Consider the following 56,783-nt stretch of genomic DNA (forward strand, 5'->3'; position numbering starts at 1 on the left):
GGGTGCATGCTAATGGTGCGGGCACGCCTATCCGCAGGGGACGGGAGCTCCTCGCAGGCTCTTGGGCTGTCACCGCGTGTGCACGTGGGGCGTGTTACACGCTCCTTGCCCGGTAACGCGCTTTGCTCCTCAAACACAGGTGTTCCGCTGTCACCCTGCTGCCGGCTTTGCGGTTATTCTGTTTTCTGTTGTTGTTGAGACGTCTGATACCGTTGCTGCTCACGCACATGCCGCGGGGCTGGATGAGGCGCTTCACTCGGCTAGCGCTCAGGGTGGCTGAGCGGGGGGGAGGGAGGAGGACAGCAGGCAGCACGCTGTCAGCTGTGCAGGTCCTGCATGCCTGCCCTCCGCAGCCAGTGTCAAGCACACTTCTAAAGCTTTGTGGATCAAATGCATAGTAGGAACTGTAATTTAAATTAATGATCTGCTGCTGTTAAAAGAAAGTGCATAGACTAGGTAATTACACGGGGAGCGTGTTTTCTAAGACCTGACAGAGCAGGTATGCACGTATGCTGGCACCCACTCTCAGGAATAAACTTGCATGCATGTATAGAGCGTTATGGATTTCACTATGGGATTATTAATGGTTTTCATGGAGCTCTGACTGTGGAATGCGTGTGCTGATCTGAGTATTTTGTCCATAGTGTTTTTGTGTTAGCTTAGGTCTCATCAGTTGGCGTTGCACGAGCCCGCAGAGATCGAGGGCAGGCAAACACGTATCTTCCGTCCTGTTTGCCTGAAAACTGTTCTGAGCCCTCCCTCCTCCCTTTTTTTAAACACGGGGATGGCTTTTGATATGGGTGATGCCCTGGATAAAAGCCATTTGGTAACTTCTGTGGCTTTTTTTTTTTTTTAAAGTTCATGTTTTTCAAAATATAACCTTTGCCTTGACCCGTAGCATGCCCCTCCTCCCCGCGGCAAGAGCACGTTGACATGTATTTGACTTGTTAAGTATGGATTTCTCGCGTGGTGTATGCAGGTGTAATACCCTTTCCAATCCTGCTCCTTTACAAACAAGTCTGGCTTCGTTCCAGAGTTCAGATGGCGGAGGTGTATGGTGACAGTCGAAGACCAGGAAGAGCTCATTTTAGAAATCAGTAATGATTTGGGTGCATCAGTTTTTGTGTGCCCAACTTGCACCTAAGGGTCCTTCAGCCCCCTCCCACTGGAAAGCATTGACCTCTTTGCCTTCCGAAATCACCATTCTGTAGGATTTGTCAAAATGACCGTTCAAATTTGCTGGTCACTTTGCAAGACAAACTCTTACCACCTCTGGCTCCCTATTTTCTTGCCAGGTCCTACGTTACCTTTACTGCAAGGGTTATAATAATTCATGAAATGACACTACAGAAGTGTGCAATTTTAAGTTCTGTAGTAACTATACGTTGGAACCTTCCATAGCTTTCTTTACAAGACTTAAAAGTAATGTGTGCAAAACATACTAAGTACTGAATTTTTGTAAGTTAGTTTTTGGACTCTGTTTATCTTCTAGCTTGTCACTTATTTACTTGAAGGTTGAGGAACATTTTTAGAAGGGGCCTTTTTTTCCTCTCTCTCTCTGTTTTGTAAATCCATAAACCTTTTCCCTGTATTGAAGATATGGGGGGGGGGAAAGGGTGAGCTTCAGCAAGAGAATAATAATAACATGTATTATTATGTACCGAAGTATTCAAGGTGACATCTGTTGCTAGAGTAGAATTTTGGTTGAATCAGTTTCAAACTCCCAAGTGGAAGCACATTGTGGACTTTTTTTTAATAGTATCAAAAAGTACTCAAATATGTTGGTCTACATTGGGCTTGACTGTCTAGTTTGTGGCATATATAAAAAAAAAGCTGAGATTTGGTTTTAGCTATCTCCTTTGTTCAAAGCAGAGTAAGGTAGAGTGCCTCTAAGATACTCCCCTACGTTACCTTTCTTAAATTATGGAAGTGAGTGATGTTTGCTTCTAAAAAGCTATTTATTCTGAAGTTATTTAGAGGCAATTGGTTAACAAATCTTGAATGAAAAATTGTGAAAACAATTTCTAAAAGGAGCTGAAGCCTCTTAGGAAAGCATAGAAAATGCTTAGGTCTTGTGAAGGTTGCAGTGTGATCGACTGGCTGCTTGCAAGGCCGTGTGAAGCCTCCCGTGTAACTGCCTATGGTGTGCACTAAGGTGCTGCTATCGCTCCCTCATATAAGTTTCTTTTTAGTAACTGTTTTGTAAGGCATCTGTCTTGGGTCTTGAGACACCAGACAGTAATGATGGATAGAGAGGTTTGTAACTTAGCAAATGAGGTTGTTGGTGAAGTAAATATTTTAAATAATTATTTCCAACATGAATTCCCAAATTTGTGTTGACTAGTTCTAACAGGTATTGGGGAAAAAAGATACCTGCAGTTCTATTACAGCATTACTTGTGTGTTAACAGGTACCTTTTTCTTCCCTAGTTGTTTTGATGCAAATTGTGAAAAAATAGTAAAGGCTTGACACTTTTCCCTATATACCATCCTGTAATTTTGTTCAGTTAATCACTTTAAATTTTGAGTCTTTTGAATACGACAGTGTTGCGGAACAGTCCCATTTTCAGAAAGATTAGGCCTGACTTGCTGGCAAACACAGCTGAAGGCTGACATGTGGCATTCATTTTTCCAGTGCAAGGATGTCACTTGTGTGCATGGCTGTGCAAAACCAGCTTTGAATACGCAGTTATATTGATCGGCTGTCTGGAAAAACAGTCCAATAATTTTTAGCTAGTTGGACGGTTTATGTAAACACATAACAGTGTGTAACGAGCTGTCTAAAGATTTAGGTAAGTTAAGCATGTTGAAAATAGTAGAGATCTTGGTTAAAAGCTAAGTATCTGTTCAGTCAAATCTTTGAGTTTTTTCTTTTCAGGTTTTTTATTTTTGTTGAGAAACATACTTTCTTAGTTAATGCTATCTGTACATACGAAGAGATAACCAAATAATTAAAAAATAACCCACAACAGTATTGTTTTTTATTTCAAGGTAGATTTCTTATAAAGCATGCACAGTATTTGCTAACATTCATGCTGAAAATACTGACGGTTCAACACATGGCCAGTTTTTACTCCCACAGAGTTAATGGTGCTATTGTATACATCGTATTCTGGCCTGTCTTTAACATTTTCCCTTATTCTAAGTTTTCAGACTTGCACTTCTATTAATAATGTAGATGTTTGTATTACAGGTACTCTACTTTGTACTGGCACTCTTAAGTTTGTGACTTCTGAAATATCACTGTAAATCAACTGTCTAGTGCTGCCTGCAAGCTGCTTTGCACCAGTCGGATTCAGCTTGCGTATCTTACATCCTCTGGGGACTTTGTCAAGAGACAGTAGTGCTAAAAAGAACAACGCAGAAAACGAATGAAAAGTTTTACAGCATGTGTATGATGTTACTGTTGACTTAACATGTAACATACCTTTAAAGAGTTTAATCGGATTTGTCTTGACAGGGTACTGAGTAGCAAAACTTAAGGATGCAGAAGGATGTGTGGGTTGGGATTTTGGAGGGGATTCTGTGTGTGTATGTCCCAAGGGCAACAGTAAATAATGTTAGTAGTGTCACGATTAAAAAGGAAGAAAAAGTATTTGGGATACTGAAATGGATGTTTTACAGCTTTCGCTGAGTTTAGATTGAGCCTAGCTAAAAGGTGACACAAGAAGAACTGCTTAAGCCAGAAGCCTGAAGTATAACAAACCCCAAAAATAAAGGCTTGCACTTAAGTTTGGCCTGTCTTCTTGTAGGTTTCTGTGATTCTTGTGCAAAGGAAAAGAGTCCAGTTCGTATGCAGTTCCCAGGTAGGAGATGTGGATTTTGGGACTCTCTAGGGAGCTGGTTAGTTTTCACAGGAATCTGCAGCCGAATGCAAGAACCCAATTAATGTGTGAGTTTAAGGAGAGAAATCAGTAATATGTATTCCTGAGGAGGAACCTGGGTTAAATAGAAAACTGTTTATTTTGAAATATTGAATGCACAGTGTTTTGAAGTACTAATGGAACCTTCAACATGAAAGGGAGAGAATCCTGTGACCCCCCAGAGGAGGGGTGTGCACACAGATGTGCACACACTCGCAGGCTGCTGAATTGGTTGGTACAGAATTGAGCAAGCTTCTGCTTATTTGATATAAGGGTTCCCAGCATGTTGCCTGGGATTATAGAGGATACAATGAAATAAAACCATAACTACATTAGGAAGAAAATAGCTTAAAGCCATATGTCTTTGCTACACAAGCGCTATTATGATTTTTTTCATGTGAAATTCATCAGCTTCTCAGGTCTCTTAATCTCTTTTTTTGAAGGAAGCTAAGTTCGTTAAGGCAGGTGCAAGCTCCTTCTCCGCAGGCTTTGAGCTGACCAGAGGACATGTAGCTACAGTAACACAGACGTCTGCCTGAGATAACTTACCCTGTGTATCTTTAGCTCTTGCTCAGGCCCTTGCATGGTATCAGCCACAGTAGCATGATCTCCACTTGGGCTGGAGCATGAACAGAAAGAGCTGGGTGTAGAGTGAGCAGAGCAAGTATAGAATCATGGAATCGTTTGGGTTGGAAAAGACCTTTAAGATCATCAAGTATGTGTACCTGCAGCAAAACGTCTAGCCTGACTGAATGCCTAACTTAGGAAAGACTCATAAAATCCTAATCAATTGTGTTGTTTTTCATCATCGGTTGTGGTTTAACCCAGCAGGCAGCTAAACACCACACAGCCATTCGCTCACTCCCCCCCACTAGTGGGATGGGGGAGAGAATCGGGGGAAAAAAAAAGTTAAATTCGTGGGTTGAGATAAAGACAGTTTAATAGGACAGAAAAGGAAGGGAAAATAATAATAATGATAAAAGAATATACAAAACAAGCGATGCACAATGCAATTGCTCACTCCCCGCCGACTGATGCCCAGCCAGTTCCCCAGCAGCGGTCACCGCCCCCCGGCCAACTCCCCCCAGTTTATGTACTGAGCATGACGTCCCATGGTATGGAATAGCCTTTTGGCCAGTTTGGGTCAGCTGTCCTGGCTGTGCCCCCTCCCAGCTTCTTGTGCACCTCCAGCCTTCTCAGTCGGTAGAACATGGGAAGCTGAAAAGTCCGTGACTAGCGTAAGCACTACTTAGCAACAACTAAACCATCGGTGTGTTATCAACGTTATTCTCATCCTAAATCCAAAACACAGCACTGTACCAGCTACTAGGAAGGAAATTATCCTAGCCGAAACCAGGGCAATCATGTACTCTTAAGTGCTTAAATCAAATGCATGGGTGGTGCTCGATTTGCTGTTGCATTACTAGATACATACAAATGCTTCACGTAAGTAAAACAAGCACTTTTGTGCACAGACTTCTGACTTCTGGAGAAACAATGAGGTGCGAGCATGACTTCTTTTAGAGAAGTTGCATGCGTTTTGGATTAGTGAAGACACGTACATTAAAACGTAGGTTGCAGTTGAATTCACCGTGTACATCATGCAGAAAAATGAATTATTCAGGAAAAATTCATAGACACAAATGTGCTTGCTCCCAGAAAAGCCTCTTAGAACAGTACTCTCTCCTCACTGTAGCTGCATATGTAAGCTGTAAGGTAGAAGTGCAAGGATGTGACTCGAGTGCAAATCCTTTTCTTGTATCCGTCTGATAAGATCCACCGTCGCTCTCTGTCTCGTCCTGAGTCATGCCACGGCACAGTTCTGGCAGTACGCTTGTGACAGCTTGTGCAGCTCTTGAAGGCAGTCATCTGGGCTTTATGGCAGTGAAATTGGATATTTCCCCACAGCATGCTGTAGTAAGAAATTACTTCTTTTGGAGGGGTTGAGAGAGAGAAACAAGTTTACTAGGGGATGAAGATGTCAGACTAAAGGCAGTTTGAGGAAACCTTTAGGAAATATACTGTAAATATTATATAACATTATTGTTTGAGTTTGGAGAATTTTGGAATGGTGCCAACATTTCGGCATTTTTTTTTTTAAACAATTTAAGGAGGACTTCAGAGGTCTGCTGGTTTCTACATGTGCAAGGAAAAAGCATGGGAATGTATTCTTGTGAACTGTTTTGTTTTCTCCAGTTTTTATCTTCTGTTTGGGACGGGGGCACCTATTTACCTTGGAGTGGCTATATAAGGAACAGAAGTTTGGCGCACTTTTTTTGGTAGATAGGGATGTCTATATTAAGTAATAGGAAGAGTATGTCATTCCCTCTTGTGTGCTTGCTGATTCCCGAGAGCTGATACGTGTTTTCTGTAGCAGTATGCAGCTGTAAAAAGAGGATCTCACCCTGAATCTTTATTAATATTATATTAAACTGTGTTGGGGTTGTAGCTCTTATTTTTTAATTGGCAAACTGTTAGTATAAGGTCAGTTTTAGGAAGCCTGAGATTGTATTGTTGGTCCTAGCAAACAGATGGGGACCCATATCATGAAAGCATATTGTTGCATTTTTCTCTCCTTCAGTTTTTTTTAACCATCTTACTGTTATACCTTGTTCCTGGGCAGCTTATACTCACTTATTTAAAGCTGGAGTATGAGGTCTGTTTTTCACTTTGGGAATTTGCAAAACTTTGAAATGCAGTTTTGAGAAGTTGTGTATGTAACCTTGCTATCAAAATAGGCAATAATATAATACTTCATATTTCTTTTTATTGACCTCATAATTCGGTCGTTCAGAATACATCTCTGAATATGGGGTATGTGCTCCAAAATAATGCATGTGCCCAAAAGTAAAGAGGTGACTTTTGCTTCAGAGTTTTTTGTTTATGTTGCATGTGATGTAAAACAATGGTTCCTACGCTCTTTGCTGGATGTTGGAACTGGCAGCAGTAGCAGAATGCGGCCCAGAGCCAGGTTAGGTATTGTGTTGAGAGGTGTGTGTGCTGGTAGTGATATAGCAACATAACCAGTGAAAATCTTGCATAATACATATTAGAAGCAAATAAATACTGTTGCTGTTCTTAGTGAGCAGTTTGCATGCTAATTCATTATTTGAACATGCTAGGATTTATTGAATTATGAGCGTTCATGTTTTTGAATTATCTTTTTGGATGAACTGCCAAAGAGTGCTCAAGATGTCGGTCATATTTGAATATTGCTTTCTGTCCCTTTGCCTAGAAATTGTGGCTAACTATAAGCAAGAAAAAGAGAGGAAAACTACTGAACTGGATGCAGGCTTCAGATATTTTTCCTAGGCTGCAAATAGCTTTACAGAAGGAACAATTTGAACTTTAATCATTTTGTAACTTTAACCTACAATAGATTCCAGGAATACTATGAACTTATGATGTCAAAGCAAGAGATAGACATGGATCGAGGCAGCAGTTTGTAAGTTTGTACAAAAACCTCTCCTACAGATTTTTAGAGCCTGTTTAAATCTTTTCAATAACTTTGCATTGGTGATACTCGTGTTGTATCATAATCATGCAATTAATGTATTAGTATTGCTGCATTCAGTATAGGTCTTTTGATACTAGCTGTCCCTGATGGTTATCTTTCTGACCCTTAAAGCTGTGTCACAAAATTTGTGTGAGACTGAGCAGCAACAGCCCATGAGCTGATTGTGTACCATGGCCGCCTCTGGAGCCATGAAACGCTGAGGGTAGGTCACAGGTAGGAGGCAGCTGCTCCAGGGCAGTTCTAGCACATCAGCTCAGTGTGAGGATGAACTGGCTGCATTACTGGGTCTGAGGATGTCTTATGCTGGTACATCAGCAACATCTGTTAATTTTCTTCCTCCTGTGGTGACAATTAAGATTATTTGGCAGCCCGCATTCCAGATTAACCTCTCTGAGAGTCTCATAATGTCCTCCTTGGCATGAGAACTACATCTGAATTATTCAAAAGCAATGTGCAGCTAAAGAGGTACAGTCTTGCTACAATTGCTTGAGAAGGCTTTACAGTGTGGAATTCTCCATCACTATACTGTATTGCATACATCTTGCAATTTTTTTTTGCATTGCATTTTACAGGATTTTTACTGGAAAACAATGGTAGCAGAGGCTTAAATAAGCAGAGGCTTAGGATCAAAATAAGTGTCTGTGCATCTCCACTCTTCCATCTTGTTGGTGTGATTTATTGGGGAGAAATAGCCAACACTATATTGAAAATGTTGTTAGACAGCATGGAGGAAATAGCGTTGTGATTCTGCAAGTAATGGGATATAACAATGGGCAAATGCAAGCATTAAAGTCCCCTAGAAACTTCCAAATCGGGGAAATGAGGGTAGTAGAGGAAGAGGTGTGTAGGTGAGTAGGAACCTACTCACCATCTTCACTCAGTGTAGATTTACTTCCAGGTAGACTTAAGTACACACATTTAAAGTGTCAGATGCTTTCCTACAATTACTTTGTTTATGGACCCAGTAAAGTCTGAAAGAACTTGCATTAACCTGTCACAAATATCAAGTATAGATAAGCCCTTCATATAATGCCGTACTGTAATTAGAGTAAGAATACCGCTAAAATACAACATGCAGGAATATCTTGCTGTAGTCTGGTGACTAAGGTGTTGATCTTACTGTTATGTGTCAATGTGTAGTCTGCAAATAGTGAGTCCTTAATCAAAGCTTGTTGACCTTGCCTGACCTCTTGGTGTTGTGATTGATCTAGACTGAGGAAGAGTGATAACATAACTTCTTAAGTTTTTGACTCACTGTGTTAATTTTAAAGCTATTCACTGCCTCTGTTACTTTAGGAACAGCTGATATTTTCTTAATGTATTACAAAAAGCAAAAGTTTTTTTTGTTCTGGTTTTGGGGTTTTTTTGTTTGTTTCGTTTCAATGGGATTGTTACAAAAAGCATGCTCCTTTATATGCATTTACATTCCTCCCCCTTCTCCCTCAGTGAGATTTGGCTTTAATCTAAAATAACTATGCATATCGTTTTTTAAAATAGTGTGAAGTTTTACTCTGGACTTGTCCCTTGCACAGTGGCTTTCTCTCTTATGTATTCACAGGTACCCCTGGTCGGCAGGCTTCCCACACTTGTCAGTTAAGGTATTGAGTTAAACATAGTGTGGTGAAGGAACTATCTTGATCTGAATAATGATCATGATTGCAAATCACATAGTCTTGGGTCAATATTGAGCCAGGCTGAAAAAATGAGGTCCTGAGAGTTTATTTCATTTAATTTTTGCTTTGTTACATCACAGTCTTCTTCAGCTGGGTGATTCAACTCACGTGCTTGAGGATCTTCTACTTATTTAGCCTTCTGGTTGTGTTTTGGACTCGGCGTCTTACTCTCATTCATCCATGGGGATTCTTCCTTGTAGTAGTCATACTTGGCAGGTACTCACAAGAGAAAATTTTCATGTTGATTTTTGCCTTGAAGAGCTAGTTCATTTTTTGAGGTAAGCAGCTTCTTTACATATACCTCTGCTTCCAGCATCAGGTGGAAGAGAAGTTTGCCTCACTGAGTTGTTGGATTTCCTCTTACGGAATATTTTTTGAGATTAGGCAGAAAGGACAGTACTGTCTTGCTTTTGTTGCTGTCTGGTACTTACATCATACGTCAACTGCAACCATTTTCTTAGCTAAAATCTATCTAAATTTGAATTAACTAGTGATCTTTCAAAGCTGCTCTTGTTACAACTTGGCCAAATGTGACAGGGCATATACGGGTGGTAAAGATAATGTTTCAATGGCAGTAAGTAGCAGTGTTAGCTCCTGGCATAACAGCACCTTGGAGCAAACGAAGAGAATAACTGTGTAATACCAAACTTCCTTTCTTGTTTCTTGTATAATGTGGTATTTGCCTGTAGGCCTTAAGTCACTGAACATTATATGCTGGCACAGTTCACTTCAGCCTTTGCTCCTCTGAAGCATACCTGTTTCAGGCATGCTGAAACGTGATCTTTCTAGTTGCTATTGATTCAGCAGTTTGTAGAGCTCACAGCGACCCTCTTATGCTTCTTTGATGGCTGGTCTCACTACTGCATCTTCTACTCACTTTTTTGGTACACTAGACACATTTGCTCAATCTTCAAAGTATTACTGAAATTATTTTGAGAGAGTGGTTTCAGTAAGTGAGTTGGATGAATCTTGAGTGGGTTTCTGAGAGCTCTGCATAGGCCCTTGCTCTCCATTTGCTACTTTTGTCGTAAGACTGTGCACAAATGTGTTAATGCACAGCATGTGGACGGCACGAGGAGGTGTGCCGTGCCGGGGATGTCCCATCCTAGAGTGGGTTCCAGCGTTCACCTACATGATATTAGGCCTGGGTCAATTATGAGGATTTAACTCTCAAACCATTAGAAGTCCCTTTTTTTCACCAGGTGCTGATTCTTTTGTCCTTATGTCCAAGCAGAACCCAGCAATTGAAGTAGTTGCATGAAATCTTATAAGTCATCTTTCAGCATATATTGGTGTCTCTGAATTTTAAGATTTTGAACTCATGGAAAGTATTTTAGTGAAGTATTTTCTAGCCTTATATTGGTAGTTTTCTGACAGATGTACTAGCTGAAGCTTCAGGGGAAAGAAGAAGATAAAAACCATTATTTGATCCACAGGATTAGTCAGAGACCGGCGTCTCCAGATACGTTGAAGGATGAGACCGGTCACCTATATTGGAGGAGGAAGCATTTCTTCAGTTCCTGACATTGAAGCTCTTGAGTGTGCATCTCTATCACTGGGCTAATAGAGGTGACCTCAGGAAACATTTTTCTGTGATCTGCTTAGGCATTGTCCTTTTTCGACAGTTATTGTTTGTAGCTTTCTAGCCTGGAGTGATAAGCAGAGCAAAAGGAGGCTGGTGACTCTCCAAAACATTTTGCAGGTTGTGTGCTACTGCTCCCAGCCCATGGTTTTTCTGGTACCCGTGCATTCTGCCTTGCAAGTGGGAGTATCTGAGCACAAGAGAACAAACCAGAATATGAACAAATAGTTTCTAAGATATACCTTTAAGGGAGCATATTACTGCATCGTGAGTCCCGAAATGAATACTGCGTTGTTTAATATGAACATAGTTCACTGTGCACACCCTTACTGTAAAGATAACAAATCATCAAAGTAAAAAGTTACCTGAAATGTTCCTTGTACCTTGCCATAGTATGTGTGATGGTTCCTCCTTCTCCTCCTTCCACATGCTCCCCGCTCCAGTCACTTTTGAGCATTTGGAAGTGAGAGGGAGAACTACTTCTGGGATTTGAATTTTGCCAGGATATGACAGCAGCACATCTAAACTTGTGTTAATATTGTAGCAGAGCATCACCAAAGTGCAGTAACAAGTAATAAATGGGTGATAAGCTGATTTGAACATGTGCTAAACAGGTAAGTTGTGGTCGCTGTCCATTTTGCCTGAAGAATATAAATTTAACATACAAACTTAAAACCTTGTGGTTTTAATAGTAAGTGCTAACTTCAAATCTTTTCATAAGAAGTTTTGAATACTTCTAATATAGGAGATGCGACCAAAGTGACGTGTGGCTCACTTTTATATTCCTTGAATGTTCCAAAATGCCGTGCACAATTCCCTCCTCTCAAAAAGAAAAAAGCCACCCAAAACTGTGAATGTTAGAAAATGTTGGAAAGCTTTAGGAATCTGCATTGACTTTCCAGGTGGCGTACTGGCACTTCAGATTTAATTTGAAAATGTTCTTATGCTGGAGCTGAAAAGCTATTAACAAACTGCAACTGTGGCTAGTTATTGGACCTTAATATTTTTCTATTATTTTAAGTTTGATCTAATGTCTAACTGAAGCAGAGGTGTTTAGAGTTTTATTCTGTTCTTAGTTCTTCTGCCTGCTTAGCAGCTAAAAAGCAGGCTTGCCGCACAGATGGATGCGAGGTGGCTTTCTGGAGGTAGCACAGTGCACTCTCGGCTGTGCGTTACTAATTTGCAGGGACAAGTGTGTAAGTAGTACCGGCTGCCAGTAGAACTCGGACTTTAAACAGCTTTTTGACTTGGCTTTGAGGTGAACAGCGTAAGCCTGGGATTGTGGTAGTGTCTTCCTTCTGAGGGACTTGTGTGGGCTTATTTGGGGTGGACGTTTGAAAGTTTAAACCAACTCTGATGGAAGGAGACGGGAGTTAATTACATTGCTCTCCTTCCTTTCATTTGACTAATCTCTCAAGTAAAATAATTTATCAAAAAGAATATTTGCCAGGCAGAATGCCCTGTGTGTGTGAAAGTTAGAGGACTTTTCTCCACTCTCTTCTGTGTCAGAAAACCCTGTTTTGAGCCCTGCACGAAGCTTGCCTGGCTTCGTGTTGGGTGACCCTGCTACACACGCAGCCGTTTACGTGGTGACAAAGGTCTGTACTGTGAATTTTTAGCTCCGATCAGAGTCTTCAGATGGAGATTTTTTTCCCGAGCACACATTACCCATCGGAAGTGCTCATCAGTCTGCAGGGAGTGCGTTAGTCTCGCCTCTGCCCAGATAGCATGAGGTGTCATTTATTGGCAGATAACAAACAGATTGTTTGTTTATGTGATAATATTTACTACACTTAACAAAATAGTAGCGATATACTGGTCACGTATAAAGAACCGTCCTGATAGCCTGGCTTTATGAAGACAAACAGAAAGGCGTATTAGCTGACCTGCTGTATCCCTCTGTTCTGGGGGATTACAGTTTAAGAGTAACGCTACTGGTGATACTTGCAAAACTGATCTAATACACTTTTTTTCTTTTTTTTTAACTCCCTTCTCCTACCTGTTGTGCTGGTACAGAAGGGGTCAGACCTACTTGCAAGCGTTGTGGGGATTTGCTGGCTATAGGTTTTGTTACAATCCTGACACAAACCCAAACTATTACTGTGTTGTTGGGAAAGTTCAGCTACTATAAATTGAACTACTGCTGATACTGGTAGTTACTTCTTGTTAAGCTCTTGTTTAAAAAAGCTTCTGAACTGTTGTTTGGTCTTTTTGAGTAAGAGCTTTTTAAGCAAGGAGAATTGGCAGGCTGAGGAATTACTAGTTCCCCACTATAGGAAATGGATACCTTTAACTTCTCTGTGGTTTTAGCTGTTTGGAAATTTACCTCAAGTTGTAATTACAGAATATATGAAGTGCATGCTAACAGTTGCACTTTAAACTTAAAGGCTTTTAAAAATATATATCTGTGTTTTAAATTATGAGGTTGCAAACTGTATAGCTCGTCTGTATATGTAACTGTTCCAGCAGACTAATACTTTTCTACAAGTGAGCTAAAGAAAAACCTAGTGGTAGTATTTTATAGGAGATGTTGGAATTACTGGTGTGTTTCAAGATAATTAGATATTACTAGAGTTGAAGCCTTTCTGTCATTATGAAATAAAACAGCTATTCCCCATCTCTGCTCTTCCCACTTTGTTTTTCCTGCATAAAACCTTTCTTCCCTCCTTCATCTTGTTCTTTTGTTAGTACTACTCTTTCTTTCAGCTCAGTTGAGGTAGCAGTTTCTCTTAATATTTTTTTTTTTTTCACTCCTCTGTTGGCAAAACACATGCCTTACTTTGGCAACCCTTTGCCTGGGAGAAGGGAAGCAGCAGACTCTCATAGCACTTGCTTACAGAGATGGGAAGGAGGGATGATACGTAGATACAAGGCTATTCCCACACATGTAGTGATTCAGCTAGACTGTTTTTATGTACAGTATGATTTAAAAAAAAAAAAAGCAATGGGAAGTAAGGGTACTTCTCAAAATGGTCTTTCCAGTTGGCATTTGATGTTTTTGCTGGAAATGCTGTAAAAATAGAGAGCAAGACTGAGAATGCATATGGCATGGGTTTAAAAGCCAGCGGATCAGTTGCAGAGTTATACTTCAGATTGCTTATCGGTAGGACTAATTCAAGCACCTGATTTATAATTAAAATTCAGTAGGACTTTTTTTCCTCTTAAAAGACAAAATTTTGGTAGGAAAAATTCTATTACATCTGAGTGTATTGTAGGAAGATAAAGCACACATTGCAATTTATAAACAGACAAAAAATGCTCACTTCTACCTTGATAGGAAAAAAGAGTCTCTTACATTACTTCTTGACTAAAGAATGTACTTGGGAGTTTTAATTAGAAATAACTTGAATCAGTTTAAAGAAGATAGCATTCATCCTGATTGAAGCAAAGTATCTATAAAATAAAAAACTGAAAAGATGGAGATAATTTAAATAATTGAAAAGAACTGCCCACATTGCTTCTTTCTTCTGTGTTTTAATATGTCTCTACTACACTTTGGCCATTTCCATAAGGTAGTGCTATTTTAGTGCCTTTCATGATGCAGTTAAACCCATAAGTTAATGCTAAATCCAGAACATAAATAAAAAACTACATTAATTTGAGGGGTTTGGGGGGATGGGTGTTGACTGGGAGGAGGAAAGAGGGGACTATGCTATACGCTTTCAAATACTTGCACAGGATAGAAATCTTAGGTCTTGTAATGTCAATTTAGTGGCAACTTTTTTTACTCCACAGCATTTGAAGAAATGTGCATAATCAGTCCACCATAAATTGTTGAAGTGAACAAACTAACTCCATTCAGAAATGTATTTTCAAACTCAGTATCAGAGTGATTAGATTAATCCTGAAAGACATTAGTCCTGAAAACAGGATCTTGGTTCCTGAATCATGTACGTATTTGTGAAAATTTTGCCCGCCCTTGGTCCTAAAAGGCAATTCTGTGAATTACTCAGCAGACAACAAATGCTAGTCGGAAAGGTCAAGCTGTTCTTGGGCAAATAGTGAAAGCTACTGAAATATCGCTTGATTGCCAGAGGTGGTCTTCTGGATGTAGATGTGCCAGTTGAAGGTGTTTCTTCCCTTGGCCTCTTTTTGCCCCTTGGCATCTGGGTGGCAGTGACTGCTGCTGCCATCCTCGAGGGGTCCTCTTTGGGCTCCCCACTACACTTAGGAGAAGTTGGCTGCTTTAGCTGAACTGATGAAGGTGGTGGGATTTAACTTGGCTAACTTTGCTTTAGATGGATTAGGGAGGCTTGTGTAATCCTGTTGTAACAGACCTTGTCGCTGGTAAGCCAGGGAGTGGTTACAAACACCTGGGCTATAATGGGAGGGGACAGAAATAAATCTCATTTGCCTAGCTCTCTGCAAAGTGAAATTCTCCATTTGCATCTTAGGAAACTGTTTATACAGTAGATATCCTGATTTTTAGTGATGTTTAGTAATCATATGGCAGTGGAATACCTGCATGTCTGTTTTTAGGTAAACTGTGAAAAGATGGTCTGTGAAGCTGTATTTCAAACACATGAACTGAACTGAAGGAAAATGTGTGATATCAAAACCCCAGCTCCTTAAGCTTTCCTGGTTTTGCCAGGTTACTAAGACAGACATCTTTTGGGATGTTCCGTTTTAGAGCTCCTGTAGGGCATATGTGGCTCAAAATACGGTCACTATGTGACCTATAATATATTGATATGGTTCAGTAACTAAGGATATAAAAAGTGATGGTCAAAGTCTCAGGCTTTTGAAAATTGTTTGCTTTATTATGCACAATTTTAGTTTCTTATGAGGTCTGATGTATCAGTCACCATGAAACTTAATAGCTTATTAAATCGCCTGCAGATGCAGTTAGGTGTTTTTTCAGTAGCTTAAAACCTAGCAGACAAATTCTTTTAATATTTGCTATAGAGGCCTGGGTGGTAGGGAGGGGACCTCAGCAGATGCTTCATATTTACAGTTCCCTTCACTACTGTAATGTTTGGCTTTGCTTGAGTTTGTAGGTGGGAAAATAATTTGTGATCTTTACAGTGTCTGCTGTTGTTCCTGCTTCATTATTCAACACATGTAGATGGTAATAGTAATCTAGAAATTATTTTATTAAGCTTATGGGAGAGTAATGTTAAAATTGAAAGTTAATTTGGGAAGCTTTTGGATTCCCCACCTTGTAGTGTGTCAATGTTGCTTTTAAAATAAATATTACAAAAAAACCCTGAAATATTTGTGAGGGGGAGAGGGAGGATTGGACTCTTTAGTCTTTACCGTAGTTACAATTTTGTTCAAAACTGCTTCAGGACCAAGTAGGTCGCAGATGGAGAGGGAAAAGCTTTGTTTAGTACGTGAAACTTCCGAAGGATCAGAATTTCCTGCCATAATTATTTTTTTTTTCACAGTTGCAAAAGCAGTACCATCTTTTTCTTAGTAAAAACATCTTGGGAAGCTTTGAACTGAAGTTATTCTCTCTTCTCCTTTGCAATGCCTCTCTTTCCTCTCAGGAATGGAGGGATGGATGCAGTTAGGACTCTTAAGTATTGATGCTTTCGAGAAGCTAAAATACCTCAGGTTCCTCCTTCACATTCTTCCCCGAAGACAATTATAAACCTGAAATTCTACAATATTTCTCTTAGTTGCCTTTGATTTTCTTTTTTTTTTTTTTTTTTTTCCCTCCAGAGGTGACTTAAAATGGTAGGGGCAACTAAACACTGTCCTATAGGAATTATTCACCCAAAGAAAATTCAGATACAAAAGGCTCGTTTAGTGCTTCAGGGGTACATTGCAAATATCCCATACAAGTGTGGATATAAAATCAATAAACTCTTAAATCGGAAGTGATTCATCTTAAAGCATAGAGTTTGGGAAGGCAAAAGTCATCTGTGTGTTCATTTCTTACTTCTGCCCACCAGCCGCAGAGGTTCTAAATAATTTAGATTTTCATTATTCTGAAAACAAAGCTTCCTTCAGAAAATCCTGCCAAAGAATAATTCATAGTGCATGAGCACTATACGATTTTTTTGCGTATGGTTAATATCCATTGTTTTAAATTATCTTCAGTGATGTTGCAAATAGCATTTCCTGTGCAAAGGAATATATATGCCCAAGGCAGAGGAAGCTCTTTGGGGTGGATGAGCAGAATTTTTAACCCAGTTGTTCTTAACGGAGCAGAAACTGATGAGAGAAATTAGAACATGCATGCCTGCATAATTTCTCCTGTGAAATGAAGACTGAAGAAGAGCCACAGGAGTGTAGAAGTATAACACAATTCCAGAATGACAAAAGCAGGAAACTTTTCAATTAAAACCTGCTACTCTGGTTAGTATAATACTGCATGTTGGCACGCAAAGGCAACACTTAACTGCTTAACTGCTCTCCTGTGATTAAGCAAAACTAGTCAGAATTATCTTTATCTCGCTGGCTGCTCTGCTTACCAGGACTGTGCTCTGCTTCTCAGCTGCTCGGGGCAGGCAGGGAAGGTGCAGGGTATGGTCCCACTTGGGGCAGTGGCTGGTGTGGCTGGTGCGTGCTGGGCGTTGGTTGTGTTGGGCTGGTTTCCTCCAAGCTGCCAAAATCTGTGAGCACAGTGGGCTGGTCATTTAGCCTGCATCAGGATCCTAGTGCAGAGAAGTGAAACTTGTAGTATCTCCAGTTACGTTTCATAAAGCGACACGCCTCCTGGTATCACTCTTGGTTACAGCAAGAAGCGAGTTCTGCTGCTTTATGTGTCAGGTAACTGAAGTGTGTGGTCAAGTGTATGTGCTTGTCCACGTATCTGTCTGTGTGCTGTGCATATAAAACAGAAGTAACATTTTGTTCGTACATGATTATTTTTTAATTGATTGCCAGAGGTGCAGTAAGATTCGTACTCCAGAATAATGACGTCTTGGATATATGTAAACTAGTTTGAGAATCCTGAGTTGCACATTTAGAGTCCACAGGTTGTGCTACAAAATAAAGTAAGGTGTGATTAAACTAAGAAAGAAATGTAATGTACTGTGGTCCATAGTACTTGCATCTGCACAAAAGCTGTGGCTTTTCACCTAAATGGCTTGAGTCTAACAGACTTGCATTCCTCGTGGTGCTGTTCAGTGATGTTATGGTGGGAAGTCCTCCTTGTGATTACAAGTTTTACAGCCATAATTTATTTTTTAATGATGCATCACTATCTGTCAGGTAAACATAACAAGACACTATAATCCACTTAATTTAGTGGCTTCTCTTCTCTGTAATTCTGTTCTGTCTGTGAATTTCTGATGGAATCGGCTTATCAGGCTTTGAAAACAGGGTGTGGTGCTGCTAGTACTTCGTTTTAAAACATACTCAGAGAAAGTGTAAGAGACTGTTTTATTTTTCTTTTCCCTACGTGTTAAGATTTCCTGAAGTACAGGACAAAGACCCACTTGTTTACTGCTATTTGGTGTAATAAAACCAGTAAACTAATGCTCTTATGCATTGCAGAGAACTCTCTCCATGCATCCTAAGTAGGTCTTGGGTGTTGGTATGCTTCAGTATGACTATAAAACCAAATGAAATATCTCTCCATAGTGAAATCAGGTTTATTACAGTGTAATTTCCTTCTAAAAACAAGTCTCCGTTTAAGGAGTTTTATCTAAAATAACTAATGAATGTAATGGCATTAAATAATAAAATATTGTTATGATGCCAAAAATAACTTCTCGGTCTCTTTGATCTTCATTTCAGCTAAAGATATAAAATTCCACTAGAGACTTTTGTAAACAGACTCCATTAATCCAAACAAATTCTTTTGAAAAACAGCAACTATAATAGATGTTGATTAAGACAGTGAATAACCTTGAGTTTTAATTTTCAATACAGCTTGAGTTAACTCCACATTAATTGGAGTCACGCCTCTAAGTCATGTTGTACTGCTCTGAAATCTGCATGTGACTACTTCTGTTTGTCTTGGCTTTAATTAATCATTCTCTTATTTCTTGGCAGCAGCCGTTATTGGGCAGGGAAATACGGTTCCAGGTGTAGTCTTGAGTCTTTACAGCTTCTGCCTGCCTTCTGCGTACTGTGGCTCTGCGCAGCGCAGGCGGTCCTAGCAGCATGGAGTCTTGCAGCAGATGAAACACAGATACGTCTGTAGTATTTCCAACTGGTGTGCTGATGGGAACTCTCTCTAGTAGTCTTTAAGCCTTTCTTCTATCATTGAAGAAGTTAAAATTTCATTTTTTCTACATCTACATTGCTTAGTAACATTCAGTGCATGTGTAATGTAAGCTTCTGTGTGTTTGCATGCTGCTTAATTTTTTGTTTTGCCATAAAGCTTTCCATGACTACCTAAGAATAAGAAGGATCCCATTTAAAGAGATGCAGACATATGTTATTTATGTTTAGAAAAAGAAATACATCTGGTTCTGACAACACATCATTATCTTATGTGCTTCTAAAGAATGCACCAGTTGATATAATTATCTTGATTAAGAGTGTCAGTGGAGTTAATAAAGAGGAGTGCCCTGAGAACTGCAGTGTCTGTATGGCTTGGCCCTTTGTGCACTTTGGGGACCTCATTTCTGATTGCCTTGTTCTTTCAAAGTTCCCTTATGGGGCAGGGGAACAATTAACTCCCGTAAAGCGGAAGCCCAGGAGCAGCTGGGCCCACTAATGACGGGCAGTATGGATTTGTGCTGTGCCAGACATGAATTTCTCCCCAGGGATAGTCCCTCGGTATTATCCCAGCTCGTCTTGTGCCGTTAAGTGCCCTCAGACAACGTGGTGCCACTCCTCATGGCACACAGTGCGTGTATGCACTCAATCTTACGTTACTAAAAACATTGCTTGGGGGCAAATCTTGTGCCTTGTGGATGTAACCAGTCTCTTCCAGCTAGTCCAGAGGAGCAGAGGCAGAAACGGGGCTGCGTTGCTTCATCAATTCCCCACAATGTAGCCTGCAAAGAAAGTAAAGAATTTGCCAGACATGATAGGAAGCCTTGGGCCAACTCCGAGATCTTTCTGTAAGCTGGTTCACCATATTACAGTTGAAAAATAATGTGTGTTTTCTAGAGTTTGATTATCAGGTTTTGCCTGTTTTCCTTGTTGCTCCTGTTTTTGAATGCTGACCTTAATGGTCAAGCACTGGAGACTAAATTAGCAATTCAGTATGTGTGACTGGCAGTGGGGACGGAGAGTGAACTTTGGTTGTTGGAGTGCTCAACTTGTGCTTCTCACCTGAATTCAGTTCTTGCAATGGGAGGATAGCTGTAAGAAGGTTTAAGTGCCAACATGTTGAATAGCAGTGAAGAATAGAAGAACAGGAGATGGCTGAAAAGCCAAAGGCAGAGGAGTCAGTGCCCATGTAAGGGATGGTAGTGGTGGTTTGGAACGTGCACGTTAACCCCAGGTTGTAAGCTTCCAAGGAAAAGCAAGAAAGCAGCCATAGGAGGGGGTAAGAAATTTCCTAGCAATATCAAAATAAATGCTGAAAACAGCATTTGTCAGTATGAATATTGCAGCTGCGTTGTTCAGAACATCCTTGTGGTACCTGAGATGTGCATGAACAGGGCTTGATGCCAGTGTGGTAGTAAGGCGGGGAGAGGAGGGAGATGGCACCTTGCATTTTTGCAGGAGATCTTTTGGGAGGGATGTTTTATTTTAGTTTTTAGTTTAAGCGTTTGTAAGGCTCCCTCTGTAGGTGTCAAAGGAGGAGAAGCTTCTCCAAAGGTTGATTTAGAACAGCTAAATCGGGTATCTGTCTGGATCTCCCTTTGGAGGAACTCTGTCAGAGGAGTTTTGCTCTTTGCGTTAGCTATAGAGAGCCATGGTGACGGCCACCACAAGTTCCTCGGCTTTTATGATTATTCCCCTAACCATGTGTGTGTGAAATTCCAATAAAGGCTCAGTGAAAAGTAATGTAAATATTTCATTCCTCTGTCTCTGAGAGAAGGAAGCTTGTGTTGTTCATAATGTTGCAGTATTGAAGAACATAATGCATGTGGTTTGAGTTCTGTCCCTACCCTGACTCTGTTAAATACAACTTTCAGATATTTTAATCTGTTTTGTTGACACCTGTATACGGCTTCCAGTTATTAACATTTGATTTATTTAAGTGTGTGTGCAGTGGGGAAGTATTAGATTCCACGTCTCATCTAAGGGCTTGCTCTTAATAAATTGCTCTCTTCTGATGGTCCCTCAGAGCTTTAAGGAGAGATGCAGTTGTACTTGGTAACTAGAAACAATAAATTTTTAAAAAATAACTAGCTATTACTGTAATAGTCATTGCAGGAAACAAATGAAATTAATTTAGGTACTCTGTGGTTGGAATTAACGGGTTGTGTCTGGTTTTTTTTAAATACATTGTTAGTCAAGACGATGATGTGTTTATGATATTACAGAAGCATAGAAATTTGTGGCACCGTATGAAGACATTTTTATTTCAGCTCTAATCATAGGCAATCTAAACATAACTTACTGACTGTGAGAAGCACATGTAATATGGTAAACTGTCAAATATATGGGTTAACTATCTGTCAATCACTTATTCTTCTGAGCCACCACTGCTGCGTGTGTACTGCTTATTTTCTTGTTATGGGGAGAGAGTGCATATTTAGTTTATGCGTCTTCTCTAAGCAGTAAAAGAAGCAGTTTTTCTAGCTCTAGTACTGGCACAATTACTATCAACTTTTTAAAAGCTTGGTACTGAATACAGGCTGATGCCTGAAACTCCCTAGCTGGTGCCAAGGGGCTGACTAGGAAGCATTGGCTGAAAACCTCTGTTTAAATTTTTGCGAAGCGTGTGCTTGGAGCTTACAGCTGCGTTCGTCGTTGAAGACTGAACCATTTCTGTGTTACGCAGGCATTAAAATACAGAGTGTGACTTTCAATGTGAATTGAAGGCACTTGGATTTAGATTTGCTTCCACACTTTTAGCAAATGTAGTGCAATATTGACCTATGGTATAAGAAACTAACATGAAACTAAACGTTACTAAGTGTTGTGAATCTGGATTTTTTTTTTTAATTACATGCTACTCTTAAACTGCCCCTTAACTAAATAGGTAACTAGGAGCTTAAAAAGCATGTTTGATTAGAGTAGCTGTTGTTTCATTCTCCTGTGTGTTTTTTCCTGACTTTCTGTTGGTTTTTTTTTCTTCTTTCTTAGTCTTCATGAAGAAATCATTGACTTTTATAAGTATATGTCTCCCAGACCTGAAGAAGAGAGAATGCGGATGGAAGTGGTGAACAGGATAGAAAACGTTATAAAAGAGCTCTGGCCTAATGCAGATGTGAGTAGGACACTGTTCTATTTGTTAACATATAAAAGCAACATTTTGTGCTTGTTTACTTTGTGAAGTATTGAATAATGAAAATACTGTTTAGTTTTCCATATTAAAAAAAAAACCAAAAGGATTTCTGGTCAAATGAGAGAGATGATCTTTATTTCAAGAATAATACAGGTCAACATTTTCTATCACACATAGGAACAAAGACAAGCTAGACCTACTGTAGTCAAAGAAAGGGCATAAGGTGTGGCAACATTTATATTTAATTATATTTATTATAATTAATATTTATTTACTAAGATTAATGGGAACATATCAGGCATGCGTACGTGCTTGTAAAGTATTGTGTTAAAAAAAAAATCTTCTGAAACTCATAGCTTCACTAGTAGCAGGGCTTCCAGTCCAAAGACCTGTGGTCTTGAATAAGTCTATTAAGGTGGAATGCCAGCAATGCCACATTACGTAGACTATGCTATTTTTAATGGGCAGTTAAACTAAATTGTCATATCTTTACAAATTTAAAGGAATGGTTTTTTTTGTACAGGAACAAACAAGTCTCTAGATCTGCGTATTGAGCTTAAACTCTTTAATGCCTCTTTCCACTGAAGGCGGGGGTTTGCTTCATTCATTTGAAACAAGAGTTTCTCCTATGCAGAGCTATGCTTTTTTTAATAAAGGTTGGATTAAAGAGAAGCCAGAGAAGTTGCTTTTACAACTCAAGATGGTTTTATGGGGACACAGTTGAATTTTTAGCATAATTGAATCTAGTTTAATTGTATTCCTCTACTAACATGGTGTTCATTTCCAGAATGCCGATTTGTAGCCATAGTCATCTATCTGTAGATAACAGTAGCTGAAAATAAGGACTTGTTAGCCGGAATAGCAAACCAAATTCAGACAGCAGAATCTTCAGTATACGGAACGCTCTTTGATCCTGCCACGGTAAAAGATAGTGTTTTGACATGAGTGACTTAAACCCACTGTTCATTCAGATCTTCTTAACCTGTTTTTTGGAATGTGTTTTTAGAAATTGGCAGAATATGACAGAATATGAATTCTGTATAAGCTATATGTATGTGGTGTGTGGTTTTGTGTGTAAAATATACTCACATTTTCAAGGTGATTCATGTTGTTATGGACAATGTATTAGTGACATATAATATCGAAGGAGCACTCTCCACTCAGTGATAGCCACCTTTGCACAGTTACAGGGAGTTGAGTCAGTACTACACATCTGGTAATTTTCTCTTTGAGCAAAACCAATAACCTTTCCAAGGGAGCTATGTAAGAGACTTTAACATATCTCGCAGGCGTTGTATAGCTCTCCTCTAACCCAGTGAAACAGTGTTGTAGACCCTAATCAAGAGCAGGAGTAGTGGGCTGCCAGTCTGACAGGCAATAGTATAGGAAGCGGCGCAGGTATGAAACAGTGCTTACTATGATACTGTCGTGGTTTAACCTCAGCCGGCAGCTAAGCACCACACAGCCGCTCGCTCACTCTTCTCCCCCCCGCCGGGGGGATGGGGCAGTTTAATAATTGAAATAAAATAAAATAGTAGTAGTAGTAATAATAATAATAATAAAAGAATGTACAAAGCAAGTGATGCACGATGCAATTGCTCACCACCCACGGACCGATGCCCAGCCAGTCCCCAAGCAGCAGCCCCCCGGCCAGGTTTCCCCCAGTTTATGTACTGAGCATGACGTCCCATGGTATGGAATGTCCCTTTGGCCAGTTGGGGTCAGCTGTCCTGGCTGTGCCCCCTCCCAGCTTCTTGTGCACCTCCAGCCTTCCCAGTCGGTAGAACATGGGAAGCTGAAAAGTCCGTGACTAGCGTAAGCACTACTTAGCAACAACTAAACCATCGGTGTGTTATCAACATTATTCTCATCCTAAATCCAAAACACAGCACTGTACCAGCTACTAGGAAGAAAGTTAACTCTATCCCAGCCGAAACCAGGACAGATACACCCTGCCAAAGTCTTGTGGTAGGGGATTTCACCAAAATTACCAATTCCTTCAGCCTAGAGGAGATGCCACTATTTCTAGACAAGTTTGTGTGCTGCAGACTTAACTAGTGTAATGGGGTGAATGGATTTATTAACAGGGGATCTTTCTTTGTTACCACTAACACTTTGAATGGGGCACAAGAACTTAGCGCTTCCAGAGATACTCTGTTTGTAGGACAGACTTGATCTATAAAAGCTAGGTCTTTTGTATTAAAAATGATTTTTATATATGTGTGTATATATGTGTGTGTGACTTTGGGGCCTTGAGAAAATAGTCTTTCTTTAAGCTCCTGAAACTGGTTTTTGTAGCCATAATCTGTTTAAGAAGGGGAAGCAAATTACAAGCCCTACCACAAGTGGCAGCTGACCACTGGGCTTAGCTGTAACGTGACTGAGAGGAAGCACACACTGTGCAGTTGAAAACTGAAGTTCACTTTTCAAAAAAAAACTGCCACGACTGTCTGTCTTCGCTGTTCTTGAAAATGTTAGAGAGCAGGAGTGTGCCAGTTCCTTTTTCTCAAGTCAGTAACTGCTCTTTAAAGCCTAACTCTGCATTTTGTCTGCTGTTACGTTGAGGAAGAATTCTGCTCTTGTATGCCCTTCCATTTTCTGGAGGCTAGAAGGGAACTGAACAGCGACAACAGCACACCAGGTTATAATCTGGAAATTACTGTAATGTTATTTTTCTAATACTTTACAGATCTGCTTGGGAATTAACTGCTGAACTCAACTGTGTTCAACTTTCACAGTCTTTTGTTGTAATTTTTCAGTCGTTTGAGTTAATCACTAACCTTTTGGAAATCTGTGTTGGTTTATCCACTTGTAAGATTTAAGTTTTGAGTACGTGCTCTGAGAAGGTGGAGTGTTATCTGGTCCAATGTCCTCAGCTTTAGCTGTAGTGTAAAGCGATAAGTTAATGTTTAAGCTGTTCATTTTGAGTCATAGATGCAGTGAATCCAGCTAAAATAAACTTGTAAGTTAAACATACATATTTAGTTTGTAGTTTCTCACTAAACACGTAGGTAAGACTCTATAAAAATCAGGTACCAAGAAAAGGAGAATCGGGTTTCGTGAATCTAAATGTATAGAGAGCATGTGGAATGTGTCTGTGCACATACATTTATTTTTTTTTTCCTGTTCCACTTAGGAAAAGGCTGAAAAAGCAGACGGAAGGGGGGTAAAACTAGGTATCCTAAACTGTTACTTTATTTATAGAAGTTAGCAATTGTGTCATTTGCTCTCTTACTCAAGGGAATGTGCTTAGAAGGAAACATTCCTAGTAAGTGAGAACTGTTCTTGGCATCAGCAAGGTTCTGACCCTAAGAAAGGCTTTAATTACACTGAAACTGAACAACCCAAAACATTAAATGAAAGCATTTTAAGACAACGTTTTCTGACCAGTTGAATATGCAAATTTGACTATTGAACAAATAAGTACTTAAACAGTGGAATTGAGGATACATTTGTCATAATGTCCTCAGCTTTGTATCTGAGTGTTGTGTGGCTCATAGGTCTGAAAAGAGGTAATGTTGCATACTTCACACACTTCAGTTATGAAAATACTATGATTGGGAATGGAAGTAGAAAGATGAACTCTATTTAGTTTGACAAACTACAGAAAATTCTGCTTAATGATGTAGAAGAAAGGGAAATTTAAATTGGCTATGGACAGATTTTTTTGTTTTGATGGAGGGATTTGGTAGGAAGGACTTTTCCAAGCTTTTGTGGGTTTCCAAGTTCTGTTGTGCATAGTGAGGACATATTTGGACACATACCGTAATTAAAGCTCCTTCAGGAGCTTTGGAATTTAGTATGAACAAATTCGCAGAAATGTAGGATAAATAGTAACAATAACATACAGGAGTAGAAAGAGTCCATTACAGTACTGCAAAGTCTTAAGTTATCTTATGAATGCAAATACATATTTGTGTCTGCATAGAATAAAAATATAGTCGGCAGTGTTCGCACACCACAAAAACTAATGCTTAGGTCTCTCAAGTCATAATAGTGCCCTGTGTTTGGGATGCTTTAAATATGTACATGTCTACAGAGCTTCAGCAGTTTAAATTCCAATTTGATAATAAATCAAGATCCTTTAACGTTTCTGTTCCAATTTCCCCACACTTCCATCTTTCCAGATTTAATGAGAGAGGGATTGAAGTGTGGGTGTGGGTTTCTTTTATAATAATTCAGTGTTTCTCGTACTCCAGATTATTGTACAACAGCAGATGTTGTCTCATTCCTTTTGGTAAAGGTCATATATGTTGTATCAGTAAGTTTAGGAATACTTTCAGGGTTGTTTATTCAATAAAGGCTCTCTTTGTTGTTCAGCTGAACACATTATTTTGTTTGATAATGTGAAAGCACATTTAGTTTTTTCCGAACCCATCAGTGGTTGTTTTATTGTGCAAAAGCACTTCTTAGACGTTTTTGGTGACCAAATAAATCCTTGTTTGACTGAACCCAGTTTCAGAGGATGCTTTTATTACTATCCTGGATTAAAAATAGTAATTATTACTATTATTACATTCTTAGTTTTGTGATGCCTTTATGCTTTTGTCAAGATCTAGTAGAATATTGATGCTAGTTCTGTGGCGTCTGTGGCAGTCTTTTCTAGTTTGAGAAGCTATGAACTTTCAACATTAAATTTACTGCCAGCGTGTGCTTTTTGTTGGGGGTCGGGGTGAGGGGGTAAAAAGAGTGAAGTGATAGAAAATAATCAAGAGGAAGCACTCATACTGCTTCTTAGTCTACTAAAGTATCAAGACACTTACTTGCAAAGCATCATCTTTTCCCGTCTCCCCCTTTTTCTTATCCCAAAGGGGAAGAACATAAAAAGTGGGTCACTTGACAGACAAATAGGTGGCAGTCAAGCCAGGGTATGAGACTCATTAGAGCAGAATATGCAAGTCTGTAAGGTGGCTCCAGGAAACCCATCAGAAGACTGTCTGGTTGAAAATTAGTCCAAATGGGTAGATATTTTTACTTTGAAGTCTCACCAGTCCCCCTTTGAGACCTAGCACCTGAGTCCGACCTCCCTTCGAGGCTTGGCTAAGTTAATGAGAATGTGGTTTCGGACAGCTTACAGTGGAAACCTGATTATTTAAACCTCCAGTGCTAGTAAAAATCCAGCATGATCAACTAAATCTGTGGGATGTGAAACTTTCTGACACTTTTTTTGTTTGTTGTTTAAGCAGAAGTAAACAGAATTGTGCTACCTGCTCTGTAATTCAGAAAAAAAAATGGATTGTGATTTAATTTTTCTTTTAAGTATGCAAAGCAACAGAAATATATTAAACTTAAAATTAGAAAATATGTTTAAAAACTGAAGGGTATACTTTGAGATATGAAAGCAAAAATAAATTGAACTGATACTGGGTTTTTTTAATGTTCTATCATTCTTAGGTGTTTTAAAATCTTTTGGTTTATGGGTTTTTGCCAGATTTGGTTGTGGTGAAAATTTTTACATTACAAAGAAGGTTTTGTAATAGAAAAGTCAGTTATTAACGTTTCGTGGGTAATAATAAAGATGTAAATGCTTTAACAGAAAATAGTACTTCTGTTCAGAATGTGCCTGTTAGCAGTACCAAAATCTACCAGTGGAGGGTGCCAATAACCAGCCTTTACAAGCAACTTAATAGAACTTGTTTGTCTTCTGAAGTCTGAAAATTTGTTTTCATATATCCTGTTCTTGTGTTGCAGGTGCAGATATTTGGAAGTTTTAAAACTGGTTTATATTTACCTACAAGGTTAGTAATTTTTCAGTGTCAATTCCATACAAGAGAAAAGATAGCCTGTGGAACCTGTACCCCTGTAGTGATTTATCTGATCACCCAATACCTGTGTTACTTGTGTGTATACTTGTTATATTAAGAAAGTGTTAAGTTATTAGCACTCTGCAAAGCGTACAGAAATACAGTAATTAAGACTATTAACTGTAATACATGTGTCTATATACATTTTGCATGTATTGGTAAAAGATCTGAATTACGATGTTGTCAAAAAAGGCTTATTTTGTGATTTGGCTTCATTAAATGACTGAACCAAAATAAGAGGTTGGCCTTAAAAGAAAAGCTAAATTTTATCTCCACAGACAATTACATTGAAACATTTAATGTTACCTTGTTAATGCTAATGTTAACACTGAAGAGAAAAGATTAAGTACAGAACTGGTTTTTTCTTTCAGTCTTCCTTTGTGAACTTTGTACAATATCCAACCTCTACCTTTTCCAAATTTATTACTAGTTTTCATAAAGAAAAGTCATTACTCGATGACACTGGTATCTTCTGTGTAGAAATTGTAAGTATTTTTGACAACTAAATAGAAATAGAAGGAAAGGCTTAAATGGCTGCAGGGGATAAACACGTCTAAACAGCGTAAGTCTGAGTTAACGCTTGAATTGAGTTCCCTACTTTGGGAACATGAGGAATTAATACCTAGTACAGACTGCAAATGATGGATACCTGAGTCATCATTTCACCTCTTTTTGAAAAAGGAAGTATCTGACAGATACTTCAGTATCTTCTTTAGTCTAAGGAGTTGCAGGAAAGCTGAATTGCTTAGTTTCTGTTTGGAAAGTCAGAAGTAAGGTGGCCAAATACACATTGTTTTCACATTTGGCCTCGTTCTTGGCCTTTTTTTAATTTATTTTAAATAGGCTTGATTAAACTTGGTTGGATGCTGATAATGCAAGAGAGATGTTCCTATCCACATGACTGATAGCGATAGTTCTTTACTATATTTGCTTGATTGTTTTGAAACTGATGTAACAAAAATGCTTTGCTGTTGTCTATTTGATTTTATATACTGCCTTTCCTCCGTATTTGTTTCAGCTGAGTTTTTGGGGGAGAACAAATGCAGATACTTCTAAAAACAGTACATAAACCCACAAAAAACCTTCCTGTGGCAGTACTTGCCAAACTTTCAAAATAACCAGCATTTGCATGTTGGTAATTAATTCACTGTTGCCTTCTGTCAAAGCTTTCCTTTGCCCTGGGTTTTCCCCACCCATCAGTAACTGTACAGTTAATTTTGATTTCAGGTTCTGGGATTCAGAAAGACCTACGGTGTGTTTTTAATTCTGTTACTCTCTGTTAGAATTTGCCTAATATCCTTTTACTTAAGCTGGTATTAAAGGTTTGGGCACACGGTTGTTTAGCTGCTGGATCTCTGTGTTATTTTGCAGGCAATATCTATCCTCAAGATGACAACAGAGCTGCTTTTTCTGTCTTGATGTGCATCAGAAAAATGTCTCCCGCTGTTAACTGTCAGCATCAGTAGTGGGTTTAATGCTAATTTAGTTTAGAAGAGAAGTGTCCAGCAGCATGTCCTGCTCTCCAAGCAGGTTTTGAACGTAGTTTTCTGAAACTGGCTGAATGCTGCCGATCCTTGTCAGCTGAATGGTATGCAGCTGAACTGCTGCTGAACTTGCCTGCTGCCGACACTGCTTGTCGGCAAGAGATATTTCATCTAATGCAGATGTAGTTTCTTTGAGATTGTTAAAGCAGTGTTGTTTGTGAATCAGCAAACCTGTAGAATCTGGCGGCGGGGGGGGGAAGTATTCCTAAATTTTTTTGTGTTTTCTGTTACGCAGTTTTCCATATTACTGAAATGGCCTAGTATAACTGTAGGGTTATACACTCGCCTCCTTTGTGTTCCCAGCCAAGCAGGGGAAATCAAAGAAGTTGGGGGGGAAAGAGGAAAAAGCTCAGGATCTCACAGTAGTCTTCACTGTCTTCAGTTTGGACACCAGTCACCTTTTGAATTTGAGTTTAGGCAGTGAATTAGGATGTCAGCTCCCTGTGTAGTCAGATGAATGTGTATGTGCATAGGGAGGAGGTATAGCGGGATGGAGACACCTCTTCAAGGAGCTAAGTTAATGAGTGAAGTTAATTAGATGGCTTGATCTTATTTAACAGCTTGTTGCTTCCTGAAGTCAAAGTTGCCACATTTTCCTCTCTCCTTCCATGCTCCCTGTTCTTGGCACTGCAGGCCAGCTGCTTACCATGTGCCCACTGGTGCTCTGATGACCCAGAAAACCAACTTTGAGTTGCAAAGAAGCAGGAAATTACCCCAGAATGTTTTGGGTTTTTTTTAAAGGGGTGGGGGGAGTTGGTTTCTGCCAGGCCCATTAATATGTTGAATTGATTTGCTGTGAATTAGACAAATGCCAGACCTAGAGTAAAGGAGGGAACAGGGCCATGCGTGTGGGAGTAGAGGATGGGGAACAGGACTTTCCCTTTCAGTGACAGGCTGTTAAATCAGCATTACTGATTAATACAGCCCAAAGGTGGTGATTCACAAGAAGTTAATTTCTTGCTCTGAATCACTCCGGAGGAGCTGATCCCTCTCTGCTGACAGTGTGGCCTGAGGAGACTAATCTCTGGCTTTGCAACCCAATTGATTTGTGTGTATATCTGTACCCCTCCCATTTGGTAACCTGAAATGTTCTGTATTTCCGCAAGCGTAAGAATTCATCCCCACCCCTTTCCTCAGAAAATCAAGAATAAATTATTTGGTTAAGGTACATTCTGTCAGCTTTATTCTAGTTACGTGTGGATGTCATTTGTTAATCTTAAGTGTATTGGTCTTTTAATTTGATTTAATCTGGATTTTCTTTCCATTTCAGTGATATTGATTTAGTTGTGTTTGGAAAATGGGAGACATTACCTCTTTGGACCCTGGAAGAAGCTCTTAGAAAGCACAATGTAGCAGATGAAAACTCAGTGAAGGTTTTAGATAAAGCAACTGTAAGTTTGGGGGAAGAGGGTATTTCCTTGTTCTAAGCTAAATTTCTAATCAAAGAAAGATCTTGGTTAAAAGGATGAATTTTCATAAGCAGAAACTATTTTATATATAAATTTGAAATAGAACCAATAGAACCTTTTTATTTAGTACCGTTTTTATTACTGACAAAATAATTGATAGTGCTCCGACAGAAGCATTTCTTCTGTTGGGGAAAATCATCGGATTTTCCGTACTGCACAACGTACACTTGCGTTTAAGTGAGGTTATACTACTCATTGTTGTGAATTTATGTGATTAGACTTGTGAATTTCTGGACTGAGTTTGTACATAAAGAAATGATTTTTTTTTTTCTTCTTATTCCAAGTAAGCAGACGTAATACATTTTCATATAGAAGTAGTAAGTACAGCCTTGTATAAATACGTAATGGTATGTCTTGTGCAGGATAGGACTTCCTGCCTTTTGCTAACTGTGAGAGTATGTAAGAGTTGGGGTTTAAACAGGTGTCTAACTGATGGCTATTATAGTAGAGAGAGGTAATTTGGAAACCACTCAGGTGGAGGTACGTCAGAGTGCTCTCAATATCTTGTGCTTCTTGTTTGAACATAATTTTGATGAGGAATCAATTACACAAAATGACACAACTGTGTCTTTTCTTAAGAATATATGTCTATTACCATTTATCTTTATTTCTTAAGCGTTTGTCTCCCTCTGGTGTTTGTTTTTCCCACTAGAACTATGCTTCTGCACCAGGAACTGAATAAAAACAATTTAAAATGAATCACTTTGAAGATGAAGTGTTAAGTTCTGTTAAACAGTGTAGTAAACTGAAAATAGCATTTATGAGTTAGAAAAGGAAAGTTTATGTAAACAGATTGGCAAGGAGAGTGAGTTCATAAATAGACAGGAGTCCTGTTTTCTCTGTCAACCTCCTCTCTACAAATTCATAAAACGTTTCAGTTTTACTGGTGCATGTAAGTATGAATGAAACCAAATGTGCTTGGAAATCTGTATTGACTTAATCTGTCTTTCTTTTGCAGGTACCTATTATTAAACTGACAGATTCCTTCACTGAAGTAAAAGTTGATATAAGCTTTAATGTACAGAACGGGGTTAAAGCAGCCCAGCTCATCAAAGATTTTATCAAGGTTAGGCAACACTATAATAGAACTACAGAGCTGGATATTTGATGACTTAATTTGATTTTTTTGTTTTACTTCGACTGCATCCTTACTAGAGATACGCTTTCACTCTCTGTTATTTTTTGCTGTCTGATACTATTGTGTGACATTCTTAGGTTTTAGATATATTGCCCTAAAAGGCATGAAGATAGTAAAATGTACAAAGAAAGTATGGAGAAGTTATAATGATACAATGACTAAGGAAAATACAGTAATACCTGTCTTAAATGTTCTGCTCTTCTAACTGTGGTTCCTTGAACCACAGTTTTAGTTTTTCCATTTTCCCACACATTCCTGCAGAAAGTAGGAATAGATTGAATATTGTTTCAACATAAAAATGCTAATTAAGTAGAATAAGTTAAATTTAGCAAGTTATTTTTCAGGGATTCACTAATACCTGTATCATTGATACATTACAGTTACTTTTGTTTAATATATAGGATCATTTTGTTACGATTAATGAGCTTTTGTATTTAAAGTTTTGAAGTATCATTACACTCTTTTTCCTTTCCTTCCCTTCCCCTATTCATTGGATACTTGTAATGTCTCATAAAAGCAGTAGAAAATTTTTCTTGGATTTTCATGTTTTGTGTAGGGAGGAGATGAAGTGCAGTTCAGTCTCACTTAAGTGCTTAGGTATTACTGTTCTACTACTGACTGCTTTGGTTTTTTAACCAATCTAATTGGATTCTCTAATGGAGAATCAAAGTATTTCAATAGCTAGACAAGTAAAACTCCTTCAGAAAACTCTGTAAACCCGAATAAAGCCAGCACTTTACTTTCAATCATAAGGGTTAGGAATCGTGTACATCTGCTTTAATAATGTCATCGAGTCAGCAAGAAGTCTTCCAAATTTGGGGGGATTTTCAACTGCTGATGAGTTGAATGTATGGCCTTCAACTTGTTAATCTTCAGTTCCTTTTTGTATGTCTAGTAGCAAGTATGAAAGTAGCTCAGTTTGCTTCTACAGTGTCTATTTCTTTAACCTGTACAAGGACACAGGAGAAAAATCTCTGTCCTTAGTTCAGTTTCAGTAGAATAGTCTGAGTTCTCGTCTGCATAGTCTCACCTGTGTGCTTAAATAAACCTTCTGCTTAAACGTTGTGGTGGTGAGGCCTCTTGCATCCGCATTCAGAGTAAGAGGGCGGCATGGGTCCAGAGACCTTTCTTCTCTCAGCCTCTATCTGATGAACAGAAGTTGATTGTGTTGGCCAACCCTTTGCTGCTAAATCAAGACCGATAGTTTTGTACTATGTAGCTCCTTATTGGGGAAGGAGGATGCCCAGATTCTCTGTCGTAAGACGCCTACCTAGAATTTGGTAGCTAACTTCAGTTTTTACATCCTATGCATTGTCGCATTACCTTGTGGTGGACAGGCTGTCCGTATTTGGTTTTCTGCCACAACACAGGGGCTGTATTTCTGTTACACTCCGCATATAAATTTATTTTTGGGTAAGTCCATAAAGCCCTGTGTACTTGCCCAAAATTGCCTATGTACTTCTTAATTTCAAGAGAGGAGGTAGTCTTCTCTTGAGAGTCTGAAGGCATTTTTGTGTGCTTAAAAAAAGAAAAATGTGTTAGCGTGTTCCTGTTGCCTGGGTTATTTGTGACCCTTTGGAGAGGCTGCTTTGGCCTTGGGTCAGGGCACGGTGAGAGCCGGCTGTGCCCCCAGGGAGAGAGGGGGAGCTGCGTGTGGCAGCCAGGCAGGCATGGGGCAGAGGCCTTGCCCACCAGGCTGCAGCCCCTTGGTATCCCAACCCAAAGAGCAGAGCAGGTCTGGTGACAGTAGTCAGGGTCAGCTCACAGTCCAGCCAGCGGCTGGCAGACAAGTCCCCAGTGAGGAGGTCGAGGCTGAGGACGCCAAGTCAGTGGTTAGGGTCAGGATCAGTGCGCAGCAAGCATGGCTCAGGCAGATGCCAAGGGGAACAGCTGAGATGGAAAGCAGCTCTCGAGTGAAATGGAGGGACTCCCAGCTAGGCTTTCCACATGGCGCTTTCCCACGTGGCTGTTTTCGCAGCAGCCCAAGCCAAGGCCATGCATCTGTGCTGTACCAGAGCTGGCCTTGAGCACGGGCGGCTGAGCCTGGTGTGGTGGGGGAGAGGTGGCACTCAACCCTGACACACGGCAGGTAATGGCTACACTACCGTGGAGCGTCGTTTGTTTAACTAGGAGGAAACTTGATGTGTACTTGCCAAGTAACTTCATTGGTGTCCTTGAGGATCTCTCTATAAAACACTTGCAGGGCATTCTCTTGGGTCTTACCTTGTCCCACGTAACTTTGAATACTTAACTGAGGTGTCATGTTCAATGTTACCCTTGGAAATGCTTATTTCTCTTTACCCAGTTTATCTAGGATGTCTGAGGCAGCTGAAGCCTTAATTAAGGGTTTGCAGTTTCCTGAGAAAAATCCTGTCTTTCACTTTTGGTATATGCTGATATTCAACACTTCAGCTTGTGACTGTAAGTTCTTAATAGTTCAAAAAGGTGATCTTGGGATCTTCAGTTAAACAGGGCTCCCAATACTCACCGTAAGACTCGTGCAGAGAAGTTCTTGGAGAAATTCTTCTTTTCACTTTAACCTTTTGCAATCACACATACCATGATCCGCATCTCTTCTCTGACACTAAGGAACTTTTTAGCTCTGTGTTGATAAAAGGAGTGATATTATCGAGCCTCTTTTGCCCCCTCCCCTGTGAGGGGGTGTCCAGAGTGCAGGCTTAGGCCCAGGCTCCACTGCTGTCCAAAAGGTCCATGTTTTCCGCATGTGCAGCGTATGTACACCTCTAAGGGAAGCCATGTGGACAAACCTATATTGAAGGGCCAGTTACCCCAAGGTGAGCATTTGGCTCCTTTAAAAATGTTTTCTGGGCGTAGTAACTTTGAAGGATCATTTTGAACTCTGGGCATCTGAGGTACTTGCAGGACAGAAGTCTTAGTCCACCCTGGGATATCACCTTGGTTGTAGCAGGAAGGTTTTCTTACAGACGTGGTATCTCCATAGTTCTTCCTTTGCTTTCCTTTTCACCTGTATGAGAAAAGCAAATGTATTTATATATTCAAACAAAATCATTCTGATTTTATGAGGTAGTAACTTTTTTCTATTGTCAATATCTGCCACCGGAGTTGAAGAGGTAAAATAACTGTCTGATCACAGGCAGAGCACTTGGCTTCTCCCCGTTACTAAAAATAATAAGTTAGAATTATGCTTAGTTTTGAGACTTAATGTAACAGATAGCTTCAATATGCTTTCTTAGCATCAGTTGTATATATGCATCACAGTATCCTAACACCTTTGGTTTTCTCTTTCAGAAATATCCTGTATTACCGTATCTAGTTTTAGTACTGAAACAGTTCCTGTTGCAGAGGGACCTTAATGAAGTATTTACAGGTGGAATCGGTTCTTATAGTCTTTTTTTAATGGCTGTCAGTTTCCTTCAGGTAAGCGTAATGAAATCTGTTGATGCCATTGGTGCAAAAGGACATTACGTTAAGAAGGAATTTAATCAATCCTTAAATTTAATCATTTAAGCTATCCCGTTTCTGGTTTTGAACCCCCTTTTCATTTAAAAAATAGACACATCCCACCTGCCTTCTGTTCTTTCTCCCATACTGATACTTTTGGTATTAGAGATGTTTGGAACATCCGTTGGTGTATCAGTACCAAGCACATGTGTCATTCGTGGTAAAATAACTCGACTATGGTGTAACTTACTTGGAACAAGCCACATAGGTTAGTGTTAGATGCAGCTGTCCTTTATAACACTTGTTTTCCAGGTCATACACCCTGTATGTGCTTTATTGAATGCAACTAAATTTTCTTGTTTGCCTACCTTTTTAAGCTGGTATCAAATAAATGTGTTTTACAACTTTCTCTTAAATCTAAGAGAACAAAATGCATGTGCTAAATCTATATTGTTGTGCCTGGGGGAGAAAAATATTGTAGAAATATGAAGTAGCCGAGTTCTGGCTTTATCAACTTCATTCTTTTTCTTGTACTAAATGTTATTGTATAACTCTGTGTGTGTGTGTATGTCTGTACTTTTCCAGATTGTAGTTCGTTTTAAACCTGAGCCTTGAACTGGAGCTCAGCGTTTGCTGAGTGCTATTGCAGTTGCCTGCTGAGCACAAAGAAATGAAGGCGACAGGACTATCTTTTTGAAAGAAACCAAAATGTCTCCCAACCCCAATTTTTTCTTATATTGACTAATAGCATTTGCATTTGCTCCTGCAAAAAAAGAAGTCAGGTTTTCTATCTGTTACAATTATGAACTGGTTTTGTTCATAATCTCTCAGGCTGCCTACTTAACAGTAGAGGGAATCATTTATATAGCTGTGTACATTAAAAACCTGTATTTGTATTGCAAACCCAGGTTTGTGAAGTGCAAATATCTTCACTTTTTTACAAGAACCCTGCCCTTAGTGCTGGAAGTTCGCTTATTAAACTGAAAGTTCAAATACAAAAACATTAATACTTGCCAGCCTTATTTTTAAGAGGTAACTAGTTTATAAAAGTTTTGATAGCATCTTGTTTTAAAGATGCAAAACTGCTTTATCAAGGAAAAATACTATATTTAGCCATGTTTGCTTTATATATTACATTTTATTATTATTTATTATTGTATTTTGACACGTTTGCTGTGAAAAAGAAAAGACACTTAAAGGCACTTGAAACTTGAAGTCTTAAGAAAACGATTTTTTTTTTTCTCTTCTTAATAGCTGCATCCCAGGGAAGATGCCTGTATGCCCAATGCCAACTATGGTGTTCTTTTAATAGAGTTTTTTGAATTATATGGACGTCACTTCAATTATCTGAAGACTGGAATCCGAATAAAGGATGGTGGCTCTTACGTTGCCAAGGATGAAGTGCAAAAAAGCATGCTGGATGGCTACAGACCATCAATGCTGTATATCGAAGATCCATTACAGCCAGGTATCCTCACAAACCAAGATTTAACGTATTGACTAGGAAAAAAACTCAGGGGAATGCTTAATCCAGAGGAGTTAAATCAAAGAATAGCATAGGATGACCACCAAAACCCAAACAGAAACACCTCATTCATGTCTGTGAACACAAGATGCACTCAGAACACAGTGATTTTCTTTAAGACATGTTCCTAGCAAAAGCTACCGTGTCACCCAAGAGCATGCCTGTTCTGCAGTCAGGAGGTATGGTATGAGAGGGCACGCCAAATAACTTCCACGTGCTCTGTGGTAGCGGCAATAAAGCTGCAGCAGCGCGGGCCTGAGTAGCAGTGGGCTAGATGTACCTGTTTGTACGCACAGTCCCTTCCAGGCTTGTGCTTGGCTGTATCACAGTTGCACCTTACAGTGTACATATACTCTTATGCATGCTCTCCCGTTTGATTCTGTAAAGTCACATCAATAGGTAGTGGGTTCATTCTGTACTGTTACCTTTATGTTAGGGTTGATTGTTGACTTGAATGGGTGGCTTCTGAAATGGTAAGTCAAGTGCTGTTCATAGAAAAGAGTTAACATATTTCTGATCTAAGAAAATGTCATCCAGGATAGTACTGTTACATGTGTAATATATGCAGTACATGATTTTGGTTTTTTTCTTCATGTATTGCACTTTTACCCAGAGAATTGCCATTTTGGGCTTCTATATATGTAAATATCTATAGGTCTTCTGAGCTCTTTCAAGTGTTTATGATTCACTAATCCTCTTCTATTTCACAAGAAGTAACTGCAGTGAGTTGGGACTTAAGGGCAATTTTAAAAAATACTGCTGTCTCTGGTCTGAAAGGAGGTAACCACAGTTCCAGTCTTCCTTATTTAATTATATTCTTATTTTAAGGTAATGATGTTGGGAGGAGTTCCTATGGTGCCATGCAAGTGAAACAGGCTTTTGATTATGCCTATGTTGTTTTGAGCCACGCGGTTTCCCCAATAGCTAAATATTATCCTAACAACGAAACGGAAAGGTAAATTTTATGACTCTAAATCTCAGACATTAATTGCTTATATTTTTGTGTACCTAAAAATTAACTGTGGTGACATTTGGGTTTTTTTTCCCGGTTCACAGTATATTAGGTAGAATAATTAGAGTAACGCAAGAAGTGGCCACATACAGAGACTGGATATCAAAGCAGTGGGGAATGCAAAGTAGGACAGAGTCTTCATGCAATGGTAAGTTTTGACTAAGCGTCGCTGATAGTGGGAAACTTTCTGCGTATTTTGATCATACAAATTTTGTTATTGCTTTTGCCCCACATAAGGCAATGTATGCATCTTAATATGAATTTACTTTTTTGCCTAGTAGTGGTGGACTTTTTATTGTGTTCTCATCCAGAAGATTTAGATTTGTACAAGAATAAAAAGGCTATACCACAACATCTTTATTCTACTGCAATAGGTTTGGTCAGCACAGAGGTCTGTAAAGAGTTCTGGCTTGCAAAAGGAGGCTTTTGAGAAACTTCCAATTTAAATTACACGTGTTGCTACTGTCACACTTCCTTTGGCCTTTCAGTGCGGATAAGGTTTTAAAAAGAATTACTGGGAATGCTAGTTTAAATCTAAATCCTTACTCTCCATTGTTCTTTTATTTTTCATTTTAAAGTTTAACATATTGTATGTGTACGGAAGCAATATTTAAACCAAGGTTGACCATATAAGTGAAATAAGTCTTTAAAACAGAGAAATCCTGAAATATCAATCATAATTCTTGTTACTAACAAATGGAAACACACACAATCTAGCCAGAGAACATGCTGAAAATGTTCTTTAAAATGATCTTTTTTTCATTGCCCATCTTCTGACTGGCAACACCAGCCAGTTGCCACCCTCTTTTGGTGTAGGTGTATTTGCTGGCTGAAAGTTTTCAAATCAAAATTAATTTTAATACTCTACAATTAATTTTAGAATGTTAGCTACTGGAAGTCTTCTCTTGTTAGGGGTTAATCAGAGAAGATGACACAACTACCCAGTCTTTAGGCTAGGTTGGGATTTTGTTTATTTGTTTTTAAAGCTTTTGTTCGCGACTTCCCTCGCTGTCCTTGTAAATTGAATGTGCTTCTTGGCCATTCACGTTTTATCGATCTGTAGACCCTTGTGGCACTGCCATACCCCTTACTAATGGCAGACAACCACGGTTCAGTCCCGCAAGCTCCAGAGTAATACTTAGCTGCCTATTGTGATGTATGTACTGAACTCTATACACAAATGCAGCTAGCAGGGCAACAAATGCATATTATATAAATCAGAGGTAACTCCTAGGTGTCTTATGTAATTAAAAAAAATAAAAACAACCCTGTATCAGGAAGATAACGGTGACATTTACAGTGGTCGTCTTGTAGATTTAGTTCAGATTTAAGTTCCAATACTTTTCTTTTTAAGGTAGCAGTTAGTGAGATGCGAGAGTTCTGTATCTCGTCTTTTCAGTGCAGGGTATCATACGAAGCAGCCAGACTTATTTGGGGTTCTTATGACCCTAGCAGCTCCAGCAGGAGAAAAATGGGAGTTGATGAGTATTGGGCATATAGGAACAGATTTTAAACCTATGTGTTTGAGTGCTGTTGAAGTGTGTCATCTTATTAAGCAGCACATCTGAGCTGTTACTACCTTCTTCCATGTCTTAACTCTCTAATTTCCATCTTGAGCTGTGGGTAATGCTTGGTCGTTTTCACAGTGTACATTAGTGGATCTTGTCAGGAAACCACCACGCCCTCCGCAAGGTGTTGGCTTGCTGCATGCAGTACATACATACAAACACATGCACACATGTGCCTGAATGTATTAAAAGCATGTACGTGTTGCAGATGTCTGTACATGTCCTGCTGGGTATAATAGATAGACAAGACCTGAGTGGGTCTATTTTTAAAAAAAAAAAAAAAAAAAAAAAAGGCAACATTTTAGCAGTTAATGTGTGGTGATGCTTCTGTTTTGTTTTTAATAGGTAATGGAGTAACCTTGATAGTAGATACTCAGCAGCTAGACAAATGCAACAATAATCTTGCTGAAGAGAATGAAGCACTGGGAAAACCTAGAAATAAAACTTCAGAAACACTTAGTAAACATTCTTCAAATTCTTCATCAGGTCCTTTATCATCATCATCATCTACCCTGTCCAGCTCTAGTGACGTAGTAAGTACTGGAGGTTTTCTGATTTTGTTTTTTCAATTTGTTTGGGTTTTTTTCCTGATCTGTATTGCCACAGAATACATTTGGCAAGCTCGGAATCATAGAACAGTTTGGGTTGGAAGGGACCTCTAAAGGCCATCTAGTCCAATCCCCCTGCCGTGGGCAGGGACATCTTCAACTGGATCAGGTTGCTCAGAGCCCCATCCAACCTGACCTTGAATGTTTCCAGGGATGGGGCATCCACCACCTCTCGGGGCAACCTGTGCCAGTGCTTCACCACCCTCAGCGTAAAACATTTCTTCCTTATAGCTAGTCTGAATCTTTTAGTTTAAAGCCATTCCCCCTTGTCCTGTCGCAACAGGCCCTGCTAAAAAGTTTGCTGCCATCTTTTTTATAAGCCCTAATCCTAGTTAGTTATTTCATCCAGAATCCTAACTTGCATAAGATGTTACCTCTTATGCAATTTCTACACATGTAAGTTGCAGTATGTTTTTGACACAACACAGGTAGAAAGTGAACACACTAGATACAAAGTTACATAGCCCTCTTTTCTCTGGGAAAACTGTATTTCAAAAAAAAAAAAAGACTGGTAGTGCTAAAGCCATGTGCTTTTTTTAAAAAAAAAAAGCCTTGAAAAAAATCTGTTTGGGAATTCTATTTTAAAAATAAAAGACAAATCCCAAAATCAGAATCATGCATCAATACATTTTAAAATCTGTCCATTTTACCCAGTAAGAGTTCTGGATTGAAAGAATTTTAATACCTAATAAAATAAACACATTTGAAGTTTTGTCCACTCCTAGCTTTATTTTTAAGGGAAAACTCACTTGTAGAAAAACTCACTTGTTCTTAAGAAAAACTCACTAATACTTTACATTTTCCTGAAGGATTCTGATGGAACACCTTGCAAAACCTCTAAACAATTGAGTTGTCGTCAGTCTACCACAAACAGAGTGGGGTCACAAGAAGTGTCGCTGGAATCCTCCCAGTCAAGTGGGAAAACACAAAATAGCCAAACAGCCAATACATCCAGCAACACGAACAAATCTCAGGTTTGTGAAATGTTCCGAAACAACAACTGTCTAGATTATTTCAGTATTACACATACCCTCCATGGAAGGGTAGCTTGTTCTGGAAAGGAAACACTGCGGTTTTCTCCTCCCCTTTACCCCACTAGAAAGCTCTGAGCAGTGATTGTATCTGAAATCACCTGGTTTTCTGTTTAGCTTACAGAGATGAGTTTACAACAGTGGCTTTCCTAGCCTTAGAACAGATGAAATTGGATTGATTTTATTTTGGGAAATCTAGATTGGCCAGCTGTGTTGCACCCATTTCCTTTTTGCAAAAAGCACGTCAGTCCAGCTTTCCTGCAGAATTTGAGAACTAATGAGTCCTGCCTACACTTCGTGAAAAATAGTTAGCAAAAATATATGTTTAAAACTATGACTGGCTGCTCTGTTAGCCGTTGATACTTGTTGAACTGTCTTTCATTAAGGGGGATGAAGGTTCCTTGCCAATACGTGAAATTCCCTCTCATTTCCCCCTAAAGACAGATATCTTTATGATGAGACCTACCAGAGCTTATGCATTTAGGGGATTTTTCACGTTGAGGAATGCTTCTATGACAACTCAGTAATCTGGAAATATTGCATGCCTCTATATACAATATACTTTGGATATATGCGGTTTAAATTTTTACACTTTTCCAGAATTTAGGACTTCTTTAATGTATGAAAAATAGTCTGGGATCTTCTGGAATATTATTCCTGAAAAGTAATTCTGAAGACCTGCTGCCTCCTGATGATCTACCTCTAGCTAGTAACGAGACAGCTTACAAACTAGGCCTTGGATATACCATGAATGTCTGTTTGTGTTATTATGCCGAGCTAATTCTGGTGCTGGTATGTGAATAACACGATCTGAGATACTCCACATCTGTAAAAAGATGTGGTATAAAATTAGTCCTGGTCTTCAAAGAATCTTGTCTTAATTTTGCACAGAAGATGAGATTTGAGCAGTCTTCATCGGTCATCTTGGATTATGGACTTCTGTTTCTGTGAAACACTTTTTTGACGGTTGCGAAATGGGAGCGATAGAACAGTTCTGTCGTTATCAAAATTCAAAGCACTCTGCTCTTCTCTCTTGACCTGCATGGTTTTGGATCTAGAGATGAACATTTGTTTGCATCTGCCGAAGTGAAAGATGCGTGGTACTGTGCTGCTGTCTAAGCAATGGCCTAGCTGCTTTTGCCATACCGATTTTTTCAAGTGTGACACTTTCATGAGTTAACATCCTCATTATCCAGAAATAGGGTTCTGTAATTGCCGTGCTTTTTTCTTTTTAGGACTGATTTACCATGTTCCCTTTCTTTTACAGCATGGATCTGCACGGTTATTTCGCTCTTCTAACAAAGGCTTCCAAGGTCCAACAAATTCAAGCCACGGTACCTCAGTCACAAACAAACAACATCAAGGCAGCAAATCGCACCATCAGTTTTTCCACGGCAAAAAGAGGAAACACAAGAGGGATGCAGCCCTTTCAGACCTTTGTAGATAGTTGCCTATTTTATGACTGTTCTTCTGTGTGCAATGATCTCATGCTACAGGATAGTTTGATAGTGACTCCTTGGATCTCTTCCGGAGCTTCAGACTGTTCAGACATTGATTAGCAACTGCATTTTTTTTTTTCCCAGCTCGCCACGGAACGGATCATGAAGATTGATCACTGCAAAAAAAAAAAAAAAAAAAAAAAAAAGAACAAAAAGAAAAAAAATTAAAACAAAAAAATTTTTAAAAAAAGAGGAAAAAGGCTGCTCATTTGATAAGTCATATGCTACAACAGGGTCATTTAGGATATAAAAGCTTGAATGTAAAATAAATGTATTTCCCATCAGCTCATGCTGACCTGTAGAGGTAGTACTCAGTGTGTCTAGGGGGTGGTAACAAACAAATAAAACACAAAAAAATAGGAAAAAAAAAGCAAAAAATTGTATTTTGAGGGAAACCCAGCCTTTAAAGGTGAAAGTAATTTGTGCATGATTTTTTTATTATTTTCGCATATACTTACCATTTTATTGTGTATATATAGATGACCATATAGGAAAACTGACATTTGTAATAGTGGATTTGTTAATACTTTTTACATAACATTACTGTTTAAATTGTAAACATAAATTTTTCTCAGGATTAGTTTGGAAAATAATCTGAATTGTCATCTTAACATCCATATAAAGAGACATTACTAGTTATATTGCTCAGAATTTATTTTCTTGGCATTTAAAAGATTTAATAGAGCATTTGATCTGCAAAAGCTGTTCCTCTGAAAGAAAGGTTTATGGTGGCAAATGAAGTTTTTCATTTGTATAAAGTGTACATGTACTTTGTGTAGACACTGAGCTTGTCATCTCGGAGAAGTAACCTTCACCTTGTTTTCTAGAGTGCCATCATTTCAGGCAACGGGGGTTTATAGTTGCATCCTTCTCTTCCTCCTCTTAGTGGTCTCTCCCCGACCCTTTCTTTTTTTTAAAGAAATATAAAGCCACTTGGGGGTTTTTTGTTTGGTTGGTGGTGGTGATTGTTTTCTTCCTTTTTTTGTCGGTTTTAAAAACACAAACAACGAAACTCCGTTTGTTACAGACGTTTGCATTCCTGGGCTGCTTTAATCCCATGCCTCTTTGTTCGTGCCTTCCCTCCCTCTTCCAGGTCTGGGTTTTTTTGTCTTTTATATTTTCGCTAACTCCTGTAGGAGATGATAACTGTTGAAGCTTTAAGTAAATTTTACAATTGAAGTATTTTTTTTCCTCACTCCCCTCTTAGGCATTTTTATATTTACACTTAATTATTAAAAAAAACTTCAAATAATGAAATATACTTTGTATTGCCTTAAAGACCCAAACCTTTCATATCTCATCGTATTTCTTCATTGACCTAGTTATCATTTAATTTAAACTCCGCATTTGTCTGGTTCAGTCGCATTACAAGTCTAGGCTGCAGTAACTTTTGATGCCATGAATACGAATCAAATGTGTAATTACACTCACAGGCAGAGCTTGGAACAGGAGTTGGGACACTTCAGTGGTAGAAAGTTAAGTGGCATTTACTTTCACGTATTTCTTTAAAGAGGAAAGTCTGTACTCGGCATAGGTGGCTGTATTTAATGCAGCTGTTCTGGAGATGATGCTTTTATAAAAAGTACTATTAGCTTTTAGAAACTTTCTTTTATATACATTTACAGAATACGTCAGACCAACCTGACCTTTAATGGGCACTAATGAGTGCAATGATTTTTAGAGTAAAATAATGCTAAAATAAGACCAGAACTGATGTCCTCACTTAAATTAATAAACATTTTCAATGTGTTAAAGTGTTTTACTTAAAGAAGGAAATATATATATTCCAAAAATACGGAAAGTCGTAACATTTACTCAAACACTAAGCTTAAGTGATGTTAATTTGACAATGTTTTTTTAAATTTTAGCTTCATATTTTAATTTGATCAGATAATTTTATCAACAAGATGTTGAGCTTTTGTTCATAGAAACTAGTAAAAGTTGTACCACATTATGCATAATCACAGTATTTATTTTGTTTTAGATTATTGTGAATGTGTAGACTTATGTTCACCGCTTAGGGAACAATTATTTATAAATTATATTAATCCAGTATTGTTAGCTGCTATTAGCAAAACTGTTCCAAAACTTAATACTTGCAAAGATCTGTATCGCATTTACCACACTGAAGTGTTTTTAAAAGAATCACCCTCATCGTTGAAAGCAAATGTACTCTTAGGGTGCAGATATTAGTGTTCCAATAAGCATGTGATAATTTTAAGGTGGTGGTAGCGGGAAGATAATCTTGATTCCATTGGGAATCTTAGGTTTGCCTCAATTTATGGTTTTCATAAATTTAATGGAAAATAGCTTTTCCTGGACTGCTCAAGTTTCTTTTTGGTAAACAGTATCTTTCTAAAAGAAAAAAAAAAAAAAAGGAAAAAAAAAAGCATGAAGGAAAAATTGAGGTGTTTTACATTGCCTCAAATGACCAGCATTGTATTCATAAAATACTGTATATCTTGCAAATCTTTATTTAAACAGAACAGTTGAACTGTTCGTTTTTCAATCTGAAGTAAAATACTTTCAAGACCTTTTAGTTTGCCTGCTCATTTGTCTTGTACATTTCATCTCTGTATTTGACTCAAGTCTAATTCCTTTTTGAGTTTCAATACTTTTGTGAAGATTTTGTGAATATATGAAAAATAAATGTTTAATCTAACTACTGCAGTTTATCACCATTCTTGACGCTTACCCTATTTTTTCCTTCACAGTACTGTGGAAAGAGCAGAGCACTCAAGGCGCTTTGTAAGGTTTTTGTAGTATTTGGGTGCTTCCCGAGCTGAGTGCTGGGCCCCTCTGCCTGGAATTTGGAAGCTTATTTTGTTCAAGCGGGCCTGGCCTGCCGTGTTTCCTTCCAGGACAGCTGCAGCAGAGTCAGTATGCCTGAGAATAAGTGGAAGAATATACACGTCTAAAGGGTTCTTAATGTATTACTTTTCTCTGACTTTCCTCTGCACTATACGTCGGAAACTTGTGTAAGGATCCGTTTACTTTGCCTTCGGAACTTGGGTTAGGGGTAGCGTTCCAGCTGCAGGACAGCAGCTGTTCAAAGCTGCCACGCTGAGGAGGGCATTGCAGAAATATGCAAAAGCTAATTTGCGTTACCTTCAGCTAGGAACTGTGTTTAGCGTAGGTCCTGCAGCATGGTTGATATTGCTGAAGTATGTTCTTAACTTTGGTTATCTGCCTTCCTTGCATAAATCAGTAGGGGGACGCACACATACTGAAAGTTATTGTAGTCTACCAAAGACCATCTGAAACACATAAATAAACTGAAATGTTTATAGATCTTCCTGCTTGACATTAGATTGATTTGTTAAGGGATGTTTTTACTTTTTTTTTAAAGAATAGTTCAAATGGTGTTTATAGTTAAAAGCTGTGTTTTGTTTTGGTTTTTTAATTGTTGGTCTTCTACCTTGTGGCAGAAAAGAAGCTGAAATGTAAGTAAACCTTCCTGTTTGTGAGACATGACGTGATGCTGTTTAGTGACCTCCATGTTCTGTGCAGCTTCGTCAGAATTTGCAGCTCAGGGTTTCAAATGTTTGTAATAAACTTGTTTTCCTAGAACTTAATCTTTAGAAAATAATTAGTAGTCCAATGGCTGGCGGCAACTTTTTTGTGTGCTTTAAAAATGGACCTTTTCCATTTTATATTGAGTCATCATGTGTGCATCCTAAACACAGCGTGTGAGCAAGTGATTAGAAAACAGTCTCATCTTGAAAATGTGTTGTAAATAAAAGCAGCCAGCCATTCGACATCTTGATGGCTGTTAAAACTCATGGGAGGTGTTAAACTGAATGTGTGACTCCGACTTTTATTTCCTGAAGAGTAAAAGCTATAGGAGATTACAAAGTACATAATTACTCAAGAAGGAAGTATGTTTACCCATGTAGGGGCTGTAACAAAAAATACATTTAATTATTCCAGCTACCGTTAAAATGCAAAAAGTAGTGATTACTTACTCTGCAGATTCCTAGAACTTAATTCTTTTGCTTAACAATGCAAAATAATTTTCTAAGAATCAAGTTCACCATGTCTTGAAACAGTGCTTGTCTTGAAAGTGCAGAATTTGAGAGCTTTATTTTCTAGCTAATTTGTAGTGTTTCCAGAAGTTTTCCTCAAAAATGTTTTCCAGTTGCAGTGACGTAAATGTGTCTTGACTGTATTTCCATGAGTCATTTACCAGCAGTTCTGACAGATGCGTATTCATGGTTTCATCTGTAAGTTGAAACCAGCCTTGCAGTTCTTGTGGTGCTTAAATACCTCACAGTTGTAGATTTTTCTGTGCCAAAGTTACGGGCTCCTCCTCGTAGTAATTTGCTCTGAGCCTAATTAACTAATCTTCAAAGGTTGGTTGTTAGGATGTTTGAGGTGATCCCAGAGAAATTATCCAACACCAAGAATCCTTTGCAAGTTACTTAATCAGCAATGTCTGGAGTAATTGCAAATGGCCTTATTGGGTCTTTACAAGCCCAAAGTTTGTGTCAAGTACCTACTCGAAAAGAAAATAGGAATAAAAGAGCCAGAAGGTGGCTGTTACCTGTGCATTTTAGCATGGTAGCGCTAGATCAAATTAATCTGCATTTTAGATTACTCTAAAATTTAGATCAGTTAATTTTCAACAGCTTTGATTTTAACTCTTAGTATATTTAGTGATTTCTCCACCACGACCGTTTTATTGATTTGTGGACTCCGAAAACTTAGAACAGAAGTGTGGTGCCTTTGTTAGACACCTTGGCCATAGACTTGGTTGGGGTACAGTTCAATAGGCAGTAGCTAGCTTAAAAATGGCCTGTTCCCATTTGCTCCTTCCTATAGCAGTGCAACCAGTGGTGAACTTGGATGTTTATGAAGCTTGGGAAAAAAAGGAACGTGAGTCTTTAGCTTGCCATAAGTTGATTGGTAAAAGCTGATGGGATCCTAGAAATCACTTCTGTACACAAATAAGTAAGGGAAGACAAAGAAGAAATCTTGGAGATCCTCCACGTAAAAGCCATTTGGAGGAATGCCATCTTTCTGCCTTCCAAGATGCATGAACAATGAGGTGCTGCGAGTCTTCTGGTGAGTCAGTTTGCTCGGACACTGCTGTTTGTCAGACGCTGAATGACCTGAGTGGCGAATCTGCTCACCATCGGAGTATGTTGAAGGTTTCTACGCTCTACGCTTTGCATAGCTGCAAAGGTGTTTATCGGCAATTAGACTGATACTGGTGTGTCTTGGTTCTGCTCTCCTGTTAGGAGTCCGTCAAAAGATGTTTCTTTAATCCTTGATGGCTTTCGATATTTTAAACTTGCTGAATTGAGTCTCCTAATCCTTTTTGAACTCTGAGTCCACCCTTTGGTTTTTGTGGCCCAGAGATTTGGTGGTGAATATGGCATTTATCAAATCCTGTCCAAATGGCTATAGTGAAGCAGGAAGGTGATAGAGATTGATAGTGCTTTATAAAGAGTATTTCCTGCTGCTACAGCTGCTTTTTAAAGAAAACCAAGCACAAACCTCATTAACTGCCCAGGCTGAAGTAGGTATATGTCCCCCTAGCCCTCATACATCCATATTTGAAGCTAGTCTCCGTGCAAATCATTCAACAATCTAATGTTCGGACGCTAGGCCGATTTTTTTTATTTTTTTTTAAATCCTTCTGTATAATGAAGTCCTAATTTCCCATAGTACTAAACACCTGAGGAAGAAACCACTTGGCTGGACGCAAGAGCTGGCTTGTAAAGAATGCAGTTGTGTGGTGCTGGAGGAAGTCTGAGGAACCATGGGTGCAGATTTGGTGAGTGTTTGCTTGTTCAAAATAAAGGAAATGCTCTTGTACAGGTATATAAAGCTACTTTTGCTTATGTATGAAGCAATGCTTGACTCTTGAGCTGAAAGACCATTAAGCAATCAAGTGCTTCTGAACAGCTATTAGAGAAAGTAATCTGTGCTCTCAGCTGCATTTTCCCAGGTCTAAAGTTCATTTACTCTACCAGATTTGGTGGCAGTGAAATCTGAAAATATACCTGGTTCGAATTGCTTGTTTATACTGCCTGGCAATGTAACACCACAATGTCTTTCCTGAACTTAAAGCTCCCATCTTGAAAAAAAACAAAACAAATCCACCTTGCTGGTCTGTATACAACAGATTGTTGCACCAGGAGTATGAAGAAATATTTTTCTTACAGCAATAACATTATGTGGTTTAGGTGAAATATGCATTAATGGTTGCTGTTTGCATTTCCTTTCTTCTGTGGCCCATTTCCAATCAAGACTGCTGTTTATTCTTACAGTAAGGGGGGACTGATTAAGGCTGGGTTGTTGGGTTTTTTCTCTTCACTATAGTGGATCTTAAATCGAACTCATTTGTGGTTGCCTGGGAATCGCTATGAAAAGACCATTCTCAGAAAAATCAATGGCTAACCCAACAGCAGGTAGAAATCTTTCATATTGTGTTCCTTCAATGCTAGCTTGTTTGCTTTTTCTCTTCAAAATTTTTGACAGTGCAAGGGAGGAATAACTTATAAAATAATGTAATCTTTTCTATAAGATTTTTATTCATCCCAAAGCGTGTCTTACTAAATCTATGTTATGATATCAACTTTTATCCATCAAGATAACACAATAAAGCAGTCTAATGGCTAAAAATTTCAAGTACCTCTGAGCTGGAGTGTGTACCATCTAGTGAAGCACTTCTGTTGCACTTCTGTTGCACTTCTAAGCAACATACTCCAACTACGAAAGGTAGTTTGAAGGCTTCTGGTTTAGAATGTTGTTTGTATGCAGACACTAGCACCTTCAGGTAGTAGTAACTTACCTGGTATTGCTGAGCTACTGCCTGCACTTACGCATCTGAAATCCCACAGAATCCCACTACTCTAAGGGTATAGCTGAGAAAACGCAATTTTGTTGCCTAAAAAAAAAAAGGGGGTTTTTGCCTAAAAAAGTTTTTGTTGCCTAAAAAAACCCCAACAATATTAGTAGGGTCAAAAGCCAAGTAAGAGCAGTTACCTGCTCCTAGAAAGAGGAGCCGGTGCAGCAGGTTGCCCTGGCACCTCCAGCTGTGCAGCTTTCGCCTCCTCCAGTGAAATGGGCCAGAGACCGCCACGGCCAGCTCTCACTGACCCAGACCTGCTTTCCTACACAGAGAGCTTTATATAAATACATTTAACAACTAAGTACTTCTAAATTCCTGAGAACAAAGTCACATGATGGTCTATCAAAACCAGAACAAACTTCTCAGAGAGTATAGGCAAATACAGAAGTTGGGAATCTGGAAGCTGAAGCATTAACGTAAAAGGCAAGGAATCCAACTTCTGCAGTTACAGAGCGTGCTGGTCTGGTAACTTTACCGTGCATGGATAGTCTGATTTAAAAAAACAAACAAACCAAAACAACCCCTAAATCTCCAAATGGCATTACTGCACCTTATTTCTTTTAGATTACAGTGGTGATTTTAGAGGAGTATTTTTGAAGTAAAAGCAGTAGAAAACAATAACAAGTCATGAAATAATGCTAGTTCTATTGTTCCTGTCTTATGTACTCTTTTCCTAGTTATCAACACTTAGACATAAAAATCTGCCCATGAAAAACAGGAGTTGTGAACTCCAATTACTTTATTTCTACATTTGGGAGAGTCTGAATGTTCTGGTGCTGCTTAGTAAGGGAAAACTACAATTAACAATTGTGATGAGCTGGTGCAATACTAAAGGGACATAAATTAGAATGGATGTTTACTTTTCTGATGTCATTATTAGAAAGTTATTTATTTTCATTTCTTGTTTTGTGTCCCCATCAATGTCTTAAATTTTATATACTTTTTCTACCTTTGTGCCTCATCTGACCTTTATAGGAAATCACAGCTGTCCTGTGTTCTAACTGACCGCCGGCATCGGTTAAGACTTAATTTTATGAGCTGGATGGATCACTGTTAAAGATGGATCACTGTTAAAGAACAGCAAGTATCCATTTTTGATACAGTTGCGTTAGAAGCTAGCTAAGTTTCTCCCCTGTTCAGTAGTCTATCCCCATGGAAAAATTGCATCATAACAATAGCAGTACAACTCACCATCATGTGGACATGTTAAAGCACGAGACAATCCTTATCCTGAATTTAATTACTTCCCAGCTGATTTCAGTTAATAATGTGTTGTACTGGAATAGTGAAGATGCAATATGAACACAATTTTAACATTACTATATCAATAAAATTCTTAGATTTTATTGCAAAGGAGAGAAAGCTTTGCTGTTGCAAATTTGAGGTTACTCATTTGCTTCACTCTAAGAATTACCACTAAAAGCCTGGTTCTGTTGAATTTAAGGGGAGTTTTCCTACTGATTTCAGTGAGACAAATTTATCCTGTTCTTTCCCTGATTTTTCAATCTCTTGATTTTGGAGCTTCAAACACTTTTAACTTTTTTTTAGGCAAAAGCAAATGTACATACATCAGTAGAGTGATTAGAACTACGCAGACATCTCGCTCAGTTCTAGACCACCCATTAAGACTTAGTGACTTGTCTTCAATCAAGGTGTGTTTAGAAGATGACAGTTACGCACAGCCGAAATGCCAGAAACCATGCCAATCAGCAGAGTAACTGTGCACCGATTGTGGCTTCCTAGAGGGGGGTGGGTGAAGGAGAAGGTGGTGCTAGCAGGCCCTTCCTCCATCTCCTGGTGAATGGGGAAGGACTTCCAGTACCATGGACCCACCAGGGATGGAGTCCCCGGGCCTAGACCGTGCTTGCCTTCACAAGCTAGATTAACCAGTTGCCCGCTGTTTGATCTACTGAGGGGAGACAGACTCTTAAAACCTCCTTGCCCCATATTTAATAGCATCATGATGTCTGGTGGTACCAGGATGGTTTTTGATATTGGTCTTGTGAGCAATTAAATGACATCATCCGTCACTGCTGCAGCAGGGATGTGATTTCAGGATAGTAAGAAACTAAAACATTTCCCATCTGAGTCCCTCTCAGCTTTGGGATAGTTATTATATCGGTATGTTTGAAAATGCCAGCTACTTGGAGGAAACACAGTTCATTTCTCAGCATAAAGGAAAATAAAGGGAGGGCTATATACTTGCTCTGTATTGTCTCTTAAAATCACCATTGCCATCTAAATAACCTAATCTTCAAGAAGTCAGCTACTTCCTTAGGCTCAGTAAGTTAATATAAAAGTTTAGATCCTCAGGTAATATAAATAATTTTTACTCCAACGGCTTCAATATAATAGGGCTATGTTGATTTAACCAGATGAAGTTTGTCCACACATCTTTAAAATTGCATTGTAACAGACCTTTTTAATCTTTTTTTCTTCTTTTTTCTTTCTTCTCTTTTCTCTTTTCTTTTTTCTTTTTTCCTTTTCCCCCTTTTTTCTTTTTTCTTTTTTTTTTTTTAGTAAATCCATGTTTCCTAGTGGATTCTCTAGGAACTTTCTGTTCTAGAATCATATTCCAATTTACGTAAAAGCATTTTTCCCTAATAATATACATGGTCCACTTGTTCCTTACTGATTTTTCCAAAGTATTTTTCTTTTCTTTCCAATATGCCCTCCTAGCTACTAATGCAAAGATATTGGAAGTGCAAATTGAAAACTATTTAGTTAACTGTTCCATCATTCACTGTGAAAATAAAAAGATCTGTTCTTTCTTGTGTTCTTTAAATCAATAACATCTTTCATTTTGTTATAAACTCCACCTGCAGTGTTATGGTATCTAACCGAGAAATGGCCTTCCTTTCATTTATTTTCTTCCCTTGCGTAACTTACCAATTAATGGAAAGAAAGAGTGACCCCTCAATAAGACCATCTAACAGTTTTCTAGGAAGTCACAGACCAGATCTTCTGTCACTCAGCATTGATGCGAGTGATTCCATTTCTAGAAGAAAATGTTCCATTTTAATACAGGTCAACTTGAGTATACAGAAGGATTTTAAAACAAGTCTGATCTATAGCCCTTAGTGCAGTCCAAATCACACCCGCAAGTACAGGTGTAAAAGGCTTAAGCAATTAGCCACGCACTGATCTTTCAAGGCATAATGCGTGTTCTTGCTCTGGAGAAAGAACTTGAAGCATGAGCAGGAGAGGAGATGGAGATATTTTTCTGATTCTTAATCCAAGAAGTCAAACAAAACTTCCTAGCCCAGGCTCCGGAGCTGCAGGCAGTGGGACTTGAATTCCTAAGTCTTTCAGTTCCTCTAGAAAACAGCATATTAGCTCCTCAGTCACGTACTTTTTTGGACTGTTGGTACTTTTCCTAGTTTCTTCTATCATTTCACAGTGCTGTTAGTTTGCATTGGGCTTGAAGTTTTCTTTGGAGAAATTACTATTGTAGAATTAAGTCCCACTGACTTTCACGAAATCTGGAATGCTAGAAAACACGATTGTCGTTCCAAGTCAGTTAGATAGACTCTTGGACAACTTTAAAAGAAATAACAAATAGGACAAGAGACCTGAATAGCTTTTCATTTCCCTAAAGAAACATGTATGCCATTTATTGCTTTATTTACAGAAAAGCAGCAAATGATTCCCAAAAGTTTATTCAATTGATCTGAGGGCCTAGAAGTGCAAACTACAGAACAGCAGTGAAACTCTACCTTCTCTTCAGCCTGGCTGATGCAGCAAGATACTTCTGCATTTAATAGCATAAACTTCATGGTCTTCAGCAATTGATTCTAATATTGTCCTGTAAATGAGGGTGATAGCAATGTAGCAGCTCAGAACAATTTCTCATTACATCCTTCCTAAGCATGTACTGCCTGGCACTTTGGGGTTGTCCTATTATTAGATATCTTTGGACTCAAAAATTTACAGGAAATAGCAAATAATTTACTCAAGTAATTTTGTCTCATTCTCTAAATTGATCAGTGGCCATAAAGAGTATTGTGTGCGTATGCACACTGGTAAATAGATGCTAAATCTCATGCAAAACAAAAAAATTGTTCCAATAAATACTTCCCACTGTAGCGTTCATTAAAGACAACATTTTACTTCCAACAGCTTTCTGGATCAGAATCATGACACTAGTGAAGAAAAGCAGAAGTTAAGGTTGTCTTGGTCACTGTTTCTGAATATTTGAGGAACTGCAAAAAGGCAGCAAGATAAAGCATGCTTTCCTAAATGCTATCTGCTGTGGTATTGCAGGATGTCAAAGGAATATTTAAAAGGAGTGAATACATTTAAAAGTCTACCTGCTAATTTTAAAAGTACTACTTAACATACTGTGCTACTTAAAGTTATATTATGTCTATCCCACTAAATAGTCTACTGTATATTAATTTGCAAATTATTCCTAAGGATTTAAAAGAATATTTTCTGAGGTTATAACTACATTTCTGATTTGCTTTCGTCACATATTTATTTGGTCAGCAACCATCCTCTGATTCCTAGCTGACTCATTTATGGGAGCCACTGAAAATCTGAATGTTGAAACGTTTTGCCAATAAAATGATTTAGAAGTAACTTGCTGGGACCAAATGCTGTCATCCCCTTTACTACTGTGAATAGTACAAGCATGCATATACTGAAGGCAGATTCAACCCACAATGACTTACCAAGAGGAAAATGTAACCCCACACATGAGAATTATACTTGAAGATTACTATGTTTTTCTATTTCTGCTTCTTTTAAATATAGTGATCTTTCCCTGTTTCATAATGATTCATGGCACTGGGTACTACGGCAATTTACATTGAAGCACACATCTGAATTGTACAAAACAGACTTCTGTAATGCTCTGTAACTCAGTTTGTAAGTGACACTGCAAGTAGATTTGGTATAAACACCTTATCTACAAATAATTTAATAATAAAATTCAAACTATTTTTCAATTTTCTATATTAGATTTTATCAGCTAATGTATTGCATTTTATTTTAACTAAAAATCTAAAATTATTTAGAATATATTTATCCAATTCAGTCTTTGGAAAGATTAGATTTGTGTGTTTAGTACTCTGGTTTTATACATTCAATATGTATGTATCATTGTAGAGCTGCTGGACTTTTTTCTAAGGAAGAGCTTGAAAATAATAATGCTTGCTTGTCTATGAAGAACACTTTCACAGAAGCAAATAAAACCCTAGGGATTGCTTTAATCTAATTTAGACAACATCATTTCAGATGGACCTTCGATTAAGGGCCACATTTTCACAGTATCAAACATTTGCAGTTACCACATACATGCATAGGAAACTTATTTTAGATCAATCTGTAGGTGCAAAAAGATAAACCATTAAAATGGCAGGTTAGGTGCTATCACTTTTTCTCACCCAGGACAGAACCTTACACTTGGGTAGTCACATTGAGTAGGGCTCCCAGCAATGTAAGGTGCTCTCCAGCAAGGGGTGGTAGCATCTGCGTTGTGAAAATCAGCCCTGACTGTACTTCAGCTGCACGGCACTCGAGAGAAATTAGCAGCAGCAAAAGAAAAGGGGAAGTCTATATGTAGCATAGGCAGCAGCCAGCTCAGTGGATATTAATGTCCATATTTTGCTTTTTTCCTTTTACATCCATTTTCCTAGAAATGTGTTACAGTAATTACCAATAGTTTAAGAGTAATCTGCGCAACAGTGTACATAGACCACTTAGAATGTTTTGGAACTGCTGCCACCATTAAAAAAAACTAGCGTCGGTCACATTGAATCATGCAGGAATTTTAGATCTTACTCTGGGATAACGAATATTTGTGGGTATACAGAAATGATGTTAAGCAATCTGTGTACTCGGAAGGTCCACAAAATTTTGATGAAGTGGTAAATAGAGTCCATCTGTTCTGAAACGACTCCATTTATGATCTCAGCAGAACAATGTCTTTTCCATTTCCTGCAGTTTTTAAATCTTGTTATCTAATCCAACTTTCAGTAAAGACAAGGAATTCCTTTTAACAATTGTTTTACTGGAAGATCCTTTTCTCCTCTCCCCTAAGAAATGGTCTGAATACCCTATGCACTGCTTCCACCTGAGTGCTCCAATAATTTCCTAGTGCTTTTCAGATACACGATGTCCAAAACAGGAATGGGAAGACCTAGGCAAGATTAAGTAACTTGCTCAAGACTCCGCATAAAAGTGTCACAGGGCAGGGAACAGAGGAGCAGAGTCCAGCTCACTGCTCAGTCCTGTGCCTCAGGTATGTAACCACTTCTTTTCCGGCTGTATTCTTTATACTTGTCCCAAATTGCTGAAACTGGATTTAAATTCCTTTCCAAGATTCCCAGTCCTAACAGCCCAAAAGCATCGTAATGGCTGGGCAGTCTCAGAAAATACACATTTCCTATTTGCCCACCAACATTCAGGCCGGAGCTTAGAGAGTCAAATGAAGCCATCGTGCTTGTGGTGTGTGCGCTGAACTGCTGCTCCGCTGCTCCCTCTGAGAGGGTCAATTCAAGCACGTAACTCAGGCCTACAGAGTATAGAAAATACCAGCTGGCTAGCAGTACACAAATAAAAATTGCTGTATTTAGTTACTAGCATATTATCACAGTAATAGTACTGGATATTAACTGTAACCACTGGTTAGTGGATGACTAACGCATGGTTGTAGCTGCAGGTAGCACGGCACATGCCTGCCTGCCACAGGCTGCGTGCAGTCACCTGTGACTAACACTTCCCCAGATAAATTTAATCCAGAAATCCACGGAAATCACCATTTCTTTCTATTGCCTGCAATGAGCTTTGGATTGGACTTAAGTGTGGTAGAGCCAGGCTTGGTCTGAATTAGTGGCCAGATGTTCAAGGCTCGATACACTGAGGAATCATTGCCAGCCCAGTGAAACTCACCCAAAACACACTGAGAGGACTCAAGCAGTAAGTAAATGGAGGAATGGGAAACTGGTGCCACAGGAAGGCCTCAGCGATGGCTTGTGAGGGTCAGGTCTCCCCTCCCTGGGTGCAGCATGGCTGCCGGGACATTTGGAGTCCTGCCAAAAGCACCCCAACAGTGGCCAGATTTTAAAAAGCTGTCTGAAAACCTTTGTATTTTTTAGGGTCCCCAGCAGAAGTTTGTTTCCACGCCTCTACAGCCTGGATGCCGATGGCTATTCACTCCCCACGTGAATCGGACTGGGGGGACACGGACAACCCCCCAAGCCCACGCGAGCTGTGAGGGACAGGGTGCTGCAGACCCTGCCCGGAGACCCTCCGCCCTGAGGGGGAGCATAGCTGAGGGGCTCCGCCTCATGCGGGGGCGTTAAAGGCCAGTGGCCGAGGCGAGGCTGAGGGGATCCCGCCCGGGCGCCTGACGAGCGGCGACCGTTAGGTGCCCGAAGGGCTCCCGCGTCCCCCACAGCCGCCCCTGAGGGGCC

At 39.0% G+C, this 56,783-nt stretch overlaps 1 protein-coding gene across 2 annotated transcripts; it reads left to right on the forward strand.

Annotated features, from left to right (window-relative positions):
• Positions 1-21,747: 21,747 nt before the first annotated feature.
• Positions 21,748-43,430, forward strand: PAPD5 (PAP associated domain containing 5). 2 transcript variants are annotated; one of them, XM_009320304.1, is made up of 11 exons: positions 21,748-21,867; positions 27,577-27,623; positions 30,504-30,624; positions 31,661-31,768; positions 35,111-35,239; positions 36,518-36,731; positions 37,617-37,743; positions 37,845-37,948; positions 39,714-39,901; positions 40,786-40,950; positions 42,275-43,430. In XM_009320304.1, exons 1-11 carry the CDS (start codon positions 21,778-21,780, stop codon positions 42,452-42,454), a joined length of 1,473 nt encoding a protein of 490 aa, XP_009318579.1. In that variant the 5' UTR covers positions 21,748-21,777; the 3' UTR covers positions 42,455-43,430. The 2 variants fall into 2 exon arrangements, with proteins under 2 accessions (XP_009318579.1, XP_009318580.1); XM_009320305.1 differs by lacking the exon at positions 40,786-40,950.
• Positions 43,431-56,783: the final 13,353 nt, after the last annotated feature.

This window comes from Pygoscelis adeliae, unplaced genomic scaffold (genome assembly GCF_000699105.1).
Source record: "Pygoscelis adeliae isolate BGI_AS28 unplaced genomic scaffold, ASM69910v1 Scaffold62, whole genome shotgun sequence".
Classification (NCBI taxonomy): Eukaryota; Metazoa; Chordata; class Aves; order Sphenisciformes; family Spheniscidae; genus Pygoscelis; species Pygoscelis adeliae.

Coding starts and splice junctions, on each gene's coding strand:
- PAPD5 (XM_009320304.1), top strand. CDS start 21,778: ATGTCTCCCAGACCTGAAGAAGAGAGAATGCGGATGGAAGTGGTGAAC. Junction 31,769..35,110: donor TCATCAAAGATTTTATCAAG/GTTAGGCAACAC, acceptor TTTCTCTTTCAG/AAATATCCTGTATTACCGTA. Junction 35,240..36,517: donor TGGCTGTCAGTTTCCTTCAG/GTAAGCGTAATG, acceptor TCTTCTTAATAG/CTGCATCCCAGGGAAGATGC.